Raw genomic sequence first — 71,618 nt, forward strand, 5'->3', positions numbered from 1 at the left:
ATATATCCGTGAAACCATTGCCACAATCAAGATGAGTTTATCCAGGGCGCCTGGGTGGCTCAGTGGATTAAGCCACTGCCTTCGGCTCAGGTCATGATCTCAGGGTCCTGGGATCGGGTCCCGCATCGAGCTCTCTGCTCAGCAGGGAGCTTGCTTCCCTCTCTCTCTCTCTCTCTGGCTGCCTCTCTGTCTACTTGTGATTTCTCTTTGTCAAATAAATAAATCTTTAAAAAAAAAAAAAAAGAAGATGAGTTTATCCATTATCCACAGGAATTTCATACCCCTTTATAAATTCCTTCATACCCCTTTATAAATTACCCTTCCCGCCACCACTCCATCCCCAGGCAACCAGTGACCTGTCATCAGAGATTAGTTTGCATTTCATAGAATTTTATAGAAATGGAATCAATGTATTGTGGACTCTTTTCGTTGGACTTCTTTTCCTCTGCCTAATTGTTCTGAGAGTCACCATGTTCTTGCGTGTATCAATACTTCATTCCTTTTTATTGCTGGGAATATTTCATGGAATCGATACACCTTAATTTTTTATTAATTAACCTGTAGGTGGACATTTGGGTTGTTTTCAGTTTTTAGCCATTACAAATAAAGCTTCTATGAATATTCATGCACAATTTTTGTCTGGGCATATTTTTTCATTTACCTGGGGTAAACACAGTAACTAACTAGGAGTAGGTATTTGGTTGCAATATACAGTAGGTGTATGTTTAACATTTTAAGAAACTGCTAAACTGTTTCCAGCTAGTTGTACCACTTCACGTTGTTATCTTAACTAAATGAAAGTAATCTTTAAAAAATGGTTTTAGGGGCACCTGGGTGGCTCAGTGGGTTAAGCCTCTGCCTTTGGCTCAGGTCATGATCCCAGGGTCCTGGGACTGAGCTCCGCACCAGGCTCTCTGCTCAGCAGGGAGCCTACTTCCCTCTCTCTCTCTGCCTGCCTCCCTGCCTACTTGTGATCTCTGCCTGTCAAATAAATAAATAAAATCTTAAAAAAAAATAAAAATAAAAAATAAAAAATGTTTTTACCCATATTTATTGATCCCTACACGTAAACTATACAAGCTCTCCTCAGTCACAGATTTTGGGGTTAAGAGTGGGGAAGACAGCTAAGTTTTTCTTCATAATAAAGGAAAGAATGAAGGGTAGTATGGGGGAGAGCCCCTACATGGAGCCAGGAATCTCGTCCGTCACTCGTGGCAGAAAGAGAACATTAAAAGACCCCATGACTGTATGCCTTTAATGGAGTTAGGAAGAACATAAATGTCTCCTTTGGGATTTTTTTTTTTTAAGATTTTTTTAACAGACAGAGATCACAAGTAGGCAGAGAGGCAGGCAGAGAAAGGATGGCAGGAGCAGGCTCCTCACTGAGCAGAGAACCAGATGCCGGGCTCCATCCCAGGACCCTGGGATCATGACCTGAGCCAAAGGCAGAGGTTTAACCCACTAAGCCACTCAGGCACCCCTCTCCTACGGGATTTTATGGGCATGTGGGGCAAGGCTGTGCTATGTAAAGACCCCTCTTCAATCTTTTTTTTTTTTTTTTAAGATTTTATTTATTTGACAGAGAGAGAAACACACAGAGAGAGGGAACACAAACAGGGGGAGCAGGAGAGGGAGAAGCAGGCTTCCCGCCAAGCAGGGAGCCTGATGTGGGCCTCAATCCCAATACCCTGGGACCATGACCCGAGCTGAAGGCCGCTGCCTAACCACTGAGCAACCCAGGTGCCCGCCCTCTTCCATCTTAAAAGCTATCTAAATGAAACACAGTAGCCGCCAAACCCTCACTCATCTCATGGGCCACAGTAGAATTCACCGTATACTTTGGGATTCTTTCTTAGAATGTAGGAGAAGTGAAAAAACCCTTCCCTCTACCTCTTAGGTTTAATACCCAGGGCACACAAAGCACAACAATAAAAGGGAGATTAACAGGAGAGAGGATTATTCTGCATACACATGAGGAAGTCTTACAGAAAAAAAGTGAAAAACTCCAAAGAAGTGGTGAGACTGGGGGGATTTACATACCACTCCACTTTCTAATTTGTATCTTTTGAGAGATAGTGCATGCGCGAGCACTCGCACGGGCGTGTGTGTGTGTGTGTGTGTGTGTACGCGCGACATGCATGAAGAAGGGAGGGGCAGAGGGAGAGACAATCTTAAGCAGGCTCCACGCTCTGGGCAGCGGAGGTATACCATTTTCACTAAGGGTGAAATACTGTAGAAAGTCACAAGACAAAGGTGGAGAAATTGGCTTCTAGGTATATACATTGTGGGAAGGTAAATATATATGGGAAATTAATGCAAGATAAGGGTTATCGTTGTAGAGACTGAAGCTGGGGCCTTCTCCATTCGTAAGTCTTCTCTCTGGTAATTATGAGTGGTCTTCCTCTTCCTGGTATGGAAGAGGAGACCCCTTTACCAATGGAAACTGGCACCTGAGGAACTCAGGTTCTTTTCCTATAACCCCCCTATAGTGACAAGTGCTCCAACTGTTTTTCTGTAACTCCTCCTCCAACCACTGGGGGCCCATTTGATTTGTCTGCACTCCCTGAGATTCCACTCCCATTAAAATCCAGGTTCTTGCCATTTCCACCTATTTCGGGGGGGAAGTGACCCAGCCTTGGATATGGCACCAGGCACAGAGAGTGGTCTCTATAGGTTTTGTGTCCAAAGTGGGGCTCAGTGAGCTTTGAGAGTCTTAATCCCCTCCTTGGAACAGATCAAAGACTATGAGTGGGGAACCTTGCCGAGAAAGGATGGGCACTATTACTGGGACATGAACTCTTGAGAACTCATAGCTCCCCAGCCCTCAGACCGGTCCACACTAGCTTTCTGATTGTTCTTCTGAGAGAGCAGAGGACATCATGGAGTGGGGCAAGGAGGAAGGCAATGGGATGGGGGAGAATGGTTCTGAGTAATTCCTTTGGGGTCACATCCTTTTTATTTATTTATTTATTTATTTATATTTTTATTTTTATTTTTTTGAGGGAGAGAGAGAGCGCCAGCACAAGCAGGGGTAATGGAAAAGGGAGAAGCAGACTCCCTGCTGAGCAGGGAGCTAGATGCAAGACTGGATCCCAGAACTCTGGGGTCAGGACCCCGGCCAAAGGCAGTTGTTTAACCAACTGAGCCACCCGGGCACCCTGTCACATCCTTCTTTTGAACCATGATTCTATAATTTATTCCACCTGAGCTTCTCAGAAGTTTAGAGTAGTGGTTCTCAAAAAGCACTGCCTGAAACAGCAGACCCAGCATCACCTGGGCACCTGGGAACTGGTTTGAAATGCAAATTATCTGGCCACCCTAGCCCTCCCACCAAATTGGAAACTTCAGATGAAGCCCAGCAGTTAAAAAAAAAAAAAAAAAATCCCCCACCATTTCACCCCTGATCACCACCCAATCCCACCCCCCCCCCCACACATACGCATGCCAGACTGGCAAAGAGCCATAGCTGGAGTCTGTGATGAGAAGCGCAGATCAGATCGTTGAGAAACTTAGAAAATCCTAAATCTTCCCTCCCCCTACCTTTCCAACGGAAGCCTCTTGCTTCCAGTAAGACTTTCACACAGTCCTTAATCAATTCTTCATGCAGATCTTACTTTTGCATTCCAGCTGGGCACAAAGCTGAGGCCTGTTTTCCCATTATCCGTCAGATGAATGGTTGGATTGGTGTCCCAGCCGCTCGGTCGTGCTTGGTAATTCGAAACAGAGACCTGGAAGTCCCAGGGCAGTTTCAGCTGGAAGCCTGTCAAAGAGGAAAAGACGTTGGTGACACAGTGCCACCCTGTGGCGGCTAGGAGAAGAGCCACTCTTGGCCTCAGAGTCTACACTAACATTAAACCTCATCAAATCCAAACGTAACAGCCATTTAAAGAGCATTTCCTATGTTAATAAGCATCCTGATCATTGCTTTTTCTTGTAATAACCTCTGCTTTTCCTATGCAGTAGATAAGATCCACACAACTAATAAGAGCCTGGAGTCTGCAGAGGCTGCAGGAGCACCCTGAGCCTGCTCTGTCCTTGTAACCTGCTACTTGGTGGGGAATGCTCCTTATATAAGGTCATGCTTTTGAAGCTCACACGTTCAGGCAGCACGTGGGATTCTTGTTAAAATTCACATTCTGATTCAGCAGATCTGGGTTGGAATCCAAGATCCTACATTTCTAAGGGCTCCCAGGTGACACCAATCCTGTCTTGTGGACCACACTGAAAGCTAAGACCTCGAGCAGTGAGTGCTGTCAGAGAGAACTTTCTGTGATGATGGAAGCATTCTAACTCCGTGTTGTGGCCACTAGCCACGTGTGGCTATTGATCACTTGAAATGTGGCTACTTGCAACCATGAAACTAGATTTCAATTTTAGTTAATTTCAATTAATTTTAATATATGAAGGCCCTTGTGGCTAACATCTATCATACTGAACAGAGAAGTGTCTCTCATGGGGGGGGGGGGCTCAGGCTGACTTTGAGATGGCTTGTCATGGAAGAGCCAAATTCCATGGCAGGTTAAAGCAGGACCATCAATTACCAGATTTTTAGAAAAATTAATATACCACAACTTTGCCATTTTATATACGAACTGAGTCTCAGAGAGGCAAAGTGACTTGTTCCAGAGCCACAGAGCTAATACAGCATGCTTTTCACTGTTAGGGTACGGAGTCGACCACCCCTCAATTAGACAGAGAACACTCTCGATAATGCAAGTCACACAGCGAGGTTTATTTCCAGCTAGCTGGGGCCCAAGTATCTGCCTGGCGCAGCGGGTTTCAACAAGGACCCCGAGCACTCAAAGCCAAGGGTTTATATAGCATTTTCAAGGCACTTTTTCATAGCTATATACATATCTTGCGCCCCACTTTGACAGTTTAACTTTGTTTAACCTTTTGCCACCCCGGCGTCACCCTGGCGCCATCCTGGCGGTTAAGAGAGATTTAGGTTTAGAAGAAATTTTACTTTATTTACATTTCCTTCTGCCTCAGCCTCCTTCAGTTTTACGGTGAGGAGGGCCACCTTAGGCCTCGAGGTACTGAGCCATTTGTCTCTGGAAATTGGGCCATTGAAAAGATGGCCTTTTTGTTGTAAATCACCAAGACATTTGCAAACCAAGGGAGACTCCTGTCTTGCAGGATTGTGATCTCTGCAAGTTAACTATTTGTTTTTCTTTAACATTTCTTTTTTTTTTTTAATAAAGATTTTATTTATTTATTTGACAGAGATCACAAGCAGGCAGAGAGGGAGATAGAGGGAAGCAGGCTCCCTGCTGAGCAGAGAGCCCGATGTGGGACTCGATCCCAGGAACCTGAGATCATGACCTGAGCTGAAGGCAGCGGCTTAACCCACTGAGCCACCCAGGCGCCCTTTCTTTAACATTTCATCCCTGGGGTGCCACCACCTAACCTTCCTGGTGGTATATGATTGTTTTTTCAGGTTTTAGTTAGTTCCTCTTATCTCAAGTCGTGTGCAGTGTTGGCCTGTTAGGGACACTCAGTAAAATGGCTTCCCGGCCTTCAGGATGGCCATTCTTATGCTAACCCACTCTTACAGTGCAAAGTGCCAGCTTTTGCTTTGCCAAGATGGCTGTACTTATGTCAGGGCTAGACTCGAGGTGGGTACAGCCTTATTTTTCTTGGCCTCCACACCTGGAGCTGGTTTCCGGGACTTGTTTTGAAGCTCCTGGGGGAAGGGGAGCAGGGACAGTTTAAGGGTTAAACAACAAAGTTATTGTTTAACCTCAATGGAAGCCTCTGGCTAAAATAAAAATATAAAATAGGTCCTTACATCACCACTCAGACTTTCCTCTAGGCCCACTGGCCTCCAAAGGAAAAATATATGTCCCCACATTTAGGAGCTCCTCTGTGAGTACAACAGCACAGTTAATAGACTGGAATCAAATGTTACTCATTAGTTTATACAATATATGAATCCGTTAACCAAGTTTAAAAGTAATTCAACTTCCCAAGGAAATAAACTGATTTTTAGCTATAGCATGCTGATATTTTGATCTATTAAGATAGCAAGGCAGCTGACTAGCGTCTCAAGGACTGTCTCCAAAATGCCAAAAACACTTCTAGGTTTACATAAGCAAAATGCAGGACAAAGGTCAGTGGCTACTGTAGGAAGGCAGTGAAGGTCAAGTTGATTGTTTTTCTTGGGTAGGGTCTTGCTGGCTCAGGGTAGTCCTTATTGCCTGAGGGGTAGTTTCAGTTTCCATCAGGGAATGCTTTGCCCATGTGGTTGAGATAAACTGGCAAGAAGAACTTAATTACAAAGTTTGAGGTCGAAATGGAGGTAGTTGAAGTCCTTCAATGACAGTTTTCCCCAAGAGTAAATGATGAGAAAGCAAGATAGAGAGCCCAGGATGGAAACTAGCATTTTATAACCTCCACACTAAGAGCCATATTATCACTTCTGCCAGGCCTCCATCTTACCTGTAAAATTTTATGGCCCTGCTGAAGATCTGGATTCCCTATCCTGCCATGGAAACATCAGACAACTTGAAATTTTCAAAGCTAGAAGGCAGACTGAGTTCCAGAAAGGCTGAGATGAGCAACATAAAGAAGACAGAATTCGGGGTGCCTGGGTGGCTCAGTGGGTTAAGCCGCTGCCTTCAGCTCAGGTCATGATCTCAGGGTCCTGGGATCGAGTCCCGAATCAGTCTCTCTGCTCTGCGGGGAGCCTGCTTCCTCCTCTCCCTCTCTCTGCCTGCCTGTCTGCCTGCTTGTGATCTCTGTCTGTCAAATAAATAAATAAAATCTTTAAAAAAAAAAAAAAGACAGAATTCTTGGAAAAGTAGACATCAAAAGTTTTTCTCTTGTTGTGTGCTGGGGATAAAGTCAGGGCCTACTTATTCATTAGGCACATAAGTACAGTGCCTAATGGATATGTGCCCAGGACTCGTGACATGCTTAGGGGCCCATGAAAATACTTTAATTTCTTTTCTAAATTAGGAGAAAAAATGGAAATTTCAAGTTAGACAGAATGTTTTAGCATATAATATTAAGATAGTCATCTTTAGGGTGCCTGGGTGGCTCAGTGGGTTGAGGGTCCGACTCTTGATTTCAGCTCAGATCGTGATCTCAGATCATGGGATCGAGTCCTGAAGGAGCAGGAGGCTGGCTGAGGACAAAGCAAAAGCTGGCGCCTTGCACCCCCCCTTCACCCGCTCCCCTCCATATAGGTGGTCAATTGGCATTTCAGTTTCACATCGGGCTCCGTGCTCAGTGAAGAGTCTGCTTCTCTCTCTCCCCCTGCTCCTCCCCATTGCTCATGCTCTCATTCTCTTTCCTATATAAATAAATAAATAGATAAGTAAAATCTTTAAAAAATATAGATATATAATGGTCATCTTTATACCAACTCAGTAATAAAATAAAATTTTTAGCATTTAGTTTTTGTGGATGAAGGGGATCACAAAGGCAAAAGTGCTTGAGACCCACAAATAATCATACACTACAGCCCGGGAGAAAGGATTTCATAACTGACATCAATCCAGGGGACCACACACTTCTTGGAGATGAGTATGGACATGGCATGGCCACCACTTATAAATATCCTTTTCCTTAATGACTGTGTTCAAATTTCCCTAGTTACAATGAACTGGCTCTGTCTTTGCCTCTTGAAGTTCCCATCAGGACCCCAGAAAGCCATAACGGCTAGAGGGAAGGGAGCTGGATAAAAGCAATGCACATGGATACAGAGGATGCCTTCAGCATCCTCCCCATGCTTGTATTTTTCCCCTCGGCCTCTGATTCAGAGAAGTCCAGCAGATTCCAGGGAAGCCTGTCCCTTACCTAATCCAGGCTGCCCTATGCCCATCTGTCCTGGCCAGTGATGATCACCCCGATCATCACCAACCCAATCCAGCTGGAGTCAGTCTTAGAACTTTTGCCAGAAACTAAGGGGTGCAAACACTCTTCCCTGGAAGGCATAGTATACAAAAGTGACTCTGAATTCCTACATAATTTGCCACCATGATCAAAGCCAAAGGAAATCTCAGAAAAACTGAGCCAGAGCCTTGATCAACCACACCTGAGCCTTACGACTAGATTTTTTTGTTGTTGTTAATTACATAAGCCTATAAATTCCCTTTTACTGTCAAAGCCAGTTTGGATAGGGTTTTCTGCTACTTTCAACCAACCTTACTGAAACTAAATGTAGCGTTATTATTCCCACTTTATAAATTAGGAACAGAGGGTAAGTCGCTTGCATAAGTCACAGTCCAGATTAAGCTTTTTTTGTTTTTAACAGTCCAGATTAATCTTAACATGTGCTTTGCATTGATATCAAATGTTCTGTTTTCACAAATTTTATCTGGCTCTCCAAGCATGTGTTACCTTGTAAACACTTTAAGTACGAACAGACATAAGCAGAAAGGAATTACTGTATGTAAGACTTTTTTTTTACTCTTTTGTCCTACTATATGACTCCTTTATAAAGCTACCCCATTCTGGGAAAGCACCCCCCAATCACCCACATACCTGAAGAATTGGAAGTTCAGGAATTGGAAGGTCAGATCAGAATTTGAAAGGGGTACCCTCTCTGTGTCCCATCTGGTCCTCTCAGCCCTCCTCCCACCCACTCTTGGCTGCCAACTTCATTGCCTTTTTATCATTGACACCACTGATACCCTCATCTCATTCCTTTCCATCTCTCTCAGCGGGCTTTTGAATCTGTTTGTTGGCTCAGCATATCTGGACAACTGTACCTCTTGTAGTTTGGCCCGGTCCCTTTGACCTCCCCTTCCCATGCATGGTCTAGGCACGGGATCTTTGACAATTAAAAGGTGCAAGAGGACTTTTTGCTTGGCTTAGCAAGGTGATCTCCCACTAAGATCCCTTGATATGCTGAGTTCTGAAGGAGTGATATATTTGCAGAACCATTTCAGAAATTTAAGAGAAAAGGAATTAAGTCCCCTTAAGCCTTCTGAGATTTAAACATGCAAAAAAATGCCGGGATGTCACTGACCCAGTCTGATACCAGGAAAGGACACGCAGGGCCACAAAGGGGGAAGTTTTCAGGAGGTTATGGGGAATCTGGGATGGTGACCTCCATACAAATTGCATAAAGGCAATCCAGAAGCAGCCATCTTGGCAAAGTGTCAGGCTTTGGGAATACATATGCATATTAGTTAAAAGCATTGCTACCTTCAGTCATGGCATTGTGGGCTAGCAAGGACCTGTACCCGCAAGGGCATCACCAAAGTATGGGTAGTGTGTGCTGGCCTGTGCAAAACCAGTATTTCAACAGCGACACCTTGTGGCAGCAGCTGAAAACAACCGTGTTGATAACACTACTGGCCTCTTTGCAGAGAATGTAGGATTCTTAGAAAGTTTAAGGGTACTTCTCAAGAGGCAGATGATTTCCTGCTAATAAAGGTAGAGGAACACTACTAATGGTAAAAAGGTGAGTACAAGTACTACTTGTACTACTTGGTGAGGATGTGGAGAGAATGGAGCCCTTGTGCTCTGTTGATGAGGATGTGAATTGGTGAAGCCACTGCGGAAAACAGTATGGAGGTTCCTCAAAAAATTAAAAATAGAGTTACCAAATGAACCAGTAATTCTAGTACTGGGTATTTATCCAGATAAAACAAAAACACTAATTCGGAAAGGATCTATATATCCCTGTGTTTACTGCAGCATTACTTAAAATAGCTAAGTATAGAAGCAACGCAAGTGTTGGAGATATATACACATACAAGTGAATATTACAGACACATATATATGAATACTCCTCCAGCGCCTGGGTGGCTCAGTTAAGCATCTGCCTTCGGCTCAGGTTGTGATCCTGGGGTCCTGGGATTGAACCCCATGTCAGGCTCCCCGCTCAGTGGGAAGTTCTCCCTCTCCCACGCCTCCTGCTTGTGTTCCCTCTCCCCCTGTCTTTCTGTCAAATGAGTAAATAAATAAATCTATCTTTTAAAAAAAAAATGAGTTCTTGTGATTTGCAACAACATGGATGCACCTCGACGGTATAAATGCTAGCTGAAATGTCTGACAGGGAAAGACAAATACCATACATTGTAGAATTTTAGGAACAAAGAAGACCAAAAAAAAAAAACTCTTTAAAAAATTTTATTTATTTATTTCAATATCTCCACACCCAACGTGGGTGGGGCTCCGACGCATGGCCAAGAGCTCAAGAGTCCCATGTTCTTCCAACTGAGCCAGCCAGGCACTCCAGGAGAAGACTTTTAGAGACGGAGAACAAGTTAGTGGTAGCTAGAGGGGAGGGGGAAAAAAAAAGAAAGAAAGACACCTGAGGGAGTTATCTGTACTACTTGTATAGAGGGCCACCCCTGGGTCTGTCCCCAGAACAGGATGCAGAACTTGGAGAGAAGGCATACCAGGTAGCTGTTTGTGCTGGGCTGCCTGCCATATCCTCTGTTGTCTCCCAGAACTTCTCCAGCTCCACTTACAGCCTGGCTCCTGGGCCCTGTGATCCCGGCAGTGTCAGTGTGGGGAGCAAAGGACAGCTCCAGAAGAAAAAATAAATCAGCTCCAGAAGCTGTCACTAGGTCTCCAATGGATGGAGTCATTTTCAAGGTCATGAAATTGCAGTTAATTGCTAGCTCCCCTCCAAATGGGGCTTGGTTTTTCTGGGGCTTCTTGTCACTTTCCCGGCAGGAATGTCCACTTCTCTGTAATCAGATTGCAGAGGTCACAGGGGCTCTTCTGAAACGGGAAGCCAGTTCTTTTCAGCCTTCATTCTATTTGTTGCCCGTTTTAGCAGATTAAGCACTTTGGGTTGGGATTTTAAAAATATTTATTCTTTGGGCCAAAGGAGTATCTTGATAAAGCTAAGTTCTTTGTATAAAACTTCTTCAAACCCTAATTCCTGAAGAAGCAGCACGCGTCTCTTAATTACTGGCAGGCCCTCTTTGTACAGGAGACTAACGGCGAGAGAGCCAACACCGGCACAAGGACCCCAAGCAGCGACCTTGGACTGAACCAGTCCACAGATGTGTTTTGCTGGGGAGCCTTTCACAAGAAAATCTAGATTTCTTACTCCTTCGCAACAAATGCGCTATATGGCAGCGGTGGGCGTGGATTCTCAGAGCAGCTGCTGGCTTCTGAGGGGTCCCGGTGCGTGTCCTGCTCTGCCACAGTCGCCCGCGTCCCTGTTGTCGCATCCGGGCCCACTGCCCCCATTCGTATTCCCCGCTTGGCCCCGATCTGAATCAGCGCTTCCCTTCTCCATCCAGAAGCTTCTCTCACCCCCCACCCCCCACCCCCCGCAGACAGCCAGGATCCTGAGAGACAAGAGGCACATCCATTTCGTTCCCCTCCCGGTGCCGGCATGCAGCGTGGGTTCCCAGTAAACACTGACCGCAAGAAGAACGGAAGAAATGAGTACGTACCTAGTGTGCGCCAGGCGTGGGGCGGGACACCAAGGAGCTGCAACGTAGCGGTAAGACAGGGAGCGAGGGAGAGAGATTGCACAGGGCGCGCGCGCGCACGTCTGCGTGAGCGTGCGTGAGAGCGTGTGCGCGCACTCGCGCGTCCGTGTGCGCATGTGTGCCGTGCCTTTTTTTTTTTTTTTTTTTTTTTTTAAGATTTTTATTTATTAGGGCGCCTGGGTGGCTCAGTGGGTTAAGCCGCTGCCTTCGGCTCAGGTCATGATCTCAGGGTTCTGGGATCGAGTCCCGCATCGGGCTCTCTGCTCAGCAGGGAGCCTGCTTCCTCCTCTCTCTCTGCCTGCCTCTCCATCTGCTTGTGATATCTCTCTGTCAAATAAATAAATAAAATATTTTAAAAAAAAGATTTTATTTATTTACTTGACAGATCTCAAGTAGGCAGACAGGCAGGCAGAGAGAGAGAGAGGAGGAAGCAGGCTCCCTGCTGAGCAGCGAGCCCAATGCGGGACTCGATGCCAGGACTCTGAGATCATGACCTGAGCTGAAGGCAGAGGCTTTAACCCACTGAGCCACCCAGGTGCCCGTGCCTTGCCTTTTAAACCAGCATGAGTAAACCGTCGGAGGAACGAAAACCCCAGCGGGGCTACAGACTGGCTGCGCTCAGGAAATGGCCCCTTTCAGGCACAACCACAGTCTCCTGTCTGTGGCATGTCCAGTCCTATATAATAACCCAAACTTTGGCTTACATTTTCTTCCATCTCCCTGGCTGCCCGAGACGGGTGGTGGGGGCAGGGGGAAGCTTTTCGCTCTCCCCACCCACTCTTCCCACGATCCGGCTGATGAGGTCCCTGGCCGCCGGGAGAAAGAGCAAAATCCGAGGTGGTGCCCTCATGGCAAACATCGGCTTCCTCTGGGTGGAAGGTTCCTAAAGGTGACTCTCGGGCTCACCTGTGTTACTCAGCGATCCCCCAAACTGGGGGCGTCTCTGTAGTTCCCAGGAGTCTGTCACAGTGTAGGCCTGGAATCTGGTTCACCTCCCTCGCAGCCTCCTACTACCCCAGCCACATTGGGTAGGATTTCAGATGTTGCCGCATTGGCTGCCCTGGAGACTTTCCCTGGTCCAGAAGAAACACTGACCCTCCTTGCTCAGTCCAGGCCACCTCCGCTCTCTCAGACAGGCCTGAGTCTGGCTCCAGGCCACAGAGGCTCCCAACTGTTGAGAGCACACCTAGAGCTCTCAAGCAGCCACTGAAGTCCAGTCTCTCTGAGCTCAGGGGAAGGAGGTGACAACCCCCCATATGATCTCACCTTCCCCCACTCTAAGCTTAGAGGACTGATTTGTCCCAGGAAACCTTTCAGGGGAACTCCAAAGGTCTTGAAACCTATATTCTGCATTTGAAGATATCTTAAACCCACTTTAGAATCTCTCTTCAACAAAAATTGTGAAAAACAAAGCAGAAAGAGCCCCATTTAGCATTCTGTTCTAGTAAATAATAGGTGCCCTTAGAAGGATACAGAGAATCATTCCTATGGGAGTTTAAAGGAGTAGACAATTTTTTCCATATAGGGAAAGAACCATGGAAGACTGCCTGGAGGAGATGGCCTTTGAGCTGGGCCTCAGATGTGTGGAGGTCAGGTATGAAGGTATCTTAGGCAAAGAAAGCAGCATAGAGAAGGCACTGGGGCAGGGATTGTGCCATATCAATGGTGTCTTAGGGACATTTCCATTGTCAGCAACAGATACTAAGTGACTTCAGAAAGGGGGGCTACATATGGAAAGAGTTCCTATGAATACTCTGGAACAGTCATTCTCAGAGTACGGCCCCTGAATGCAGAATCTGCATTACCTGGGGACTCATTAGAAATGTCAAATCCAGAATCTCTGAATCAGAGAAGAATCTCCAGGGGTTGGTTAGCATTCTTTGATTTAATAAGCCCTCTAGCTGATTCTTATCTATAGGGAAGTTTGAGAACCTCTGTGATGCAGTATTTCTGGAATGATGCACAAAGAACTGATAGAAGTTCCTTCTAGGGAACTAGATTCATGCTTGCCCAGGGGCTGGGTGGGTGGAAATGGGGAGCAGTTGCTAACAGGTATTAGGTTTCTTGTAGGGGTGGTGAAAATATTTTGGAATTAGATAGTGGTAATGTCTGTACAACATTTTGAATACACTAAAACCCCTGAATTGTATGCTTTTTTTTTGGTTAAGTTTTATTTATCTATTTGACAGAGATCACAAGTAGGCAGAGAGGCAGGTAGAGAGAGGAGGGGAAGCAGGTTCCCTGCTGAGCAGAGAGCCTGATGTGGGGCTTGATCCCAGGATCCTGGGATTATGACCCAAGCTAAAGGCAGAGGCTTTAACCCACTGTGCCACCCTGGCACCCCTACACTTTTTTTTTTTTTTTAATTTTGTATATTTGAAAGAGAGAGACAGAGAGAGAACACAGTCAGGGGGAGAGGTATAGGGAGAGGGAGAAGCAGCTCCTCACTGAGCAGGGAGCCCACTTTGAGGCTCAATCCCAGGACCCCGGAATCATGACCTGAGCCGAAGGCAGATGCTTACTGACTGAGCCACCCAGGTGACCCATGAATTGTACACTTTAAAGTGGTAATTTCATATTATAAGAATTATATCTCAATAAAAAAATCATTTAAAAAAAGAACCCATTTACTTCTCCATCCACATTCCTGTAGGATCATAAAAATATAACTGATCGCCCATCAAATGAAAAACAGTGATGTAAACTGACCCTTCTGGCAGGGGTGGTACAATAGCTGAGCTTTTAAAATTCACATGCTGTGTGATCTACAAGGACCTCATGAAAGTGTGTTTGTTTCCATCTCTTCACCTCCAGCCACTTGCCATATTTTGATAATGTTCTAAATTACAGGACCCAGAACTGGTCTTTAATTACAGAGTGCTTTAATAGGGCTTGCTGGCAAATACCATAGAATTAAAGGAGCCACTAATGAAATACAACATCGTTTTATCTGTTCTCTGGTGGCAGCTTTTAAAATGCAATTAGTACCATGCAAGATATTTATTTAGGATTTTTATCTCATGTGTCATTCCATTTCCAAATGAGTGTTGTACTTCTAGCTGCTTTTTACTCCTCCATACGACTATTTTCTCATTTTCAATCCACTCTTTTCTTTCTTCTTAGACTCCAGGGAGCCAGAATGTCAGCGTCATGCAGGAGGGCTGATTAAAGGAAGCAAACATCTTTTTTTTTTTTTTAAAGATTTTTTTTTTTTGTCAGAGACAGAGGTAGAGTGAGCACAAGCACAAGCAGACAGAGTGGCAGGCAGAGTCAGAGGGAGAAGCAGGCTCCTTGCAGAGCAAGGAGCCTGATGTGGGACTCGATCCCAGGACGCTGGGATCATGACCTGAGCTGAAGGCAGCTGCTTAACCAACTGAGCCACCCAGGCGTCCCAGAAGCAAACATCTTGAGCATGTTCACCAGCCCCACTCCCTGCTGCTCCCTGGTGTGGAAGAAGGAGGAATGGACACAAGGAGTCAAGCTAAATCCTTGCTGGGTACCCAGCCATTCCCTACAGCCTCTGGGTGAGGGATGACACATTCAGCATAGCCTGTACCCTCCCCCCACCCAGTCCCAGCACTTAGCACATGTCCTGTGCTGGCCACTCCCTACTCTCAGAGGGGGCCAGGCACTTCCACGACTCTCTGGTTTTACCCACTCAAGTGTCACGTCCTCTGTGAAGCCTTCCCGACCCACCTTGCCACCCCAAAAGAGACTCTTCCTTTTGGGATCCCTTTGTGCATATTCAGTAATACCTGCCTTTGTCTACTGCTTGGCCATTAGCAGTGTGTGCTGTTCTTCCCTCTGTGGTGAGCCCTCAGGGCAGAGGGACGACACCAGCTTTGTGGGCCCCAGCACCTAGGAAATGCTCAACTGGACTATTTGCTAATGACATAATTTCCAGTCTCTCTTATGCAGAAGAGCCATCAATGAATCAGTGTCTCTTAAGCCTAGTGTCCTCCCTGAAGACACTGTGGATTTTTCTGGCTTATGGCTTGTGGCTGGCCTGCCGCAGAACAAGCAGGGACTCTGATCAGTTTCACAAGGTCCCCAGCAGTGAGGACTGCAGAGGGGAGAACAAGGCAGTGTGGTCAGAGCAGAGTCTACCTCCCTAGGGCTGTCTGTGTGAGGGGCTCTTCTGTGGAAACCAATGCAGCACTGAGTTCTATATCAGCCATGACTTGACAGAACAAATGAAACCACTCTTAGAAGTGGGGGCCCATGGGAAAATTAACAACTCGGGAAACAACAGGGGTTGGTGAGGATGTAGAGAAAGGGGAACCCCTTTACACTGTTGTTGGGAATGCAAACTGGTGCAGCCACTCTGGAAAACAGTAAGAGCTTCCTCAAAAAGTTAAAAATAGAACTACCCTATGACTCAGCAATTGCACTACTAGGGATTTATCCAAAGGATGCAAACATAGTGATTTGAAGGGGCACCTGCACCCCAATGCTTATAGCAGCAACGTCCACAATAGCCAAACTACGGAAAGAACATGGATGTCGGGGTGCCTAGGTGGCTCAGTGGGTTAAAGCCTCTGTTTTCAGCTCAGGTCATGATCTCAGGGTCCTGGGATCAAGCCCCACATCGGGCTCTCTGCTCAGCGGGGAGCCTGCTTCCTCCTCTCTCTGCCTGCCTCTCTGCCTACTTGTGATCTCTGTCAGTCAAATAAATAAAATCTTTAAAAAAAAAAAAAGAACACGGATGTCTATCAACAGATAAATGCATAAAGAAGATGTGGTACACACACACACACACACACACACACACACACAATGGAATACTACTCAGCCATCAAAAAGAATGAACTATTGGGGTTCCTTCATGGCTCAATCAGTTAAGCATCTGTCTTCAGCTCAGGTCATGATCCCATGGTCCTGGGATAAACTCCTGTATTAGGCTCCCCGCTCAGCAGGGAGTCTGCTTCTCTCTCTCCATCTGTCCCTCCCTTCCACTCATGCTCCTCCCCTCTCTCGTTCACTCTCTCTCTCTCTTTCTTGCAAATGAATAAATAAAATCTTAAGAAAAAGAGAATGAAATCTTGCCATTTGCAATAACACAGATGGAACGAGAGGGTATTATGCTAATCGAATCCGCCAGTCGGTAGAGCATGAGACTCTTATTATGCTAATTGAAATAAACCAGTCAGAGAAAGACAAAGTGAAATTGGACAACGGGGCAAACTATAAGAGACCCTGAACTCTAGGAAACAAACTGAGGGTTGCAGGAGGGGAGGTGTGTCGGGGATGGGGTAACAGGGTGATGAGCATTAAGGAGGACACTTGATGTAATGAGCACTGGGTGTTCTATGCATTTGATGAATCACTAAATTCTGCTCTGAAACTAATAAAAAAAAATACATATAATGGAAGCATATCGTAAAAGAAAAAGAAGGGGGAGGAGGAGAAGAAGAAGAAGGAAGAGGAGAAGGAGGCGCTGCCCATGGGGCAGAAAAGTCTATGAGAAACAAAAACCTCTTCCTTGCTACCAATTTAGTAGAAATGGGATGGAGGGTGTGTCTTTTAGATAGCCATTGACTTGGGGATTTAGTGTCTATGTGTTTGGGGGGCTATCAGTGTACCTATCATATAGATCTCAAGGGAAAGGGAGCCCCCATCTGACATTTGGGGTTACGATATTAAATGGTAAGTTCAGTAGATTCACTTAATAAATTGAAACACTATGATGACAGTGATGAAGAAGACGATGAAATGGTCCTGTGCAGAGCTGTGTCCAGCTCCCCCTCACTCAGTAGTCTCAGTGCCCAGCAGTCCTCTCCACCGAGGGATGCCCTAGGACAGGGCTCAGGAAACCACTCTGTGTTACCGGAAGGCTGCTGTTGAGGACATTGCCTGGCACCGAGTGTTAACAAGAGAAGCCACGATGAAGACGTACCTCCCTATAGGTGCCGAGAACGGATCGACTCCAGCGCACAAACTTCGAAAGGCGGTGCTTTCCAAGGACCTGGAGCACCTAGGATGGCTCTCTCTTTTCTGCCTTTCTGGGTGACCGCAGGGTAGGCTGGCCCTCTGAGGGCTCACCCATGCCTTCCTTCTGCCTGGCACCCTTCCTCCCTGCTGACAGCAGCAGGCTGAAGATGTGGTCCCTGGGCAGCAGGGACAGATCAGCTCCAGGCACGGAGGAAGCAAACAGCCTCCCGAGGTGGCTCTGTGAAGGGGGCTGGGGCTGGGATATGGATACAGACTGCTTAGTCAGAAGCCATCAAGGTGTTAACTGATTTAGGAAAGGGGAGCTGGGCCAGGAATTAAAATCCAGCTTCCTAGAGTGCTCTGCATTGGAGGTGGGGTCTCAGGCCTCAGAAAACAGTACTGTATCCTCTGCTGTTTCTCATCTGAACCTTCTTGGCGCATATATTCCTTGGGAAATTCATGGGGACAAACTGCTTGAGTTCAAATCTCATTTCCTAGCTGATTGTATAGGCCTGAGAGAAGTTACTAAATCTCCCCATGCCTCAATTTCCTCATCTGTAAAGTGGCAACGAGGCTATTGTACTCATGAGTTTATACAGGTAAAGCATACTCCGTTCACGGCTAGCCCTAAGCTAACGTTGGCTCTTGCTTCTCCCGCTGAAGTCCAGTTTCTCCAGCAACCTGACACTGTCAGTGTTCAATCTTTTTTCCTCAACGACAATTCTGTCATGAGGGTCGCACCCCTATCCATCCAGCTGAGCAAGTCACAGAGAGGTCACCCCTGATACCACCATCCTCTCCCCTCAAACCATCACCAAGTCTTGTCAACCTTACTACCTTACTGACTTCTGCCAAAGTCACCCAACTTCCTTAAAATCTCCCAGATCTCAGGCACCTGGGTGCCTCTTGCTTGGCATCTGCCTTCATCTCGGGTCATGATCCTGGAAACCCAGGATCGAGCCCTGCATCGGGCTCGCTGATCAGCTGGGAGTCTGCTTCTCCCTCTGACCCTCTTCCCTCTCATGCTCTCTCTCTCTCACACTCATTCTCTCTCTCTCAAATAAATAAATAAAATATTTTTTTAAAAAATCTCCCAGATCTCTTCTTCTCTCCTCTATAACCTTTTACTAGGACTGGACTAGCACAATAAGGCCCCTAACTGTAACCACTCCAACTCCTACTAACCGTTTCCACCCTGCTGCCAAAGAGATGCTTTGAAGTGCAGATCTGACTGAGCCCTCTCCCTGGGTTCTCTGTGCAGAAACCTCAAAACATATTTCACTCTTCTTCGGGTTAAAACCAAAATCCTAACACCATGCAGACTGCATCTGTTAGAATGTTTTTGGCCCCAACGTTAGAAAGCCCTGCCAAAATTGGCTTGAAATACAAGGTGATTTATTAGCTTCTTCAGAGGTAACTGGGGTAGTTCAAGCTTCAGGCATTGCATGATCAGGGTGCTAGAACCATATTCTGCTATTCTCTCAGTTCTGCCTTCTTTCCTAGATGTCAGCTGCATCCATAGCCCAGCTTCCTTTCAATTGGCCTCAAGTGGGACACTTCTAGAGAACAAAACACCGAAGCAAAAATAGAACCATGCCCAGCCATGAAATAAAATTCATTCCCTTCAGCCTGAGCTAACTGAGACCATGTACCCATTCCCAACCAAAAAACTGCTAGTGATATGCCACACACCATGTCTTTCCATTCTCTGCTCCTGGTAGGAAATGAGTCCTTTACTACAAACACACATTGAAACCATGCTAAAAGATACCATTGGTTTTATTTTAATAATGCTCAACACTGAAAGATATGAGAACTAACCATCAACCTTCAGGCTGCCCATTGTCCTTGATGATGGATCTGGGACTAGAGGTGCCCCTGGGAATGACCTCATGATAATAGGCAGTACGAGCATATGGATGAGGGAGGAAGACAGGAGACAAGGGCTTTCTGGCTTTCTCAAAGATGGACTTTGGATGATGGAATGGAAAAGGTAAGAAAATGCTGCTGTAGTGTCTTCTGCGCCCCGAGATTGCATTCTCAATCTTCTCCTTGTTCTCTTTCTGAAGATGGACTTTGCCACCAAAGGAACTGAAAGTAGGGACTCAACAACTATTTGTACGTCCATGTTCATAGTAGCATTATTCATAATAGCCAAAAGGTGGCAACAACCCAAATGTCCATTCATGGGCTAAACGAAGCATGGTCTATACACACAATGGAATATTATTTGACCTTGAAAGAGAATGACATTCTGATGCATATCCACAGGGATGAGCCTTAAAGATATTCTAAGTGAAATAAGCCAGATACAAAAGAACAAATACCATATGATTCCATTTATACAAGACTCCTAGAATAGGCGGTTTGTATAGATGGAACATAGAATAGTGGTTGACAGGGCCTAGGGGTGGGTACAGAATGGAGACTTATGTGTAGACTTTCAGTATATGGGATGATAAAGAGGTTCCAAAGATGGATGGTGGGGCTAGTTGTACAACAGTGTGAATGTACTTCATGCCACTGGATTGTACAGTTAAAAAATGGTCAAAATAGTAAGTTTTATGTTATATATATTTTACCGCAATAAAAAATAAATACTCAGCTCATCTTCCAGGCATTGAGGGCACAACAGAGAAGTGACAGGAAATGCTCAAATAATGATAGTTGATTGATTGGTTAATCAATTGATGGTTGATCGATGGTTGATTGCCTGGATAGAAGACATTTTTAGTGATAGATTTTCATTTTGGCCCTGTTGCGGAAGAAAAAATTTTCTCTATCTTTCAAGGGATTTTTTTTTTGGGGGGGCGGCTGGGCTATGAATTAAATTGACATGAGATAGATTAGCAGAAGAAAATCAAATTTAAGTACATACTAAGGGTCTCCATAGGAAAATGAGGCCCACAAGAAGTCAGGCAATTGAGGATTATAGGACACCCAGAGTTAAGGAGAAGTGGGGAGGGATCTGGGACTATAAAGGGAAGAAAGACAATTCAGCCACCCGTAGTCCATATTATGCTGTGGTTACCTATGGTGATAGCTCCCTTGCTGGAGGAAGTTGTCTATCTAAATTGTTGTAAACCATGAGGGGAAGGTTGAAGGTTCTTCCTGAGCCTTCTGTTTCTTAAAAATAATCAGCCTACAATAATCTACGTACCGAAGAGACACATTTTGGGGTGATGAATTTTGTTCCCTACTGTCCCATGATGATGCTACCTGTGACAATGAGGAGACTTGGGCCTGCTGTGGACAGAGCCATGAGGCAGCCGTGTGAGAGAGCCTGCCCCTCCCACTCCTACAGGTCCCCCAGTCCTGCAGGCGTTGTGTGAGTGAGGCGTGCCTACATCTATTCTCTGCAGGGTGGACCCACAGAGAGGGGAATTTCCTTCTGTCAGGAAAATAGTGTGAGGAAACAGAGCTCTCCTGCTCTTTGAATGGAAAATGTCTCTTTGCCACCTACCTCATTTTAGAGAGCTGTCCCCTTCCCACCTCACATTGCCAGAGGGATGACAGAACAGCTGTCACCAATTGGGTCTGACTCATTAGTTTATCATCTCTCCCCACCCCTCTCCCGAACCCCCTCCCTCCAAACCCACCCACCCCGAAAATGCCTCAGCACAGTGGACTATTTTAAGAACTGAATTCCCTGTCGGCATGGCAACTTCCTGGCTGTACCTTTCGTCATAGCTGCCTGGATGGAAGAAAAGCCACCTTTCACCAGGGCTCCAGCCAGCCTACAGCACAGATGCTTCATGGACCAGATGTGGCCAGAGGCTGGACATCGAGTGTAGGTCACAGATCCTTCTTTGAGTGTTTGCCTGTTTTATGGCCTGTTAGCAATGCAAAAACCATTGTTAGCTGACCGGCCACACGAAAACAGGCACCCCACAAGAATAGGCCCAAGGACTGTAGTTTACCCAACCCCTGTTGTAGGACAGGGACAGCAGGCGCTCATACTTGCTGGGTTTCTCATTATGGAAGTTTGAAAGATTTGGAATGGTACAGGGGCGACATGAGTAAAAGACGGGAAGGGAGTTATGGAAGGACAATGTGATTCAACCATTTTTAAAAATTTCCCCCAAATACCTATGTTTTTATTATACTTTAAAGGCTTATCTATAGTCTTTTTGTGCTTCAAAATGAAAATTTTAAGACTCTGACATCTTTACCATATCCCAAATAAGGACTGAGGTTTATAATCTATTAATTCCTTTTATAGAAAATGGTATTTATTTTGCAACCTCTCATCATTCTTCACAAAGACCAGATTTTCTTCAGATATGTGGGAAGAGGGTTTTGAATGTTTTTTTTTTCTTTTTTGCCTAAAATTTTTTTTAACTCCAGGGGCACCTGGCTGGCTCAGGTGGTGGTGCATGCAACTCTTGATTTCAGCGTTGTGAGTTCAAGCCCCACGATGGGCATAGACATTATTTTATTTTATTTTTCAAAGGTTTTATTTATTTATTTGACAGAGAGAGATAGAGATCACAAGTAGGCAGAGAGGGAGGCAGAGAGAGAGAGGAAAGCAGGCTCCCTGCTGAGCAGATCCCCGAGCTGGGCTTGATCCCAGGACCCCCTGAGCCGAAGGCAGAGGCTTTAATCCACTGAGCCACCCAGGCACCCGCATAGATATTATTTTTAAAATTTTTTAGTTTACTTTAAAATTTTGTGTTCACTATAGGAAAATTTAAGCATACTTAAAAAGAATAATAAAATGAACTCCCATGCTTCCACATACCTGACATTATTGGTTCATTTTTAAAGGGTATTTCCATGTAAATTAAAGAAATGGTTTGTACTTTCTTTTCTTTTTTTTTTTTTTTTTTAAGATTTTATTTATTTACTTGAGAGACAGAGATCACAATTAGGCAGAGAGAGAGGGGGGAAGCAGGCTCCCCGCTGAGCAGAGAACCCAGAACCCTGGGATCATGACCTAAGTGAAAGGCAGAGGCTTTAACCCACTGAGCCACCCAGGTGCCCCTGGTTTGTACTTTCTTAAAACATGGATTAAAAGGGGGAAATGATTTGCAAATAGAGTTGAACAGAATCCAGTTCTAGGCCCTGTCTGAAAGTGATTGTCAAGGGGAGGGGTAGGAGGAACATCTGTAGGAAAGAAAAAGGGGATCACTCTTTGATGGTTACCATGGAAACCACTAGGTCGAGTTTGTTGATGGGGCAGTGAGGTTCCTGCTAATGGACTCTGGGTCAGAGCAGTAGGAGAAATCTTCAGGCTGGTCCCTGAGGATATCTTGCTGAATCTGGAAATCCTTTCCACTCCCCAATCCTGTTCCCAGTATCCTCACTTTGAGGATACTTTCATTCTGAATTTCTAGGGTTCGATTAAAAAAGAGACACTTTGGCATTTCCTTCCTCGATATTAGGGCTTGCTTTTTGTGTTGAGGAAGCCAGAGTTGAAGTTGCATACTCACTTTGAGGAGTTCTGAGATTTGATAGCAGACCACAGCCATAGCGCGGGGGGTGGAGGTGGGGGCGGGGGCGGAGACGCTACATCCCTGGAAGAAAGCCCCGGAAGGTGGAGGGTGGAGGTCTTAGGATATTGACCCCCACCCCAGAATGCAGGAAATACACTCCTGGAGAGCCCGGAATCCAGCCTAAGCCTTGAGATTCAGAGGCTGTGGATTCACTTTTCCCCTTTGGAAGGAACTTGACCCCAACGTAGAATATCCATCGTTCGCCAATGTCCAGGGCTGCTTTAGCCATCAGATTATTTACTGTGGGGCATGCCAGTAGGAAGTGGAACTTTGGCATCGTGCTCCTTGGACTTGGGTCCAAGCCGCAGCACATACTATTTCTACCGTGACAGACTGCCACCTACTAATGGGCTTGGTGGGGGAAACGAATACAAGATAAGCGGCAGGCACAGAGGCAGAAGCAGGCTGGAATTACTCATCCAGGGGTAAACATGAGCACGGGGACAGACAGAAGGCCGCCGAAAACCGAGACAGATCCTCACAGGGACAGGTTCCCAGAACTGGGATCCCGAGAGACTCGACTGAGGTCTTTTTTAACTCTAGTTACGCCTCGGGCTCCTCTGAAAAAGGCTGCACCGACGAGGGACGGCCACCAGGGGGCGCTCGGGCCCGGGATCTCGGGAATCCAGGGTGGCGGAAGAGAAAGGGGTGGTGCGGAGTGGGGGGGGCGGGGGGCGGGGAGGAGAGTGTTAGCTAGCGAAAGGCAAGGACAGGTACCTCCTGGAGCTGCTTGACCTGTCCGTACGTCCCTACGAAATCAGAAGCTCCTTGAGGGTAGTGTCTGTGATTCGTCCCTTCCTTCCTCAACTGCACGAGTCCCTTGTCCCCACTCTAGGTTTGCTGAGCACAGTCAAAGGATGCTTTCTCACTCTGGAGGGCGAGAAGGGAGGACCAGGAGGAGGGATGGGAAGGGCCGCGGGGAAGCCTGGAGGCAGCTGTTCTGGAAAGGGGTGAGAGAGGTTAGCTTATCAGCAGGGTGGAGCCCAAACGCTGGCGGGGAAAGGGAGCTTTACTCAGGAAAACTTTGGGGGTGGAGCCTATAGGACACTATAATTTGGGGAAGAAATAAGGTCGTGGTTCTCCCACTTCTTGATTTCTGGACTCCTTTATACTCGTAAATATTATTGAAAGAGCCTTTTATTTATGTGGGGTCTACCTCCCCAAACTTTCCATATTAGAAATTAAAACGGAATATTTAAAAATACTTACTTAAAATTACAATATTAAACCTACCGCATTAACACAATTTTAAAGATAACTGTATTTTCAAAAACAAAACAAAACAAAATGATAGTGAGAAGTGTGGCACCGTTTTACATTCCTGCAAACTTTTAAAATGTTTAGCTTAATAAAAAACAGATGGAGTCTCCTATCTGCTTTTGGACTCACTCTGTTGTGATATCAGAGTTTTCCCCAAGCTCACAGCTTCATACGGTCATGAGAAGATGTGAGCGAAAAGGCAAATAACATTTTATTATGAAAATAGTTTTGACCTTGTGGACCCCCTGCCCATTTTGATATTAAATAGAATATTATTAACTGCATACAGTGTTATTTTTGGATAAGAATGGAAAGACTTTTGGTAAAACAAAGTTTGCCTTTGGTGAGAGCTAAGGACTTGAGAGTCAGGCTGCCTTGAAATTCACCCACTGGCAAATATGTGGCCTCCATGGCCAGTGGTACCAGAAAACAGGGCCTCAGCTGGTGTAGACACATGCCTGTTTAAACGTCCACTCGCATCTGTGGACGTTAGAACTCTATTACAGCCGACTTTCTGCTGCCTGCTGTTCTGAGTGGAGCTGGAAGAACGGTGACCAGACTCCCTCCTTTGAGGCCAAAAGCATTTTGTGGCTTCTTATCAATTCAAAAAGATTTCAAAACAATGCCCTACTCACTCCACACCTGTTAGAATCACTGTCATCACAACGATAAGAGATACTGAATCACTATATTGTACACCTGAAACTAATATTACACTGAATGTTAACTAATCAGAATCTAAATAAAAACTTAAAAAAAAAGATAAGAGATAATAAGCGTTGGCAGAAGATGTGCAGAGAGAAAGGAACACTTATGCACTGTTGGTGGGATGTGAACTGGTGTGGCCACTGTGGAAAACAGTACAGAGGTTCTTCAAAAAATTAAAAGTAGAATCACCACGTGACCCAGCCATCCCACCTCTGGGGATATATCCAAAGGAAATGAAAGCAGGACCTCAAAATAACAAAACAAAATAAGCAAACAAACTAGAAGTGCCTTCCCATGTTCATCGCAGCATTATTCACAATAGCCAAGATCTGGAAACAACCTAAGTATTCAGCAACAGATAAACGGATATATATAGACAATGGAATATTACTCAGTTACAAGAAAAGGAAATCCTGCCCTCTGCAACCGGGATGGATGGACCTTGAGGGCATGAGGCTAAGTGAAACAAGCCAGGCACAGTAAGACAAATACTGTATGATATCACTTATATTTGTGAGATCGAAAAAAGCCAAATGCAGGGCACCTGGGCTCAGTGGGTTAAGCCGCTGCCTTTGGCTCAGGTCATGATCTCAGGGTCCTGGGATCGAGTCCCGCATCGGGCTCTCTGCTCAGCAGGGAGCCTGCTTCCTCCTCTCTCTCTCTCTCTCTGACTGCCTCTCTGCCTACTTGTGATCTCTCTCTGTCAAATAAATTAATAAAATCTTAAAAAAAATAAAAAATAAAAAAGCCAAATGCAGAGAAACAGAGTAGAATGGTGGTGACCAGGGGCTGGGGGGTAGGGGATGTTGGTCAAAGGGAACAAACCTTCAGTGGTAAGATGAGTAAGTTCTGGGGACCTAATGAAAAGCATGGTGATTATGGTTAATAATACTGTATTGTATACTTGAAAGTTGCTGAGAGTAGATCTTAAATGTACTCACCACAAAAAAAGAAATGATAATTATGAGACGCAATGGAGGTGTTAGTTAATGCCACGGTGGTAGAATTATATGTATCAGTGTATCAAACCAACACATCACACACCTTAATGTTTATGTCAGTTATATCCCAGTAAAGCTGGGGGAAGAAATAACACAATGGCCCCAGCCTCTCTAAAGCCCCAGGCTGGCTCTGGGAGTCCGTTCAGAATACCCCAGTTTGAATGAAGAGGCAAGGCGTGCAGAGACTTGCAGAGTCAAGTTACAGATGGGGTAAGTTTCTTTCCAGTTAATTCCCTCCAAGGACACCTAATGTGAATGATTATCCTAATCGTCTGTGGAATGGCTTAGGATACGGATTCCTGGTCTCACAGCAGATCAGTCAGGGTTAGATGCTAGATTTTAAAGCTTGAGGCCCATTCTCAACCCTCCTCTAGCCCTGTCTACTAACTCTATAAAGACCCTCTGTCCTTAGTTACCTGGCAATCACCTGGGGCACGTCTTTAAAATTTTGAACTCCCGGGGCGCCTGGGTGGCTCAGTGGGTTAAGCCGCTGCCTTCGGCTCAGGTCATGATCTCAGGGTCCTGGGATCGAGCCCCGCATCGGGCTCTCTGCTCAGCAGGGAGCCTGCTTCCCTCTCTCTCTCTGCCTGCCTCTCCATCTACTTGTGATTTCTCTCTGTCAAATAAATAAAATCTTTAAAAAAAAAAAAAAAAATTTTTGAACTCCCTAGGCCTAACTCCTAGAAAGCCTGGTACCCAAGCTTTGGTAGATCTGGGGTGGGCCCCAGAGCACCTTGGGAACCAGCAGCCCAGATCATTCTGATACAAATGCCTTCAGGTTGTCCCAGCCTGTGTGTTACAGTCTGTGTGTCCCAGAGAGATTTTAGGGCCCAATTCAGATCGTTGACAGCCATATTTCCTTACCCTCTGAACAACTGCACCTTGTCCTGGGGGTCTAAATTTAAATTCCAGAGTTTACAAGTCTCATTCGATGCCAGTGACCATCTTCCTCCCCAGTGCCAGAACTATACCTGCCACGAAGATCCCCAACTTCTCAAACTCTGTCCAGGCTGCCCAAGCACTACCTATACCTACGTATCCCCCAGCATGCACACCTACCTCCACACTTCTCATGCGGGTGTGGGTCAATCAATGTGTTTCCAGATGGACACACATCTCGCTTTCAGAGGAGTTCAGCTAAAAGTGCAGCAGGCAAAAATGGAACAAAAAACACAAAGACATACAAAACCCATTCAGTTTTCTTTATACCAGAAGCCCCGCATTTTCTTCTCCCCACCCTCGCCCACTCATAGAAGAAGGAGCTGCTCCTCCTCCTCCTCAGCATTCCCGTCAGCGTCCCCCCCACCATCTGAATGGCTGTATGGCTGTCTGTCATCTAGCTCACTTCCTAGCAGGACTCCTTGACCCTGGCTCCCTAGGGATAGTCCATGGGTCCCCGGAATCTGTTGGGCAGCCAGCCATTCTCATCCCCTGCTTTGCCTCTGGATTCACATTTACTTTGCGTGGCTCACGTTTATGAATATTAACTCATTTCATGAATTGCGTCAAGCATCAAGTCGTGATGGGAGGATTTTTTTCTCAGTTGTGTCTAAACACGCACCAACAGTTATGCAGCTTGTTTTGTGGTGTCCTTAGTAATCCCTGCCCAGCATTATTCATTTTCTGCTGTCGTCTGTACTCTATGGGAACCATCCACAAAATCTGGAATGCTTCACTGTCAGCTTTGAAGACTCGGATTCTGGGAGAGACATGGCAAAAATGACGAATGCACACAAAGCATGGCTTTCTCCCAATTCTGGACTCCCTGGCTGCTCCTGGGCCCGTTACAGCTGAATTTCTGGGGGTGGGCCTGTGCCTCCCCAGGGACTATAACTGGCGGTCAGGTTGAGGAGCACTGCCCTACTCCCTCCAAACTCTTGGAAACATCTTCCCTTCTGCACTAATGGGTCGTCACCAGCTGGACCCTAAGACCTGACCTTTACTGCTCACCTGCTTGTATCCACTGACCTTTGTCCCACATTTTTCCTTAAGCTCTTCTTTCCATCTTTATCTCCTTGCTCAGGCAAAAAACCCAAGAGGCCTGGCATCCCATGATGGCATGGAAACAAAAGCTACCCTTCAAGCATCAACAGCTGCCCAGACAGAGAATCCCAGCAGGCCCAGACCACCCAGACCAGGCTGAACTTAACTCCCCACACACAGCTGTGCAGAAGGACCTTGGAGGGAACCGTAGAATGACTGACGGTTACCTTAACCTCATTATAATACTAAAATCTTCACCCAAGGAGGAGCACAAGCCTCATTTACATAACCCACAGGACAGGTACAGTCCTGTTTCCTGAAGGTTCACGGCACCATCTTGTGTCCCCCTCTACGGAAAATGACAAGGCTCCTCTTTCTGAATATTCATCCCGAACTTCAATAAAAGGAACCCATTCACTCTTGCTCGGGGAGTCAAGGCTCTGGAAATTATTCCCTGTGATCTCCTTATTTGCTGCAAATAGAGTCTCCTTTGTGCGACAACTCCACCTGGTGTAATTTCTGTCTGTGACTCACCAAGGAGCGAACTCATGTTAGTTCAGTTACAGGGCGACTTGGTTTGGAAGTCATCCAGAAGAAGTTGGTTTCATCCAAGGGGGAAAAAACCTATCAGAATGAAGTCCTTGCAGGAGTTCAGGACATATCGGCCCAAATATGCTGCTTGGGTGTATTGATCCTTTTGAGCTGAAGGCACTTGAAAAACAGCAGATGTGGGGAGAGGTTCTCCCTGAACTGCCCTAATCTGCCTAAAGACAGAGCCTCCGAAAGGAACTCCATCGTCCTAAATCCCCAACCTGGGGGCTTCATCCACCAGGGAAGACGTTCCTCTCCCAGGAGAGCAGACTACAAGTCCACAGCACCCCTAGACAGATGCTGTCACACCCTCATAACCTCCCATCTGTCCTTCTGAGGGCCCACTCATCTTTCCCCAAATCATTTGCTCTCCCCGAAGTGACCTGCATCTCCCTCCCCTTCTCTATGAAGATGGTATATAAGCTTTCAAGTGTCCTCTCTTTTTCAGGTGTTCACTTTTTTTTTCCCCTTCTGTGATGCCCTTGTCCGTGTAACAGTCAAAATAAATAACTGTGTATAACTTTTCTCCTGTTCATTGCCTGTTGCTGATTTATTTCACAGACCCAGCTGTTGAATCTAGGGGGGTAGAGAGACAGTCTTTCCTCTCCTACATCCTCATTCATTCTTTCTTTCTCTCATCAGATAGATATTGAACACCTACCTTGCCAAGTCGTATGCCAAGGGTTAGAGATACTAGGCTGAAAATGAAATAAAGATCAGGCCCTTAGAAGGTGTCGTGGAAGGACCAGACATTAAACCTGCATTGGTAGGAAGAGCTCGGCTGGTTTCCTGGCATCCTGGCCCATCTTGGTGGACTTCAGGAAAGGAAGGTTCTATGAGTGACAAAGGACTTTTTTGGGAGAAAAGTATTCACGCATGACCATTTCTCAGCACCTCTGGGAAGGGCAATTTCACAGAAAACACAGGTTCTGTGTCCTGTGGGTGCCAACATTTTTAAAGTACAGGCTCTTAATTTCTTCATATTATTCTTTATATGCTCTGTGGAAGGCACTGCTATTACAGATCTTCCCCGACATAAGATGGGATTAATCCCTGATAAACCCATTATAAGTTGAAAACATCCTAAGTCAAAAATGCACATAATTCATCAACCTATCGAACTTCACAACTAAGCCCAGCCTGCCTTAAATGTGCTCAGAACACTTACACAAGCCTACGGTTGGGCAAAATCATCTCACACAAAGCTAACTTCATAATAAACTGTTGAGTATCTCACACGAGTACTGTACTGAAAGTGGAAAACTGCATGGTTGGATGGGTGCCGAATGGTGGTAAGTGTGTCGGCTGTTGACGCTTGTGGTCACGTGGCCCATGGGGAGTTGTAGCCGAGAGTGGCGCTGAATATGACCAGCCTAGGAAAAGATCCAGGTTCAAGATTCCAAGTATGGTTTCATTTTTTTTTTTTAAAGATGTTATTTATTTATGACAAAGAGAGGCAGCACGGGGAGCTGGAGAGGGAGAAGCAGGCTTCCCAGCGGAGCAGGGAGCCCAACTTGGGGCTCAATCCCAGGATCCTGGGATCATGACCTGAGCCAAAGGCAGACACCTAATGACTGAGCCACCCAGGCACTCCTCAAGTACAGTTTCAACTGAATGTATATCACTTTTGCACCACCGTAAAGTCAAAAATTTCTAAGTTGAACCATCGTAAGTAGGGGGCCATTGGTACCCCCATCTTACAGACAAGGAAACTGAAATGCAGAGAGAAGAATTCACTTGTCCAAATCCCTCAGGAAGAAGAGCTGGAAGCATACCTTGGGTCTGTAAGAGCTGATTTTTTTTTTTTTTAAGATGTTATTTATTTATTTTGTAGACAGTGAGAGCCCATGGGGGGTGGGGAGCAGACTCCCTGTTGGGGCTTGATCCCAGAACGCCAGTATCAGGACCTGAGCCTGATCAACTCTGGCGCCCCCCCAGACACCCCTATAAGAGCTAAGGTAAGCCAGCTCTAGAAAGATGGGCTTCAGTGAAGGAGCTCGTGAAAACCTACAAGGCCATTTCACTGGCATCTCCGTGGGGCACCAAAGACACCAGGTGCCACCAGCAGAGCTTCCAACTGGGGGCTATTGGTGTCGGCAGTGGTGGGAGGGGGTTTTGGAGCTGGTGTGGGAGATGGTGCTGGTGGCCTCAGCTGTCCTGGTGGGCAGCCAGTGGGCACCTCATGGCATAACACTTACCATGTGCCAGACACCACCTAAGTACTTAGTATGGATGAAATTCAATTTAATATTTATAATTCCCATTTTTACAAATTAGGAACTGAGTCCCAGAGAGGAAAGATAACTTTCCGAGGTCACATGTCTGATCAATATGGAGTCAGGACGTGAGGCAGGGCGTGTCAACTGCTGGGCTTGTGTGCTTCAGAACTGTGCTGCCTGTCCAACGAGTCTATAAGGGACGTGATATCCTGAGGCGTGCTTCTTCTATGGGTCCCTCACCCCAGGAAGGGAGCGGGGAAGCGTGACAGTTTGCAAACGTGGCTACAGGACTCTGTCGCGCCTTCTTTCAGGAGATGAAGTCCACTCTGAGCGCATGCCTGGCCTTGTGACTTGCTCTTGCTGTATCAGTTCCAAGCCTAGGCCTCGAGAAGCCTTGTAGTTTTGGCTATCCCCATTCTCGGAACCCTGCTGCCATGGGAAGAAGCCCGAGCAGGCGAGCCTGCTGGATAAGAGACGCAGGGCCCTGTCACCCTTTCACTCCGGCAGAGCCTCCCCATCACCCTGCTGTCTTGAACTATCCTGTGACCTGCCACCTCACCACAGACACATGAGCGAGCCCCGCAGAGCCTGTCTAGAAACCACCTGCCCATCCACAGAGCCATAAATAAATAAATGCCTGTTTCTTGTTCTACGCCGCGACCGAGCAACTTGTTAGGTAGCAATAAATACAGCAAGAAATACCTCGAAGAGAGGGAAGGTATGAGGTTGGAGGAATTCCCACCAGGCAGGATGGGTAAGTAGAAATCCTTCAGGCAGGGAAAAGAGATTCAGAGGAAGATGCTGGGGGAGAATGGACCCTTTTCCCACTTCCACCAGGTGGAGGAATGACAGTACTTTTCTGGAGAGAAATTACAGATCATCAGTGAGGAAGCTGAAAGCAGGAGTACTCTGCTACCTTTGGGAAGACAATCCCTAAGCAGTAAGAGGGGACAGTCTCTTTGGAGGGACAGTAGGGTTGCAGCTGGGCAGAGAGGGGAGCTCCTTCCACTCTCCCTGGGATCCTGCACTGGGAGGCAGGGTTCCACTCCCTCCCTGGTAGCAGGCATCCAGACAGTAAGCTGCAGGAGCCTCAACTAGAGGAGCTGCCCTGAGAGTGAGAAGTGGACAGAAGGGAGAAAGGTTTAGCATGTACCAGGGACAAGGAAAGCGGGAGCCAACTGATCTGGAGGGAATGGCCGCTGAGGGAGGCACGGCCTAAAATAACACCGCTGTTCAGAGTACCAAAGGATGCCGGGCAACAAACACTACAGAGAGGAAGATTAAATGATACTTACTAAATGTCCTCACCATCTAAAATGTACATATTATGGTACAATCATGTCTTTTTGGTGTTCACGTTGGTATTTTTTTGACAGAGCCTGTCATCTGCCCTTGTTTTGAAGGGTCACCCCTCCTCCTCGAGGAACCTGAATTTTAAAAAGAATCAAAGCCTGCAGGTTAAGGGAGATGCTGCATTGGTAGAATTTCAGGCGGTCATTCAAAGAGCAACAAAGGTTTTTCTTTTACGTGGGCCCCTTCCCTGGGCTCTTGGCCTCAGTGCCAGCCACGGAACCACAAAAAGGGGGCCTCAGCGTCGGACGCTTTCCATAACCCCCTCCCCTTCCTCCAAAGTTGCCCCAGTGTTTCTCAGATTTGGGGCAGCAGCTCTGTCCCCGGTTCCGAGCGTGGGAGTAGGGAACGGCCGCGCCCGCGCGCCGCCGCCAGAGGGCGCTGCGCAGCCGCTGGGTGCGTCGCGGCCGCCTGGGCGTGTGGCCTGGCGTGGGCATTTTTGTGTTGTTTAAATGCCAGCGTTTACTGCTCACTCTTTTCCCAAACATGTTTCTAATTTACCCGGTATCTCTTCTACGTGAAAAACTTGAGAAGAAAAAAAAAATTCATACTTAACTTTCGTTCCAGGGTGGGCAAAGGGGTTTGACACCGAATGCAGTTTTGTTTCAGAAACCTCGGAGACTGGGGCCGAGCTGCCAGCAAGGGCTCCCCAGACGCTTCCCCTGGGGGAGGACAGAGACACTCAGGAACGAGCACACCGAACCCAGCCCCTGGAAATGCTGTTGCCAACCGCCGGCGAGCTCGCCGTCTTGCCTCTCCGAGGGGAGGATGGGTTTCGGGTCGGGCTCTGGAGCTGGTGTCCGCGGCCCGCCGGAGGGGCCACGCCGCGCCCCGAGCTCCCGCGGGTCCCCGGGCGGTGTGCGGCGCTTCGGGGAGCGGGGCGCGCGCGGCCCGGGCTGCGAGGTTCCGCGGGGGAAGGGGGACAGCACTGCGGGCGCAGGGCGAACTTGGGGAGGCAGAGGGCAGGAGCTCCGGGACGAGCAGAGGGGGAGTCCGGTCTGATGTGGGAGGTGGGTTGGGTTCCTCGGTTCCTGGGGCTTGGGTGGAAGCTAACAAGCCTGACCGCCACATATAGAAGACATGGGCGAAACGACCCAAAGAGCTTTTTGACTGACGGGAGGTCTCAGGCAGATAAAGCTCCTAATCCCTGGGGTGGGAGCTGGGGTGAGGCTCTGGTGGGGGAGTGTCTTGATTGGCGGCTGGGTTCTGTTTTTGAGACCTGAAAAAAAAAAAAAAAAAATCCCCTGTCCCCTGGGGAGATTTCTCAGTCACTTTTCTCCTGCAGGAAGCTGCTTCTTGTTGGAGCCTCCTGGGATTGGCAGAGTTAAAATCCTTTAACCCAGGATGCCTTGGGCCTTTTGTTCAGCTCTGACAATGGAATTGGGTGGAGGGGGCTGGGAAGGCAAGTAGCTGGGTCCGGGTGTATCCATGGGGTGGGGGTCTGGTAAAGCTGTGTGCAGTCACTGTGTGAAAAAGAAGCAATTTAGTCGTGTGTGTGTGTGTGTGTGTGTGTGTGTGTGTGTGTGTATTGGGGGGAGGGTGTAAGAGAGTCCAAGGCATAGGGCACCAGCTCGTTAACACGTGTATGAGTGCCTGCTGTGTGCGCTCAGCAAACCCTTAATAACTCAGGGAGACCTTCCAAAAATGGGAACTCAATACTGGTCCCTAAAAGGTTGGGTAATGGGTTTTTCTTGCATCTGAAATCCGAGGGAAAAGATCTCCGGCTCCCCTGGGCTCCCAGATTCTTCTAGATGTCTTTGTCTTCTAAAATCCTGCTCCCACAGGACAGCACTTAGTTAAGGACACTCAGAAATGCATACTCTTCAACCATATTCATCATCACAAAACTGTTGCTTTGAATTTATCATACCCTTGGCTCGTAATCCTTAGCAGCACCCACTAATTCAAGGGACTTGGAGGACTCTGTTCAAGCTCTCTCACCATGCAGACTTTTTTTCCCCAGCTCCCCATGGGCATTCCCCTCCTCCTCCCAAGCCAGCCTGGCCCCTCATGGTCCCTTGGACAGGTCTTGAATTCTGCAGCCTCCCTGTATGGCCCTGCCGCTCTCTTCCTGGGATACTGACCCCATCCCCCTCTTCACCGTCTAGCCGGTCACATCCCTGCTCCATCCAGTTCCGGCATCAGCAGGTCAGTCAACAGGCGTTTACTGAGAACCCATTACATGCAAGGCATGTTCTGGATCTGGGGACTACATCAGAGATCAAGACAAATATGGGCCATGAGGATTTTATGTTTAAAGGGAAGGGAACAGAATAGACACAAAGCCAAACAATTTCACTTGTTGATAAGGACTATAAAGAAGCTAACGAATGTGCTAGAGTAGGGGTATTGGGGGTGGAGTGGGGCTGATAGTGCTGCTTTAGTTAGACAGGGAGGGTCTCTTTGTGGAGGTGACCGTATGGATGGGAAGGAGGCAGCCGGGTGAAGATATGGGGAAGAGGGCTCCAAGCAGGAGGAATAGTGAGTGCAAAAGCCCTGAGGCGGGGATGCACTGGTAGTGATCTGGAGACACCATGGAGACCACTATGGCTGGGACAATGGGAATAAGGAGATTTGAGGGGCTCTGGGGACATAGGTAGGGGCTAGATCATCAGTCCTTGTGGGACCAGGTAAGGAGTGTGAGTTTTATTTTGGTTGCAGTGGGAAGTGTTTGGAGCCCCTTAGCTGAGAGTGAACAGATTTCATTTACCCTTTAGAAAAATCACTCTGGCTGCTTTGCAGAGCACAGACTAAGAGCTGAGGAGTTGAGATGCGGATGGTGAAGTCGTGACAAGAAGAGATAAAACCAGGGTGGTGGCTATAGAGATAGTGAGATGCAGTACTGATTTCTGGAGCAATTCTGGAGGTATAGTCCATAGGACTTATTGATGATCTGACCTATGACAGAAGAGAGGAGTTAAGGATGATGCCTCCCTTTTTAGGCTAATTGGATGGGGGGAAGGGATGCCCATTTTGGGGGAAGAGGTGAATCCATAGTTCTGTTGTGGCCATGCCAAGACCTATCAGACATCAGCTGGACCTGTGGAAGCAGGTTTGGGTCTGGAATTCAGGGATGTCTTGTCCTCAGACTTAAATTTGAGAAGAACCGTGTAGATGGAATTCAAAGCTATGCCTTGGATAATTTCATTTAGGGAAAGAGTAAAGACAGAAGGGAAAGGGCTGACACAGAAGCCATGTCAACATTTAAGGATCTGGTAGAATGAAACCAGCAGAGAGAACTGAGAAGAACAACCTGTGAAGTTGGGGGAAAAAACCCACAAGATTGGATTATAAGGAAACTGAGTAAAGGAAGTATTTCAAGGTGGAGGATGTATTGGTCTGCTATGGCTGGGTAACAAACAATGACAAAAATCTCAGAGGTGTATAACAGTAAATATTTCTTTAACTCACACATCCGTGGGTCATCTGGAGGTCAGTGAGATGTGGTTGACCTTGGCTGGGCAGCTTTAAGCTTCAGTTGGGTCTGAGTCTGTTCTATGTACGTGTCCCTTATCATCCACCAGCAGGGTGGTTAGGGTACGTTATTTCCCATGGGGATAACATTGGCAAAAGTACGCAAGTAGAAACACAGGATGCCTCCTTTGGCCAAGGCTTAGAACTGGCGCCATGTCACTTCCTCCTGTAATCTATTGGCTGAAACAGGTTATGCCACCACGCCCAAAGTCAAGGGGCAAGAATGTATACTCTGCCTCTGGCAGGACGGACTGCAATATCACACAGAAATAAATATGGTCACAGGGCAGAGTGACAAGAACTAGGACCAATAATCAGTCCACCACAGCATGTTTAAACATGTTCAGTGCCACTGGGAGACCAGAGGAGACAAGGACCATGAGCTGGCCAGTAGTTTAGTCAAGATGTGGGTCACTGGCCTTTTTAGTAAGAGCTATTACAACAGAATGGAAGGATAAAAGCCCCGTTGGAGTGGGTGGAGGTGAGAATGGGAGGTGAGAGAGAGGACTGTCAGTCTAGAGACAACTCTCTCAGGAACATTTGCTCTGCAGAGAAGCTGCAAAATGGAGTAGCTGGCAGGAGACATGAGGCAAAGGCTAATATGTTTTTAAATTTGGGGAATTAAATCCTGTTTTATTGGGGTGCCTAGGTGGCTCAGTCTGTTAAGTGGTTGCCTTTGGCTCAAGTCATGATCCTGCAGTCCTGGGAATGAGCCCCATGTTGGGCTCTCTGCTCCGCAGGGAGTCTGCTTCTCCCTCTCCCTCCACAGCTCCCCCGGCTTGTGCTCTCTCTCTCTTTCTCTCTCTCTCTGTGTCAAATAAATAAATAAAATCTTTTTTTAAAATTTAAATAAATAAATAAATAAATAACTCCTGTTTTACTTTGATGGGAAGGATCTAGCAGAAAGGAAGAAGTCAACAATGCATGAACCAGAGGGCATCCATATGCTGTGAAAGGGAAAGGGGTCCAGGGCCCAGATGCAGGGGCTGGCACCAGATGGGTGCAGAGAATGCAGAGCTGCAGACATTCTGGTGGCTTTGGTGGCAGCCAGATCACACAGTTGGTCTGATTGTACCTATTTTCTCTATGAAGGATACCTGAGGTCACACGGAGAGTGAAAGAGGAAGGGTTTTGAAAATATGCAGAGAGAGGAGAAAGTGTGAAGTTGTTGCACTGTGGAGAGGGAAAAGAAATTTTCTAAGAAACTGTAGTAGGATTGTCAAGCAGTTCAAATGCCTATTTGAAATTTACGGCTGTAAATTTGAAGTGAGTCCATCTAGAGCAGCTGGGGAATTTTCTTCCAGCGGTGCGCAACTGCTCGGTTGCAGGTGTGAAGTAAACAGTTTGATTTAAGCACAGCTGGGTTTTTGCCAGGTGAATATGATGGAGAGAGACCAGTGGAAAGAAGTTAAGAATGTTTGCAAGGGAGATTTTGTGTGCTGGATCATGAAATCTCAGCCGGATAAGAAGGGAAGACCAGAGGGGAGACACAGAGTGCAGGAACAGGAGCAGGATGGGTTGGAGATCTCAGGTGAAATGGAGAGACTGGAGGGGGTGGTGCCTAGGTGGGTCCAACTCCTGATTTCAGCTCAGGTCATGATCTTGGGGTTGTGAGATTGAGCCCCAGGGCAGGCTCTGTGTTTTGTGGGGAGTCTGCTTGTGGATTCTCTCCCTCTCTCTCTTGCTCTGCCCCTCTCCCCACTCTCTTTCTCTCTCTAAAATAACAAATGATTACATTTTTAAAATGTTTATTTATTTATTTTAAAAAATATTTAATTTATTTATTTGACAGAGAGAAAACACAAGTAGGCAGAGAGACAGGCAGAGAGAGGGGGAAGCAGGCTCCCTGCTGAGCGGAGAGCCTGATGCAGAGCTCGATCCTATGACTCTGGGATCATGACCTGAGCCAAAGGCAGAGGCTTTAACCCACTGAACCACCCAAGTGCCCCAGTACTTTTTTTTTTTTTTTTTTTTTTTAAAGAAAGACTGGACAGGGTGTATTGGAGGGCTGGCCAGTGGGGGGGTGTCTTTGAATCTGAGATCTTGGGGTGGTGTTGATAGTCATGGTTCCAAGGTCCAAGGTATAACCAGGAAGCTAAGGCAGGGCAGGAGAAAATACATCACTAGGGCTAAGACAGTTAAGGGAATTAGCGGTCAGAGCGTTGGGATCATCAGCACTGATGCTGAGGTCACCAAGAATGATGACAGGGTAGGAGAAGAACAAGGTGCCCAGTTCACCAGGGAACAGGCAAAGTGACCAGGAGGATGATAAGGTGACACTAACTAGCAGAAGTGGTAGGTAGTAAACTCTGATGACATGTATTCCAAAAGAGCTGGGTTTCTGAAGGGGGAAGAAACAGATTGCAAGTTTTCATGGTCAGTGTGGACCACTTTCGCATGGCCTGAGGGAGGAAAAAACCTCCAGTGGAGAGAGCTATGGGGACAGCTGGGTCCTTAGGGGACAGACAGGCTCCGGAAAGAAGGAAGTGAGGGTCCTCCTCTTGGAGGTTTAGAGTAGAGGCCAGGGTATAGTTTGGGAGGGCAAGGAGGGGAGGGGGGTTGCGTGGGGTGGGGCTTCAGGCTGGGATGAGTGGGCAGAAAGCATGATGGGTCTGCTCTCCCTGCTGTTGGAGGCCAAGAAGGAAGGTGTCAGGGCACCCACACCTGGCCACTCTGTGGAAGCTTCCCAGATTACCCTGGGGAGCAGGAGTTGGGAATAACAGACTTGCTTTTCCTGGAACCCCCATAACTTTGGTTGCTCGTGATTCTCAGGCCTTATCACCCACTTCCAGGTGTCTTCGGCGTTCTTCAATGTGGATTTCTTATTCCCTCAATGAGTTGCAAGTTTGGACAGGAACCCCAGATGTGCCTCTTTGCACCACTCAAGTCCAGCGCAGCGCCTGACATGAAGTGGGTGCTTCTCAAATGTTTGTTGATTGAGTTGGATACAAATGAGGTAATGGTTCCCTTTAAGGCCCAGAGTGGGGGCCGTAGTCAGGCAGTGGTTGGGGGGGGTTCCTTCTGCCTGGGGTCCCCACCCTGCCCCCACCGGCCAGCTGCCACACGGCCGCCCCTCCCCCTCCCCCGCAGCCGCAGCCGGCAGGGCTAGTAACCCGACGCCCGGCCCGCTCCCCCGCCCAGCCCCGGCTCCCGGTGGCCAATGGCTGCGGCCAGAGCCTCCGCGGGGAGCCTCGGGGCCCTGGCGGCGCCGCGCGGGCCAGGCTGGAGCTGGGGCACCCGGAGGCTTACGGCTGCCCGCCTGCGCCCAGAGCGGCCCGGCTCACGCCCCGCGCCGGGCTCCCCAACCTACAGGCGCTGGGCGCTTCCCTCCCAGGTCCCAGCTCGGACTGGTCCTGCTCTCCGCCCCAAGCCAGGAGCCCAAAGGGATCCGGCAGTCAGGACCGACTGTGGCACCCAGAGGGCCAAGTCGCCCCTCTCCCCCTCACACCTCGGCCCAGGAGTCAGGACACTTGACTTGTAGTCCCCCCACCCCCACCCCAGGGCTTTGACGCTGAGAGACCTTGGGCAGTCACGGGATCTGAGCCTCCGTGTCCTGTCTGTGGTTGAGGCTAGTTCTCACTCACCTCTCAGGGGGCCGGTGAGAGGACCCAATCAGTGAAGGGCGGGAAAGTCCTCCCAGATTAGCTGGAGGACAGGCCAAACCCAATGCTTCGTGACCTGTCCCCACCTGCCCCCGAGCAGATGGGAAGTCAGATCCGCCCACCCACCATTCCGGCTCCGCCCACCATCCAGGGAATTCCCTGGGTTCAACGGAAGAGCCCAACAACGCTTTCCTGAACACCCGCAGTACATGCATTTCCTGCAGCTCCTCTCTTCTGAGGCAGAAGGCAGCTGGTGGGGTTTAGCAACCCTGGGGGAAAGGGAGCTCGAAATATCCGCCCTGCTGGCAGGATGGAACACAGGCAGGGCACCCTTCCAGCTAACCTATTTTATCTCCTACATACTTACTGGAGTGTAAGACGTGTAAAGAGGAAACCCTCACCAACAATGGCTTTTTCCTCCCGGAATAATTAAAACTGCACACTCCTGACAATCACTGCCCATAGGCCACAAAAACTGACGTGTCTATGCAAACCTTTGATCATAGTACCCCAAAGAAAAGCAACCAAGAGCTCAGGAAGTACATTATACTCTGCAAGAAGAGGAAAAGAGGAAGTCTTGGTTAAGGATACATTATTCTAACATTCACAGCCTCCCCAACCCCTAAAGTAGCAGGGCATTGCTGATGGGCATGAGGACACACGGTAGGGAGGCTCCCCTGATTTCTTCGTTTCTGTGTCCATGTCCTGAACAGGCTCCCAGGTGGCTCCTGGAACCTGCAGCCTTGGCTCACACCCTTTCTCTGCACTGGGCCGGCCACCCTTGGATACCTTGTCTGGGGCACAGTGTCACAATGATAAGCTGTTCTCTCTTCCCCGGGACTTAGACTCCAAGGGCCGGGCAGCCCCATCAGGTGCTCTGGCTGAATCCAAAGGCAGGAAGTGCCTGGGAACTCCATGAAGGCACCCCCAAGCAGGGAAAGGGAGAGGTGCCCACCAGCCCAGGCCTGATGTTCTACAGGCTTCCTGAATCTATTTGCTTCCAGACCCTTGCAGCCTTGCCAAGCCCTGTGTGAGAGATCAGAACAGCTGGAAATTTCTAGCAGGAAAGCACCAGGTGCTGAACAGGTCTCAGTCTGACTGGGACTGGGGCCGTTTGGGGTTGGCATTCTTGTCTTAGCAGGCAGGCAGAAATTGCTTGCTGGCTCTCGGAAGAACAGTGCTCCCCCTGAGCCTTTGCTTGAGGCTGCAGGAAACCCAGGACACAGCGCTGGGGACGGAAACGAGGAGACTCTTCCCTTCCAAGCGCTAGTTCGACGACACAAAGGGCCTCCTCTGCTGGCAGAAGAGGATGGGCTGACCAGGGAGGGCTGGGACTGTCACCCAGTCAGAGCCAGGCAGCTGTAAATGAAACCCAGGCCTAGAAGGCTCAGACAGGCACTCAATCTTTCCCAGAGCCAAGAAATCCTGGCTAGAAACTTGACTACGGAGCAAGGAAAGGCACCGGGAAATACTTGAAACCAGGCGAGACCCCTGGTAATGTTGGACTCTTGACAAACAATGAGCTGAGCCAAATGCCCCCCCCCCCCCACCTGGCCCAAACACAAAAGCTGAGCTGGCCAGAGAGGACCCAGGGGAAGTGGTGGAGGAGTCGGAGGGACCCAGCAGGAAGAGGAAAGCAGGAGGTGCGGGTCATTTTTACCCTGCTCAGAGCTCTCCCACAAGCCAATCTGCAGAGCAGAAAGTTCCCCTGGCTTTGCACAAAGCCAAGGTCACTCAGAATCTCTGGACGTTCCCGTGAGGGGCTTCAGAAACTTCGACGTGGCAGCATGGAGCTGCCAACACACAGTAGCTGGGCTGCGTGGGTCAGCTTTTATAAGAAGAAGGAGTTTGTAGGGGTAGTCGCTGAGGGCGGGCAGCATCCCCCAGCCCCAGGCTATGTATGGAGGGACTGATCTCAGCCCTCAGAACCAACTTGGCTGGGGGTGGGGAGGGCACCTTCAGCCCGCTTTATTTTAAATAAATGTGCACGGTAGTATCTTATGGGTAAAATCTGTAAACCCACTAAGGAATTCTTTTATTCACATTTCTTGTAATGTGTGAGGGGCCTTACTTGGTAAAAGTTCTAAAATTAAAGAAAAAAGAGAAGATGGATTCAGGGTCTCAATTCTCTTCATCCTTGGCTAAATTTTGAAGAAAAAAAAAAAAAAGAAAAAGAAATATGCCACAGTACGAAGTCTTCTTGTTTAAGGAAAAAAAAAAAAAAGCTGCTTTCTGAATATAAAAGTAGAACATGCTCTATAAAAAGAAATTCAGACAAAAGGTGTAAAAAAGGGAGCAGAAAATCAACTATAATCCCACCACTCAATGATAGATAGCCTGGATATCATTTTTGTATATTTTCCCCCTACTATTTTCTAAGCACTCTGGTATGTTTTTACCAGAGATAAAATGATTAACATAAGAAGGATCTTAGCCCCATCCCCCCGACCTTGGGCAGAGATGTTTTTGGGGAAGGAGCTGGGCCTTGGCACATGGTAAATGGGGAAATGGGGACGTCTCCCAGGGAAGATGGCAAGGGGACCCAGTGAAGGCTTTGTGAAGGATCACTTTTGCTACCCAGCACCCCTTCCTTTAGGGAATCACCCTTTCCCCATTCTTCAGTAACCCCCTCAGCCCCTGAGATTTGGTGGTGCTGACATGACACCTTCTCCTGCTACCCCATCCTGAACTGGAGCCAGACCAGTCAATGGTCTCCACACTCTCATCAGGGTGATTGGTCCAAGGACAGACACATGACCAAGTAGGAAGAAGTCTTACCTCTTGCTCAGTGGGCATCCTTCCGCCCTCTCCTCCCACCAGGTAAGGGCTGCCAAGATGCTCATGGAGCTAAGAGATGGAGACCAAACCTTGACGGCATCACCCAGTCCCAGGTACCAGTCGTGGCTGAAGCCAAGAGGGTCCTTCCCTGGACTTTTCAACATTTCTTTTTTTTTCTTTTCCTCCCCAAATTGTTATTAGATTTTATTTTCTAAGCATTGGCTTTACTATTTTTTTAAAGATAAGTTTCATATAATTTAAAATGAACCATCAACCATTTTAAAGTGTGTGGTTCAGCAGCACCGAGTACAGCCACAATTTTGTGTACTATTGCTTCTGTCCTGTCCCAAGACATTTTCATCACTATCACCCCAAAAGGAAACACCATGCCCATCAAGCAGTCACTTCCTATTCTTCCCTTCCTCTCAACCCCTGGCATCTACTAGTTTGCTTTCTGTCTCTATAGCTTTACTTATTCTGGAAGTTTCATATAAATGGAATCATATAATAGATGACCTTTTTGTGTCTGGGTTCTTTCACTTAACATGAGGGGTTTCTTTCTTTCTTTCTCTTTCTTTCTTTCTTTCTTTCTTTCTTTCTTTCTTTCTTTAATTATTTGACAGAAAGAGAAAAAGAGCACAAGCATGGGGAGTGCCAGGTAGAGGGAAAGGGAAAAGTAGGCTCCCTGCTGAACATGGAGCCCAATGCAGGGCTTGATCCCAGGACCCCAGGAACATGACCTGAGCCAAAGGCAGAGGCTTAACCAACTGAGTCACCCAGGTGCCCCAGCATGATGTTTTCAAGGTTTATCCACGTTTTAGAATGTTTAAGTGTTTCATTCCTTTTTAGGGCTGAATAATATTCCCCCCATATGAATATACCTATCAGATTTTGTTTTTTCATTCATATGGACATTTGAGTTGTTTCTACATTTTGGCTAGTATGAATAATGGTGCTGTGAACATGCATTTATAAGTATTCGTTTAAATACCTGTTTTCAATTCTTTGGGGGTATATAATTATGAGTGGTATTGCCAGGCCTCATGGTGATTCTATGTTCATAATTTCATTTTCTAGTTTAATGTGAAACGGGTTTCTTTCCTGGGCAAGCAGCATGGCCAAAGCAGGGAAAAGGGATATGAGAAACAAGAGAGATGAAATACATTCTCAAGTGGGAGAGCGATGTGAGAAAGTAGTTTCTGGACAAGCTACTGCCTGGGAGACCCCCCGAGAAGAGGAAACATAGAGCAGCTGCTTCAGCAATCCAGCCTGTGAGAGGAAATGCCCCCTCCTTCCTCTGTTTGTTCCTCTTCCCCTTCCTGCCAACACCCATGCAGGGATGAACCCACAGTGGGTATTCTGGATGGGAGAGAACACATTTTCCTTTTAAAGGAGAAGGATTTGTTTCATTGGGTACCTCCCACAGCTCTGCCAGGGATTGATTTCTCTGCTGTGACAAGCCACAGGTCAGCCACATTGGAGGGCGACCAGCCACCTTCAGACATGGCCACTCTGCCTGTGACTCCAGGAAGAGTGAAGCCCCTGACTTGGCTTAGAAAAGAAATCACTGGGGGCACCTGGGTGGCTCAGTGGGTTGAGCCTCTGCCTTCAGCTCAGGTCATGATTCCAGGTCCCAAGATCGAGCCCCGCATTGGGCTCTCTCCTCGGCAGGGAGCCCGCTTCCCCCTCTCTCTCTGCCTGCCTCTCTGCCTACTTGTGATCTCTCTCGCTCTCTGTCAAATAAATAAATAAAATCTTTAAAAAAAAAAAAAAAGAAAGAAAAGAAAAGAAATCACTGGGGTCTCTGCTTCTGTTCCTTCATTCCCACTGACTGCCACTCTCCACACCCTTGATGTTATCAGTCCATATGGGGACTTATTTGTCAAGTGAGATCCATGTTTCTGCTTACTCTCACTGGACATGTGTGAAGATTCTCTTCAGAGTCAGTCCATCCCCATTGTGGGATGTCCCACAGCTTGAATGTTATTCTACTGAATTCTCTTAATTTTGATCTGCCTGTGTGTGTCATGTTGAGAAAACCCCCAGGCAATGGGGGAAAGAGGGCTGGGTAGGGCCAGGGGATTGCAAGGCATGGGAAACCCCAGGAACTCAAGGCTCCTGACCCTGCCAAGCATGCAGTTCAGTGGAGGGAGACAGACATGGTGGCCCCATAAAGGAGTGCTGACGAAATGACAGGAGTAGGGAAATTTGGTTTTAGATCCCTCCTAGTGAATGTTTATTTACTTGGTATTTCACTTAAGTAATTGTTTATTTAATTGTGTTAATAATTAGTAAATATTTATATTTAATAAAAGTAATACCTTCACATAATTTAGGAGCTGAGATCTCCAACCAATAGCCAGCATCAAGTTGCCAGCCAGGTAAGGGAGCCATGTTGGAAGTGCCCCTGTGACCCCTGTCAAGCCTTCAGATGATGACAGCCCCAACTATCTAGTATCTTGACTAAAACCTCATGGGAGACCCTGAACCACAACTATTAAGCTAAGTTACTCCGGAATTTCTGATCCACAGGAACTGTGTGAGATAATAAATGTTATTGCTGTTTGAAGCAGCGAAGTTTTGAGATAATTTGTCACAGGGCCTTAAAGAACTACTAGATAATTTTGCTATTATTATTTTCTTGGGTCAGTGCTCTGAGCCAAGAAGCTGGGGGAAGGAGCTGTTCTGATGCAGGTGTGCTGTGAACAGTATTAATGGCTGAGGACACCTTGTTTCTAGGTGTTGGCCAACATGATGGGCTAAGGACCATCCAGACAAGTGTCAGAGCTTCTTTTGAAATGATAAGTTTCACACCAGTCTGAGGTGTACTTCCGAAGCCAAAGGTCTCAGGAAGGAGATGCCTTGGGCTGACAGACCTCGTCCACAGATGACCTCAAATGCATAGGTGACAAACAGCCAAGCGAGATTCCTGGGGTTGTTGACTTAATGCAGTTCCCAAGATTAGGAATTGACTCGATCACTTTCATTAGAATAAGTCAACCCAGCCACAGATTGACCTGCGTCAAGCCCATGTTTCCAGCGTATGGAAGCTCAACCCCTACCATGAAACACAGTGAAAACCTCTGCAGGGTTTCCCAGTGAAACTGGTTTCCTTCCCCATCACCGGGACATGGACATAGCTGCGAGGCACAGGACAACCACACTTCACGAGCTCGCGTGAACTCATGTCCTGGAAGTCCCCACCTTCTCCTCTCTCGGTACCTGAGATTCTGGGAAATCACCTCTCTTTTCAGCCTCTAGGTTTCCTTGTTATTAGGCGCATTGAGCTTCTCTGAAGCAGGTGGCTGCAGGGGAGCTGAGAGAAAGGAAGATGAAGTGAGACCATACAGCCCCTCAAGGAGACAGCTCTCAACCTGAAAACTCCAGAAACCTTTGTCAAGTTTCCTCTCAGCTGCCGCCCCTCAGAGATGTTGACTTCATCTGGGGTTACATTCCTACGGCTTCTCTGAATAAATGAGTGGTCAGCCAACTTGAGCCTCGTTCCTTGAAAGAACTTCGATGTAGAACATTTCAAAGAGAGTTTTAACACTTTAGTTTTGGGGGGTTTTGCTGCTTCTTCCTTTCTCCTCTAGTTTTGCTGCTCAGAGACCGATCTTAAATGCAGCAACATCAAGCTCCCCATGGCGGTAAAGGGGAGCCTTTGAGAAATGACCACTTTTCAATTTCCCCTGGCCCTTGGGAAGAAGGAACACAGAACTGAAGTTTGAACCTATTAAGGACCCAGGGACTTACGAGTCTTTCTTCCATCAGCAGAGGCCTAGACACGGTAAAGGAAACAAATCCAGTCCATTGGTTATTTAAAAGCCTTCGTTTAGCATTTGATGAAGGATGCCTTTTGGAATAACCATTAAAATTGCCTTCCAAGTCCCAACAGGAATTGAACACATGCAGGCAAGGCACATAGAGTAAATGAAGGAACCAACATTGAAAAAGTGAAGGCTGGGTTTCACCCCCGTTGGTGTGAGTAGGAGGGCTCCTTCACAGCTTCCTTGGCCTCCACTCACGTCCTCCCGGAGTGGACAGTATCGGTGCCAGGGCCGAAGGGTAAATGGTGCGTGAGCAAGGCATCCCTAGCAGCGACTTTAGACAGGGCTGGCGATGGAAGAAAAGCAAAAATGAAATCAAAGTAAAATACTGCCAATGCTTCTCTTGCAATTTGCATCACATTACCCATAATGATTTGTAATTTTACATTTAAAGCTATTATCTTTTGGCAGACACCTTGACTTTAAATAAGTGTCTGTTACCCCAAGGGGCTGCAGCAAACTGTGTTTTGCATCCCACAGTGAGATCTGGAGTGAGGATATCCACGCGGGGTGGGGGGCGGGGGGCTTGGGGGAAGGCTGTCCCAGCAGGAGCACCTCCAGCCTGAGGCCACGTCCTGCTCTTGGGCGTTGGGCTGCCCTGGCTTGGCACTTATCATGGTCACTTGCTTTGGTGACTGTCATCTCCCAAAAGCTTTCCACTACCGCCTTTCTTCTATGCCACTTCTTTCTGCATCGAAAGTGTCGAGTATCTTTCATTCTTCCCTTGGTGCTCTGGACTGTCTGGTAAGTGCATGAAAGGGTCATCTCTTGGTCCCCCACCTCTAGGAACTTACCCGTACTTAAACACAGCAAGAAAGCTCCCTCATAGAATGAGAAGTTGGATGGGTTCCAACTGGAGTGCCACTTCCCTAACCACACACACCTTTAAGTGACAGGAGACTGGGGAGTGAGAGGAGGTTATCACAGAACATTCCAGTGCTTTTGTCAGAGCCTGAAAGCTCTGTGGAGCAAATAACTGTACAGAAATTCAATCAGAATGGAAGAATAGGCAGAAGCAAACTGAGGGATGGGCTGGGAACTATTTCTCCTCCTCCAAAACATTTTACACACTGATAAGTACTAATACAGTTAAAAGAAATAGGACAATTACATAAAGTACATAGCCAGTGGCTGGCATGTAGTAAGTGTATCAGTTAGCTCTTTCTGTTTAACCATCCAAAACGCAGTGGCCTAAAACAACAACCATTATTTAGCTCGTGATTCTGCAGGTTTGGCACACTTAGGCCGGCTCACTCACGCTCTGCTGTCAGCTGTCCGATCACCTAGGGGCCGGCTGGTCTAGGGTGGCCCCCGCTGGGGCAGGTCCTCTGCATAACATGGCCCCTCTGCATAACGTGGCAGGCTAGCCCGGCCCAGTCACATGACGTCCCGAGAGAGAAGTGGACTCATTCACCTGAGGCCTAGACTGGGAACTGTACGAACAGTACCCACTGCGCTGTACTGGGCAAAGCAAGTCACTAGGGCAGCCTGAATCCAAGAGAAGTACAGCCTGTTGCTATTGGTGGGAGGGGCTGAAAAGTCATCCGGCAAAGCGGTGTTTATAAAGGGAGTGACGAACGATTGGGGCCATTTCTGCAATCTACTACTGTAGCTACCAGTAAATTCTGGGAGTGTGTATAACTTTTCTGCCATTTCCAAGAGGAATTACATTGACACATCAGTTTGGCAAGCCTAGGATGAAAAGCTGTTTGAAAAAGCCAGACCATCAGACTGATAAGAAGAGAGAGGGTGACCCCCTCGTTAATGTGCCAACCCCCACCCCCAGGCTCCCTCCTCTGATCCAGTCCCACGTGCCCTTTCCCTAGCTATGAGAACCTGGCTGGGCCTTGCCCACAGCTAGAGGCTGCCCTCAAGACACGAGTGTGTGGTTAAGGAGGCTCTCTCCATCTTCTGGCTTCCCATCTAGCAATCCCGTTTCCTGGTTACCTACTGTCTTCCTGGAGTCATTTCAGTCTCTCTGGGAAGAACAGAGTCTCTACTCTGTGACTCAGAGGTTCATCACCCTGACCTGAAGCATTTTATTTCCCTCTTATTTGAGAGGTAGTAGTAACACATGACCAGAGTCCATGAGATCATTCCTGTTTCTCGTATTGGCTAGATATTTGGAGACAAGTGTGAAGAAACCCAGACTTTGTCTCAGTGTGTACCGACCGGCTTCTGTCACATTCTCAGGAGAGACAAATCTCTCTAAGTGGGAAATGTATCCCCTCTCCCTCCGGAGTCCCACCACCAGCCCTGCTACACACGTTCGCACAGTGCGCTCACAGAACTGCACTGTTCTGTTCCTTCAGCAAAGCAGATACTGTGGCTTCTCATCTTCATCCACAATTTTGTCTTTTTCATCACCTTTCTAGCTCAGCATGGGACACCACAGTGACCTATGAGGGGTAGGCAAAGTCAGCCAAGTGAGATTTCTGGAAAAGCTTGTTTTCCTGACTTAAAAAAAAAAAAAAAAAAAAGACAAAAGCAAAAGGACCGATGAGCCCTTTACCCTTCTTCCTTCTTCCTGCCTGGATCAAGGGTGTGAGGCCAGAAATTGCAGCAGTCATACTGTGACCATGAGGACTAAAGTCATGGGCTGAGGATGGTAGAGCAAAATGGCAAAAGACACCTGGGTATCTGATAACATATTTGAGCAGGTGCACCAGCCCTAGGGTTAAGCAAGTTAGTGTAAGTCACTGTTTGGATTTTCTTCTTATTTGCAGCCAAACAAATTCTTTACTGATACAGGTAGGATCCTTACTGGTTTGAAAGGAGACTAGATTCCCAGAAATATAACTGAGAGAGCTGAGGATTTCTAATGAAGACCCAGGAATACAATGGTCAGAGAGATCACTGTCCATGTCAGGCCTCAAGTTTCTACTGTAACTTCCCTGGAAGGGAAACAAATAGGTATCAAGGAGGGTTAGGATGAAACATATTATTATTATTATTATTATTATTTTTAAGATTTTGTTTATTTATTTGACAAAGATCACAAGTAAGAAGAGAGGCAGGCAGAGAGAGAGGAGGAAGCGGGCTCCCTGCTGAGCAGAGAACCTGATATGGGGCTCGATCCCAGGACCCTGAGATCATGAACTGAGCTGAAGGCAGAGGCTTTAATCCACTGAACCACCCAGGTGCCCCAAGATGAAACATATTATTATGTTTTATTAAATCTCAGATACCACAGTTGTAAAGTGCAGCATTATTTTATGTATCACTATGAAAAAAAAATGTTCTTGAGACCACCACTAATTATAAGACACATCCTCTCTGATTTCAGAAGTATAAATATGGGGGGTCATCCTAGAATCAGTGAAATACGGTATATATTTACTTCTTTGATCATTGCCTGCTATCCATGGCTACAAAACTCTCACACAAACTGGATAAGACTTCCATATGTCCACGTGGAATGGCAAGGTTCTCTGGCAAGGTCTCTACTCCCACTTCTAAAACACCACCCTTTATCTCTCTGATGCCTGAAATTCTACCTCCAGAAACTACTTCTGGCTTAAACACTGATCTTTCTTTTTCAGAGTTTTTCTTGTTTTTTTGTTTTGTTTTGTTTTCCAAAGTGGTTCTTTTACTTATCTTTTCAACTGGCCAAAGTGGCACAGCTTTCTTAGAGAAAAAGAAAACTTAAACACATACTAAAGTTGTCCTACATTTCCTTCCCAACTATGGCTGAGATTCTGAGTGTTCCTTAATATCTCTCCTTGTTTCTTTTTTTGGTGGCAGAACTTGGGTTATATTCTGGGTGGCAATGTGTCTTCCTAAAAAAAAAAAAAAAACAACCTTCCATTTTCTAAACTTTTTTGCATCTTGGTATGACTATGTGACTAGATTTTGGAAATGATGCAAGCAGGAGTGTTCTGTGAGACTCCTGATAAGGCTGCTTATAGGCAGCTGACTCAGCAGGAAGTTCGAGAGAGCTTTAGTCTTTCTTTTCTTCCTTCCAGCCTGCAACACAATGTGCTGTGATGACTGGTGCTTCAGCAGCCATTTTGGACCATGAGGTAAATTTGAGGATAGAAGTTGCATAACAAGATAATGATCAAGAGGCCACACTAGGCATGCCTGGGTGGCTCAGTCAGTTGAGTGTCCAATTCTTGATTTCAGCTCAGGTCATGATCTTGGGGTTGAGAAATTGAGCCCTGCATCAGGCTCTGTGCTCAACAGAGAGTCTGCTTGAGATTCTTTTTCTCCCTTTCCCTCTGCCCCTCCCCTTGCTCATGCTCTCTCTCTCTTTTTCTCTCTCTAAAAAATTATATTAAAAAAGAGTTCACACAATACCAGTCCTAGACTGCTCAACTCTTGGATGATAAATTTCTATATTTCTATATATATATTTCTACATATAGAAATTTCTACATATAGAAATATATATATATATTTCTATATTTCTATTTTTCAGGCTGCTCTTATTTTGGGTATTCTGCCACATGCAGCTGAACCAAATTCTATATGACGCATCAGCCATGCGGTCTTTTAGAGAAACTGACTGTTCCAATAGTGACAGCACCATGATGACTGAGCCCTATGTGGTCAACTGATTCCCATGGAATTGCCTATAGAGTGGAGGAAGCAAGGTTCTCCCTCTCAGGTATTAGGAATTAGGTCAGAAAGACTTTAGTTAGTTGGTGTTGAGGCTTGACCTAGAAAGCCACGTGGTCGTGAGGTTCTGGGGCCACCATTTTAGGGCAGTCACGATGGGGTCGTGTGCTGATAAGTGAGTGAAGGAAGTGGTCTGCCGAGAGAAAAGGCTGAGGTGGGCACAGGCAGAAGAGATGAGAGCCCAGGGAACCCTGGAGAGTAAGAGGGAGTTGAAGAGGGTAGCTACTGAGAACTTTTCTGTTTCCTTGAGGCCACAACCATACTGTACTATCTGCAACCAAGTTTCATGTGAATCTCAGTTTCCTATTAATAAGCCTTTTCTTTCAAACCCACATCAGCCCGAGTTTCTGTTTCTTGCAGTTAATAGATTCCTAACACAACTCTGCAAACTGTCCTGTCATTTCCTTTTTCTTTTTCCAGATTCCCTTTTAAGATTACAAATGTCCTGAGGAAGTAATGCATACATCACTAACACTTGAGGATAAATGACTTTTGTCATTCCTGAGAGGGAGAAGTGAAGGAGGAGGTGGGTGGGTACCAGTGGCTTCAGGGGAGCAGATGTCCAAGGGGTAGGCCGTGCCCATGAAAGGGCAGAGGTCGGCCTGGCTGTCCTCACAGTTGTGCTTTGGCTCAGCCCCACATGCGAACTTTCTCATGGCCTTCAGGTCTACAGGTCCTGGAGAGAGCTATTCCAAAGCATAGGAGTATAATACAGAAGGTAAAGAATTAGCTAGAAGTCTGATCTCTTCAGACTGGATCTGTGTCCCATACCAAACTCTGCAGAAATGGAAGACTTTTACATTTTGCCCCATTTTAAAGAGTGTGGAGTTTATTTTGTGGCACCAAAAATTTACCATCCCTTGATTTCGTAGTTTCTCCCACCTTCTCCTATACCAGGTGACAAAATGTTGATTAACAAGAAAAAAAAAATCAGGGGTGCCTGGGTGCCTGGGTGGCTCAGTGGGTTAAAGCCTCTGCCTTCGGCTTGGGACATGGTTCCTGAGTCCTGGAATCCGAGCCCCGCATTGGGCTCTCTGCTCGGCAGGGAGCCGGCTTCCTCCTCTCTCTCTGCCTGCCTCTCCGACTACTTGTGATCTCTGTCTGTCAAATACATAAATAAATAAAATCTTTAAAAAAAAAAAAAAGAAAGAAAGAAAGCAAGAAAAAAAAATCAGCATTCTTAGTTACCTACCTAAATAAGCGGCTTTTTAAATGGCGGGCTTTCAGGAAGGCCATCTGAAACAACTACACCTCCAAAGAACCAACCATAGTGAGTGCCAAAGCCACATATTAATTTGCTTTAACTTGTTTACACCCTTTCTCATTCCATAAGGGGTCTGAGGGGGCTGTCGACTTTCTGTGTCATCAGATCATGACTCCAAACTTATAACAAACACTGGCGATGAGCAGAGAGCTAGAAATACAACAGTGGCAAAGGTGACTCAAACACTTACTGCCCACAAGGCACTGTGCTAACGGATGAGCTCACCTGGTCTGTGACAGGCGCCACGGTGTTTCTCTGAATCGCTGACCCCATTGATTGTGAGTTGCAACATTACACACCACTAAGAAAGAAAGAAAAAAAAAAACCTATCAATTAACTGGAAGAGGCAATACCAGTCAGGATACGGGAGACTGTGCTGTCAAAACAGAACCCAAAGTTCCATGGCCAACAAAGAAAAGTTTATTTTCCTCTCCCCTTAAATGCCAAAGTTCCATGGCCAATAAAGAAAAGTTTATTTTCCTCTCCCCTTAAATGCCCATAGACCCCTCATTGTCTTCACCATGGGCTCCAGGCCCACGGAACAGCCTCTACCTGGAACTTTGCTGGCTGCCTTTAAAAGCCTCTGCCAGAATATGATACCTGTCACATCCCTACACACTGCACTGGCCACAGCCTGTCACATGGCCACCCCTGAGCTCCACAGATGGGAGGCAGGCTCTCGTAGGGAGGGACATTGCAGGAAACACTAACACAGTCCTCTACTTCTGCACCAATTGGAAGACATCCCACCATATCCCAGTTTCCTAGCTATTAAAGGTAAAACCTGTACATCCTGGAACTAATGAGGCTACAGAATGATCACACCCAGTGTACAGGTGAGACACAGAGGCCTAGCTGGGTTGCACAATGCACTTGAGACCTTGGAGTAGAAGACCTGGGGCTTCGGCCCTGGGATCACCAACTCCACCTTTAACCTGGCCCCAGTGAGCCCTTAGGGAGGGAGCTGACTCTTTTAGGTGCTGGGGAGGCCTGGGGGGCACCCTAAATTACTCTGCATTAATCCCTTCTTTTTAAAAAAACTTTTCAAAATTCAAATGTTTTGAGCTAGCACTATGCTAGGAACAACAGGGAGGCATAGGTTTCTAGTTCCCTTAAACAAAATGTCCCAGGTCAGTCAGGGGTCAAAAGGAAGATTCGCAGAGGTCAGTTATTAGCTGTGGAAAGACAGGCATGCACTCAGAGGCTTGGATACACGTGACACCTTCCAATAGGGAGCTGGCCCTCACCCTGGTAAGTCATCCCATAGAGAGATGACTATTTACTCTAGGCAGAGGCCTGGTGGGTGTGGGGTGAGTGCCAGGAAGCCAGTGAGCTGGCCATTGGAATGTGAGTGTGGGTGGGGTGGGGGGGAAGTGGCCACTGGCTTCCACTGAGTCACAGAGGACTGAGTCGGGGAGGGCGGCTCCTACCTTGGTGCAGCAGGAAGGAGCAAGGTTGGCAGAGTCAGAGGTTGGGTGGGGCAAGGAGGGGGAGGCAGGCTGTCTCAGGCCCCAGCAGATCCCTGAGGTGGCCAGCAAACAGGCCTTTGATGCAAACATTACCCCGTGAAAACCTCCCCCCACCCATCCAGTTGGCGATCCAGAAGGCTCCTTCTGGGATGTAAAAGCAGGGTTGTCATGAGAACATCCAGAACCTTGCCTTTGTCTGGTTTGAAATTCAAAAGTTGCCGGCTGGGGTGTCTAATACAAATTCTGAAAAGTAGAGATTTGGGGGACTTGAGCTGCCGGTCCTCCCCAGAGCCAGAATCACAGTGGTGAGCGAGCTTTCAGACATTTTTTAAAATGGGAAGTAAGAAAAGCTGAGGGTTTCTAACAAGTCGAAAGGACAGAATGGTTGGAGGAGATGTGGACAAAATCAGAAAATGAAATAAAGCCAGCTACAGGATGGGCTGCGGGCGAGTCACAGTGTAAGCGGAGTGTACAGCCCCAGATCTGCTTTATAAAGTGGAAAGAGATTACTGGGGAGGGAGGGAGTGTGCAGCCAGTCGGACAGCTGCCGGCCTCCTGCAGTGCTCAGAGGCCAGGCCGGCCTGCCAGGACCCCGCCTCCACCTAGCTCCCCTCCCCAGGCCCCCCCCCCAGGGAGGGTTTTCTCCTGCACTCTGCCCAGCAGGCCCCCAACCTCCACATCATCCTTCCGGACCCACCCTCCAGCCTGTCCAGCTACCATCCCTGCTCATGTCTGTCTAGAGCCATCTTTCCTATCCTTCTCCATACCTGGGCCACTCTCGCTCCTCGCCATCCCTCAAGGTCCTCCTCCTGAATGACTCCAGGCCACACTGAAAAGTACCATGTCTATTCCTGGGGCTCCTTGGACGGTGAGGGTGGAGGCCTGTGGAAGCAGGGGTGGGGGGGTGGAGGGGGAAGCATTGACTCAAGTAACCTCAGGGGGAAAAAAATGTTTTCCTCAGCCCTCTTAGGGTCCCTAGCCATGTCTGAAAATTAAACCAACAAAGACAGGTTAACAGGAGAAAAGCACACAGACGTATTTCTTCTGAGTTTTTTGTGACGTAGTAGCCCTCACGAGGAAATGAAGACCTGAAGAAACCCTAGTCTTTTATGCTAGGTTTGACTTAGAGGGGATAGTCCTGGAGGAGTAAGACAAAGGAGTGAAGTGAAGGAATATGAGGTGATTGCCACAACCTGGGGGGGATTTAGGAAGGCCTCTTTGTAGGGTTCTTCTTGGTGTCCCTTTGTCTTTAGAGATAAGGATGCTCCTTTCCTCTGGGTACAGGAAGGGTGCCTCTCACAGGAGGGTTTCATGATTTGTTTCAGGAAAGAGGGTGGGGGGTTTGGAGTGACCTTCCGGCTTCTGCTTTATTCTCCAGGGCCCTCAGCCTAAAATATTCAAGACGTCAAGATGCCATATTTTGGGACGCCTGGGTGGCTCAGTTGGTTAAGCAGCTGCCTTCGGCTCAGGTCATGATCCCAGCGTCCTGGGATCGAGTCCCGCATCGGGCTCCTTGCTCCGCAGGGAGCCTGCTTCTCCCTCTGACTCTGCCTTCCACTCTGTCTGCCTGTGCTCACTTTCGCTCGCGCTCTCTCTCTGACAAATAAATAAAATAAATAAAATCTTAAAAAAAAAAAAAAACTTTAAAAAAAAATTAAAAAAAAAAAAAAGATGCCATATTTTGGGGGTCGTGTATCCTTGAACCTCATCATAACCACTTGGAGGAAAATTCCAGGCTAGAGCCTGTGGCCTGAGGGGTGAGGGAAGGGGGATCTGGTCAGCTGGAGACTTAAACCCCACCTGTCTGTCTATCCCTGCCTGGTGCTTCCCTATATGTTTATCTGTTTATGTTCCTTTCCTAGTCTTAAGCTGGCTGCCTCTTAAGGCCCCCTAAGGCCTTGCCCCTCTGTCCCTCCCCTTACATCCTCAAAACCAGGAAAGACCCCCTCTTCCTCTGCTGCCCGGTGGCATCTATCCCATTAGCTGGAGCTGTCAAGACTTTGAAGAGAATTTGGAAGCCTTTGGCGGGAGGAAGACCAGGGCAGTCTGAGCGGCACAGACCATGATTGTCCTATCATTCACTAACGGTTGCAGTGTTGAGACTTCCGCTGCTCTGTGAACTCCTCACGGGGGTTCTCCTCCATGCTCGTTCTGTTGTCTCCCAGTGAGCAGGCCCTCAGTAAATGTTTGCTCACTGGTCAATGAACTCTCAGAACCAACAAGCCTGGCCAGGACCTCTGATCACTAAAAAGAGACCTAACTGCGAAGCTTAGAGTGGATCCAGAATCCTTAAGATCTTTCTAGGCTCTTTGGAAATCCAAAGGAATCAGGGGAAATCCAGACCTCCTCCTGCTGATTGCGGGCCATCAAGAATGCAAAGGACCTGGCTGGTGTTCCCACCCCTCCCAGGGCCCCAAAGGGCAGCTTCGGGGAGAGAGGTCTCTGTGGGCCGTACCAAGGATCCCTGTTCATTTCCCTCCCACCACAGATCCGTACTTTAAGGGCTGGGATAAAAACGGCCGGGGATGGGGGTAGCAGAAGGCACAGTCCCTTTAGCAGAGATGATATCAAAGCGTATGACAGAAGACAGTCAAGGGTTATAATTTTCATTTAACATGTCCGTTCAGGGGTGATCATCTCTGGGGCTTTCAGCTTTGTCATCGTTCGTTCCCCACCACCAGCATCCCAGGGTGGCCCAGCAGTGCCTCGCTGGTTCCCAGCCAGCCTTTCCTCCCTACCTTCCCCAGCTGTCTCTCCTGAGAGCTTGTCTGCAGATTCAAAAGCAGGGTGGGTTACGCTCACTCCGCAGTCTGTGAGCATTTATTGATTAATCTGTCAGTCGATAAGTACTTAGTGAGCATCTGTTGTGTGTATCAGTCATCGAGCTGGGGGCTAAGAGGACCCCCGAGAAGGGTAAAATTGGACCCACTCTCCAGGAATGATGTCTACACAGGGAAATCCCTGAAGATACATGATCCTGGGCTGGATGGACTTAAAGATTCTTCGGGGGACTAATATTATGTGGTTATAGACTAAGTGATTAGGTTTGGGCTGGGGTCTGATGGATGGGGGGGTCTGGCTACCTGTTAGAAGGTGGGCGGGTTGGGGGGGGGAGTGTTGTATTTCAAGGACTGGGAATAGGAGAGTACAAATTGTGTTCTGTGGGTCAGGGGGTCTATGCTTGGATAGAGGATTTTTATGAAGATACGACCGACTCTAATCTTGGTTAGAGGTCATGAGTACATACATAATGTATCTCAGGCAGAAAAGAGAGAGTGAGAATTTGAGGAGGTGAAAAACGAAAGTTGGATCGTTTTTATCATAGCCTTCGTACCCCACTTGCCCTCTGTTGCGTCTCTAATGGACATTGTAGGCCTTGAGCTCCATGGCCACCCCTCTTCTTTCTAACAGAACTCCTGGGATCCCAGACTTGAAGCGCTAAAACCGGAACCACCCTGGGGAAACTGGGATGGTGGGTGACCCTGTCAGGGGCTCTTGAAGCTGTTGGGAAAGCACCCCCAAAATGAGACCACTGACCATTCCTAATGCACAGTTTCTCACCTCCGCTGGAGCTTACCCTGGCTTGGCAGTCCTATTATCTAGCCTGGCTAGCCTGACACTCTTTGCCCTCTTCCTCACAGTACTGGTTTCTGGTCTTCACCATCGCCCACCAACTGCCTACCCAGCTCCCACCGCATGCCCTTTGCAGCTGACTTCCAATGTCACAGAGGAAAGAGGGGCTCTTTTTTTTTTTTTTTTTAATTTATTTATTTGACAGACAGAGATCACAAGTAGGCAGAGAGGCAGGCAGAGAGAGAGGAGGAAGCAGGCTCCCCGCTGAGCAGAGAGCCCGATTCGGGGCTCCATCCCAGGACCCTGAGATCACAACCCAAGCCGAAGGCAGAGGCTTTAACCCACTGAGCCACCCAGGCGCCCCAAGAGGGGCTCTTGAACATAAAACCTCTCACAGTCCTGCATTCTCACTCAGAATGCATGTCTTTTCCTGCTGCTGGAGGAAGGCTTTCTCCATCTCAAGGCATTCCTCAGAAATCCAGAGGCCACGCCCCCTCTCCTCTGCACCCACCTGTAACCATCCCTCCCTTTCTCCTTCCAGGGCTCACTTGAGGTCTGTTTCTAACTGTCCCTTCCACCTGGCCTCTGCCCCTCCCCTGTGCTCACCATTGAAGGACTCATCATTGGGCTCATCTCAAGCCATAGCTGGCTACTCAGTGTGCTCCTGCTGACATCCCCTCCTGGAAGCCTGCCCTCCTCCCTTGATTTCACCCCCTCTTACCTCTCTGGCTGTTCCTGTTCAGTCTGCTCAGGGCTTCTCTTCTTCTGCACTGTAAATGTCGGTATTTCCTTCTTTCCTCAACTGTATTCACTTCTTTGAATGATTCCATCTATAACTATTGCTTCAGTGATTATCAAATCTGGCAACTCTGTAGCTCAGGCCAAGATATTTTCCCCTACGCCCTGACCTGGGTGCACTGTAAAGTCATCCATGTGATTGCCAAGGTCCATGATTTTGGAATCAGGTTTGAGTCCTGGCTCTACCACTTATTTGCTATGTGACTCTGGGCGGGTAGTTTAAGCTCTCTATGCTTCAGTTCACTCAACGGGAAACCAGAGATCATAATATACTTACCTCATGGGGCTGCTGAAAAGATTAAATGAGATTATGCAGACTGTTGAACACAATGTTGGCTGACATAACAATCAATGCAGTTATTTTTACAGCATTCAGTTGTCTATTACTTTTTTTTTTTTTTTTTGAGCTTGTATTTCCTGAACCACTAGACACTCAGCAATTGAAATCATTTAATCATTAAAAACAAAAACTTTGGGGGCACCTGGGTGGCTCAGTGGGTTAAAGCCTCTGCCTTCGGCTCGGGTCATGATCCTGGGATCCTGAGATGGAGCCCCGCGTCGGGCTCTCTGCTTGGCGGGGAGTCTGCTTCCCCCCATCTCTCTGTCTGCCTCTCTGTCCACTTGTGATCTCTGTCTGTCAAATAAATAAATAAAATCTTAAAAAAAAAAAACAACTTTGAAATTTCATGGGAGAGGTGTTGCCTTCTCTCTACAGGTGAAGAAACCAAGGCAGAAGAGACAAAGCATCTTGTGTGAGATCACAGCTCTGCAGAGCCCAAGCCGGGCTCTGAGCAGATGGATGCCGACGTCCTTCTTCTCAGCCACAGCCCCGAACCCACCTCTCACTGTACTCAGATCAACATTCACTTTTCTGTGTCCCACACTTGCCCTCCTGCTTAGAGTCCCGTTTTACCAGAAGGCTACGGCATTTACTTTGTCAGCAAAAATCAATTCTCCCAGGAAAGAAGGGTGTGGAGGGGGAAGAGGGGGTAGTGTGCTCTCTCCCTCTACTCCCCCTACCCCATGCAGCCCTTCCGGAGGCCTGACCCTCTTGTCTCTGTTTACTGCACTTGCCCTCCTGCAGATCTTTCCATGGGGTATTTCCTAAAGCCCCAGGCTAGAGTCAGCACCTACTAGGGCATTAGTAAATAACCTTTAAGGATCCCTGGCTGACCTTAGCCTTGCCCCCAGACCCACCCTTTACTCTGCTAGGGTAACACTCCTAACACCTATGTTCCGTTCATTCCCCTAAGGGCTCTCAATGCCCCCCTCCATTTCCCCAGGACAAAATGTTAGGGAGATTCAGGCAAAAGAGAAGCCCTGGGTGAACGGCTTTGGGGCCCCTTGGAGGGAAGGGAATTGCCAAAATTTGAGCCTCTGAGTCTATGGCCTGAGCTTTAGGGAAGACTATATCCTCCAACGGATGTTGGGGTTAAGAGCCCAGTAGTGCGTCCAGGTCAATCTTACTTCTCCAGCCGGCAGCTGCGGGGGGGGGGGGGGGGGGGCTCCACGAGCTGCCCCATTACCCCAGGAGGGGTCAGTACCGAGCAAAAGGTGTTGCCATAGGATGGGACTGGTGTGACCTTGCTTCTGCGCTTCCTAACCAGTTCTCCCGGGCAGAAGTCCGAAGAAAACACTTAGGCCACACAATTGGTCTTTTATTAGCATCTTCTCTGGCAGTCTCAGGGAGAATTTAGGGCTGAAGCGACTAGAAACTAGAATCCCTCGCCTCCCCCTTCTCCTGTTTAGCTCCTCCTCCTCCTGCTCCTGGGGCCAGGAGACGCCTGGGCTGGGAGGAGAGGCTGTGGACTTTGTTTGTGGGCCCAGCCCCCGGGGAGCAGGCCCGCTGGAATTGTCGTGTTAATTGCTCCCCCGGAATTGGCCTCCTGCGGCCCCGCCCCCAGCGTGACTCACACTTTTTCCTGCAGGCTGTTAGCTTGGGGGCCGTATGGGACGCGCCCAGGAAGTGGCACGTGCCCTGGTCACCCCTGGGGTAGTGCGTGGACGGCTTGGGTGTGCAGCCAGAGCCGGCCTCCCAGCCTCTCTGAATCTTCTCGGGATTTCTGCCATGCCACACCGCACATTTAGAGTCGTTGGGCCGGGCCATCCTGGGGAAAACACCGCATCTGGAGTAGGAAGCGAGAGATTCGTGCACGGTCTTGCTCTGTGTCCACTCTATGGAAAACCGCGTGAAAAAGGAAAAGAGATCTTCTCAGCCAGTGAATCGAACCTCTACAGTATTGGTCAGGGGCTCTAAACTGTTAAAAGCTGGTGGGAGGGAGTGGGGAAGAATACCAAACAAAGGGACACCTGGGTGGAACAATAGGTTGAGCGGCTGCCTTTGGCTCAGTCCATGATCTCAGGATCCTGGGATCGAGTCCCGGCATAGGGCTCCCAGCTCAGCGGGGAGCCTGCTTCTCCCTCTGCCTGCTGCTCCCCCTGCTTCTCTTGCTCTCTCACAAATAAATAAATAAAAATCTTAAAAAACAAAGGAAGAACCCCAAAGGCAGTATTTTTTAAAAATTTCTTATTTATTCATTTGACAGAGAGAGAGAGCACAAACAAGGGAAGTGTCGGGCTGCGGGAGAGAGAGAAGCAGGCTCCTCCCTGAGCAGGGAGCCCAACGTGGGACTGGATCCCAGGACCCTGGGACATGACCAGAGCTGAAGGCAGCTGCTTTACTGACTGAGCCACTCAGGCACCCCCTAAAGATAGTATCTTACTTGCCATTTACTCCAGGGCAGTGACTGAATTGGTAAGACCAATCTGTGGGTTGCCTCTTAGGTACTTACCAGAAGTCCTTAGGCTAGTTTAAGATTTATGAGCATTTTGGGGCACCTGGGTGGCTCAGTGGGTTAAAGCCTCTGCCTTCAGCTCAGGTCATGATCTCAGGGTCCTGGGATCAAGTCCCACATCGAGCTCTCTGCTCAGTGGGGAGCCTGCTTCTCCCTCTCTCTCTCTCTCTGCCTGCCTCTCTGCCTACTTGTGATCTCTCTCTCTCTGTCAAATAAATAAATAAAATCTTAAAAAAAAAAAATTATGAGCATCAGCTTCTTACTCCCCGGAATTCTGGAACCTTTGAGCTTGAGAAACTGGACAGAGCACCCACAGTTGTCCCTTCTCATTTTTAATGAAGAGACCTAGAGAAATAGGTAGCCTGATTCAGGCCATGCTGTTGCTGCTGTAAGTTAATGATGAGTCACGCCTGGAACGCAAGTCCCCAACCCACCTTATACCTGTTGTCAAATGAGCATCTGCTCCCAGCCTTACCTGCTGGGTGGAGGGCTGCTGGGGAGCGGGTGGGTGTGGGGTATACTCCAAGAATCTGGTATGAAGGAAGCATTAATCAAATGAATGGGGTCTCCCATGGGTTAAGAGCTTCGTGTGTAAACAGTTTTGTGTTTCAGTGGAAAACTGAATCATACTATGGTATCATCTACAGTACACCCTCCAGGGTTATGAGATTCAAGCCCTATTCGCAGTCTTCAAGCTATTTTGCAACTCAGTAAATTGTAGGTAATTGATAGATATGTAAATTCGGTCCTATCTGGTAGAGATTTGACTTCTTCCCACCCCCACCACGTTGGCAGGAAAAAAAGAACGACTTCTGTCTTCATTTGCAATTCATCTCAACATTCCCTTACTCCCTGTAAATTTGTGCTGTTTTGACTTTTCCTTTGAACCAGTTATAACATCTATCTGCCTGGTTCTGTCATATCATTTGAGCAAAATAAATTCGTTAACACGTGTTCATTTTTTAGTATTTTTACGGAAATCGCAATTTTACCTTATTACATTGTCATGCCTCATCTGTTAGGTGCAGCCGTCCCCCTGTGTGCTACGGCGAGTAGTGGCTCGATGAGTCTTTCTCTGTCCAGACAAATCCAGTCTGAGTTACTCTTCTCTGGGTTTGCCAGGTGGGGAGGGTGGGGGGGGAGTGTGACCCTGGATGGCAGAGTGACTGAGGAGGCCCCCTCATCTCCACTCAGTGATTGGTGTTCTTCTTTTGACGCTGTATCTAGAAACTATGCCAGAAAGGAAGTCCTACTCAATTCTGAGGACGGGATGCAGTCCGCGAGGAGAGTTAGAGGGCCAGCCCGGCTGAAGCAAGGCTTTCATGGGACAGGGAGATGCCTGGCTAGGGCTCTCTCTGGCTCATCTTTCCTGGGTTTGAATTTTTTTCTCTGTCTTTTTGCTCATGGGTTGTTTAGAGCATTGAAGATAACAGAAGTACTTGCTTGCTCTACTAGAAAGACAGCTGGGAAAGGGAGAAGAAGATGGGAGGAAACAAGGAAACAAACAGGAAAGCAGGAAAAATTGAGAGAGAGAAGAGGGTGGCTAGGCCTCTGGCTCTGAGTCTCCAGTCAACTAGCAGTATCCAGCTAGAATTTCGTACCCTTGCTCTGTTTCCATGGTATGTATCTTATTGTTTTATCATTTCCTCCTGCTTATAGCAAGGAATACCGATTTTTTTTTAACTGATGGAAAGCTTCTTTTAAAGGTAATTTTGTTCAGGTTTCTAGAAGGAAGTCGAGAGGGGAAAAAACATCAGTCAATGTCAAAAAATTTAAGTAAATTGAGGATATGCAAAACTCACAAGGGTGGCCCAAAATGACTGGAATTTTGGACTGAAACAGAAGAAAAGGGAAGAAGAGAAAGAAGACAGTAGGAATGGGAGAAGTGAAACTGCTGTGGGGGGAGGGGTGGGGAGGTGAAGCATAGGGTGTGGGGGGCCTGAGGCCAGGGAGCACTGGTGAGGCAGTGCAGATTATACAGTGAGAGAGAAGGCCCTAGAGGTATGGGAGGGGGTCCGGATTTTATGTTTGGGGTCGAGGGAAGATGGTGTGTCTCAAATGTACCCGACTTCTTGGGAAACTGGGAAGTTATTCAGGAAAACTATAAGTGGTTTAGGGTGACTCTGACCTTCAAGAAAGGAAAGGGGGGGGGTCCCTGCCATGAAGGAAAGGGGGGGCTGCCCTGCAAATGAACTCGACACTCTCTTTCTGCCATTAAGCGACTTGAGTAGACATCACTTCATTTTTTCTTTCTTCATTGGTATTCATTAGATATTTTAAAATGTCTAATTGCAAGAACTCATTTCAAGAAGCTCGAATGTTCATGCCATAGCATGAAATTTGTGTCCAGTAACTCAGAGCCTGTCTGCTTCGCTACTTAATTTAGAGATATGCTGGTTGGTGCAAGGCCTCTGGTGCCAAAAAATCTTTCATTTCTGAAGTCTTCCAGCCAAGCTCAATGAAAAATACAGCCATAAATACTCATTCCAACGACTCCCCAGGCCATAGTCACAAAGCTTTTACACTGCATTTACTCAGTGCTCCCCAGCCAAAATTATCTCGCTCAGGCTTCTCCAGGGTCCTTGGAAACGTCTGTGTCCTCCCACCACCTGGCTCACTGTGTACCCCCTTTCCTTGCAGGCCATGCATGTAAATGCTACAGTGAAGCCGTGGGCCCTGATTTCCTGCAGCACTAAGCCTCAGGCTCTCTGACTTACTGCGAGGTGGTGCTCTGGCCAGAGGCACCGGGTATGGGTAGGGGGAGGCTGAAGCCTTGGATTCTGGCTTTTACTCTGGGAGGCCCTTGCCATTGGGGTTAAGATACGCAAGCAGAGCTGAGTCCCTGAGTGGTGGCCTGCAGAATGGATTTGCAAAGTTGATCCACATGGGGAAAGGGGAGAGGGAGGTCTTAGAAGGATCTAGGAAGACAGGTAGGAGTTCACAAACTTTGATGCTCTTCTCTCCCTCCCCACAAATTGCTCTAGAACCCTTGGAGTTTTAGTCCACGTAGGCTAGTCCTGCTTCCAAAGGCCAGGCATAGACCAGTCCCCAGGCAGCCCACACAAGGGTATGCTTGAGTTTCTCAGTGCTGGCTGCCTGTTAGAAGCAACTGGGGAGCTTTAGAAATACTGATGCCCGAGCCCTGCCCCAGACCATGTAAATCTAGAATTCCCAAGGGCTAAACTTGGTCATTGGCTTTATTATTATTATTACTATTGAGGTATAACTTAAATAGAGCAAAGTACACAAATATTAAGTATACAGCTTCATGAATTTTTGCACTTGGGCAACTACTACTAAGATCAATATTTGAGATACAAAAGACTCTAGTCCCTCCAAAAGCTCCTTTCCTCAAATATCAAATATCAAAGCCCATAAAGTCAGGAGCAGGGAGAGCCAGCAGCTCTCTTAAACTTTTCTAGTCTTCCCAACTGGTGGGGTAAGAGAGGAACAAATTCTTCCCCTTACCCATCTTAGGTTCAGGGGCTAGAACTCTGTAAATCAGACTGACAAAAGACAGAATCAGGAGAGAAAAACAGAAGTTTATTAACATATGTATCATGCATACACATGGAGCCCTCTGAGACAGAAGAACAAAGTAACAATGTATTCTTTAAAAAGAGACAAGACAGGGTGCCTGGGTGGCTCAGTGGGTTAAGCCGCTGCCTTCAGCTCAGGTCATGATCTCAGGGTCCTGGGATGGAGTCCCTCATCTGGCTCTCTGCTTAGCAGGGGGCCTGCTTCCCTTCCTCTCTCTCTGCCTGCCTCTCTGCCTACTTGCGATCTCTCTCTGTCAAATAAATAAATAAGATCTTAAAAAAAAAAACACACAAAATAACTCAAAAAAAAAAAAAAAAAAGAGAGAGAGAGACAAGACAAAGGAAAATGATTTTGAACTCCTAAGGGCAGAGTGTGGGAAGGCAGATACCCTGGGAAACTAATGGAAGATAAGGGGCTAGTACTAGCAAGTTTTGTGATACAGATTCCTCTGGGCTGATCAGGGTCTACAGCAGCCTCCAGTCATTGACTTCTATCCTTCCTGACAGAAAAGGTGTGTGTGTAGGGGGTGGGGGGATGAGGGACAACAGCTTTACAAATCTGTCTTGCTTTTTTGGGCAAGGACAGAGAGCTTTTCCTGTATCTGGTTCTTCTCACTTGTCTTTATCTCAAAATAGATTTCTTGCCCAAATGACATATTTTGGGGAGGCGTCTTCTGCTCCCCTTCCCAGGAGAGCCCTGTGGAGGCTCTAGGACCATCTTCTAGGCCCTGCCCATGGCTTGCAGGGAAGGTGAATGTCTAGCACTCCAGGGCAACTGTCTCCCTAGGGTCTTCTCTGGTGACATTTACAATGAATGGCTTGAGGACCACTGCCTGATGCCTTCAGAAAAGCAGAACTCTGGTGGGGTTTTCGTGTGTGTGTGTGTGTGTGTGTGTGTGTGTTTTAAAGATTTTATTTATTTATATGACAGACAGAGATCACAAGTAGTCAGAGAAGCAGGCAGAGAGAGGGGTGGGTGAAGCAGACTCCCTGATGAGCAGAGAGCCTGATGCGGGGCTTGATCCCAGGACCCTGGGATCAAGACCCGAGCCGAAGGCAGATGCTTTTAATCCACTGAGCCACTCACTGAGCCACCCAGGCACCCCTGTATGTGTTTGTTTTTAGGGTGGCTGGCTTGCTCCTGCCTCTGGGGTTTCTGTTTTTCCCATCTGCCTAGTCCTGCCCAGAAGGTTCAATACCTTTCCTTAAGAAAGCTGTTTTTGTCACCCACTTTTTAAAGTCCCATATTACCTCTCTGATGTTTGTTTGTTTGTTTTAAAGATATTTTATTTATTTATTTGACAGACAGAGATCACAAGTAGGCAGAGCAGTAGACAGAGAGAGAGGGGGAAGCAGGCGCCCCGCTGAGCAGAGAGCCCACCATCACCTGTGTTCTGGAGCTTTTTCAGCATCCCAACCTGAAACCTGGTACTGACCCCATGGGGACTCCCCTTCCCGCATAGGCTCTGGCAACCACCACCCCTCCTTTGTCTCTGTGAAGTTGCCTGCTCTAGGGGCCTCCCATAGGCGGGATGCTATGGGATCTGTCCTTTTGTGTCTGGCTGACTTCACTGGTGTAATGTCCTGAAGGGTCATCTGTTTTGTAGCAGATTATACAATTTCCTTCCTTTTAAAGGCTGAATACTATTTCATTGTTTGGATCTACTACGTGTGGTTCATCCATTCATCTGCGACATTGACTGTGACCGCCGTTTGGCTATTGTGAATAATGCTGTTAGGATCATGGGGGCCCAGATCCCTGTTGGAATACTACGGTGTGCATATATTTAGATGCTCTTCTGCTGATGCTAACACACAGTGGGGTTGGATCTCTCTGGTCTGGAGGCTCCTCGGGCTCCATCCCGAGTCTCAAAGTCAGGCTTCCTCACAGGGCAGCTGAAGAAGCTAGGAGGTGGCAAGACAGGTAAGCCCTTGCACCGCTGGGGCTTCCGATTGAACCCAGGTCACATCCAGTGCTGCCTCTGAGTTTGACTCAGCAGCCTCGGCATCCTCGAGCTCCAGAAAGTTCCTGGACCTTTCTGGAAGCTGACTCCCCTCTTTCCCTTGAGATCAGCTCTGCACCTGAAGACTAGTAGAGGGAACTTTGTCTTCCACAGAAGAGCCTGTGGCACCCTCCTCCCCAGAGTGGACTTAACCACTAACATGACCAAGAGGGGTCACTCCAAGTATTTTCCCAGAACAACAACAACAAACCTGCTCCAGGAGGACTTCCTGCCTCCACCAAGCTCCGGAAGCAGCCGGCAGCCCTTAAATTGCAGCTTCAGGGCCTAAAAGAGTATCAGCTTTGCTTAGCCACACCTCCCCCCCCCCCAATAGTCCCAGGCCTGCCAGGGGACAGGGTCTGGCCTCAGGTCACAGTGGCACATGTAGCATGGGTAGAGTTTGCCCTGGGTGTGCAGGGGCCTCTGTGCCACATGGGCTGGGGAGAGGTCCACTTTACTCCAGCCCGAGGGGTACACACTGTGGCTTACTGGGTAAGAGGGACTTCTGGGTGAAGGCAGTAAAGCTGGTAGCCACAGGGCTGGCCACTGGGGGGCCTAGGGCCGGTGCCCAGGGCTGGGACCTCTGCCTCCTCACAGCGTCTGGCAGGAGTGGCAGGAGCGGCGGGTGCCAGCCAATGCTTGCCTGGGCTTCAAGGGCCAAGACAGTGAGCTCATGGGCGCCCCTGGGGCCTCCTAAAATCCACACCAGAGGAAGCCAAAGTTCTGGGTTAGGTGAGTGGGAGCGAAAGGCAAGGAAATTGGAGTTTTTACTGCTCATGGGGGTCCCCTCAGGTCCTTTAGGCTCTAGAGGCTTTGAAAATTCTCATTCACTGGGATGCTCCACAAATTGCAACCAACAAATAGTGAGACTGATTCTTAGAGAAGTAGTTTCAAATCTTCCCATTTCCCAGAACTACAGTCCGTCTAATTTGAGTTTTACATTCTCCAGTATAGGGGTGCTACTATGAACTAAAATGGTCAGGATTCTGAAAGCAGGACCAGCCTCTAGAGGCAGGGGTGCACACAAATGTGAGTTGGGTAGCCTGGAAGCCAGGTCTGCCTGCTGGTGGCCAGAAATGGTCAGTCATTTCTGGGGCTACCACCTTCTCTGGGGCTTAGCGAGGTCAAGGTCTTCTCTAATAAGGACTGGTCAGTTAGTCAGCAGTGACTGCCTTCTCTTTCATCAAAGCAGCTGCTGGATGGGAGGCAGCGATGGGGCCTGGTCAACCCGGGCCAAGAATGGGGTATTAGAGATTTCACAAGTTCTTTACATTAATCTTCCCCATGCTAGGCTCTGCTCCCCAACAAGCTTCCAGGGAGCACCCATTTTGTGCAAGTCACACTCCTACGCCCTGAGGGAAAGAGAAAGAGATAAGATAGCAAGAAACTTACCATCTGGTAGAGCAGAGAATCAGACATATAAGGAAAAGAACCAGTACCCCAAATAAAGTGAAGGAGAAGAAAGACTGTCCCTCTACTCCCCAAGTTTCAATAGGTAGGTCTAGGAAATAAATGACAACAGGCAGAGCAACAGGAGAAAAGATAAATGCATTTTTAAATTTTTAATATTACACGGACAAAGGCAACACAGAGGGAAAAAACACGAACACCTGAAAAAGAGAAGACACTTGAAAGCTTATATACCATCTTCATAGAGAAGGGGAGGGAGATGCAGGTCACTTCGGGGAGAGCAAATGATTTGGGGAAAGATGAGTGGGCCCTCAGAAGGACAGATGGGAGGTTATGAGGGTGTGACAGCGTCTGTCTAGGGGTGCTGTGGACTTGTAGTCTGCTCTCCTGGGAGAGGAACGTCTTCCCTGGTGGATGAAGCCCCCAGGTTGGGGATTTAGGACGATGGAGTTCCTTTCGGAGGCTCTGTCTTTAGGCAGATTAGGGCAGTTCAGGGAGAACCTCTCCCCACATCTGCTGTTTTTCAAGTGCCTTCAGCTCAAAAGGACCAATACACCCAAGCAGCCTATTCTTGAACTCCTTCAAAAGTATGAGTAGAAAATGCAGAATTCTGTTCACAAAAGAAGTTATCTTCAAGCTGTGTGGGATGTTGTTCTGTTAAGGCCGCAGCATTGTTTTTATACAAGTTCGGTATTCTTTTAAATAATGGCAACCTAACAAAATTTTATTAGGGTCAGATGTGTGCTAAGCCCTTTGTGAGCATTAATTTGTGTAGTGGATATAATGACACGAAGAGGAAGGCACTGTCATTATTTTCTCCATTTTACAGACAAGTTTAGAAATGGTTAGAGATGTAAAATATTCTCCCTGGTGAGAAGGGGAGCCAGGACCTTAACACAGTCTGGGCCAACTCTAAAGCTTGAATTGTGAATGCAGTGTTAGGCCATATGTCCAGATGTATCAATAGACACTTTGGAGGGAGCTCGAAGTGGGAGCTGACTTTGGTTCTAGTACTATCCAGCCAATGGCTCTAAGTCAGTGACTTTGCCTCAAGGCTTTGGTTTTCTTCTCACTGATTTTAATGGTTGAACCAGATGACTACACATGTGTCTTCCATTTACTAAAATTCTCTCAATCTAGGATTTTTTAAGTTCTTACAATGAAACCATTTCATGTTCATTCTCTTAGATGCCTAAATCCCGAAGAACAAGGCAAGCAAGCTGCTGCTGTACGAACGCATTCTTGGATCTCTGGGAAGGTTGCTAAAAAGGCCAAATGCAGTAATAGGGTCGAACATGGGGTTTCTGAGGTAGGGAGCCACAGTCACATTTGGAAGGAACTCAATGCCCTTACTGTAACATATACAGTGTGTGTTAGAGTTGACTGCTCTGTCAAACAGCTACCAATGGCCTAGCCCAAGGAAAGTTTATTTCTCAGGAATAGTCCAACCCAAGTTTCCTACTTCTATGGCTCTTCTCCAAGGGGCTTCTCAGGAACCCAGGCTCTGCCTGTTTCCTAGGTCCTCAGAATACTTTGGCTCCAGTTGTGGAGGATCACATGAAAGAAGCAAGAGGTAGCATCTCACTTCTACCCCATTCCATTGGCCAGAATTGGTCAAATGATCCCACCTACCTTCCCAGGAGAACTGAGAAATGTAGTCTCCCTGTGCTCCCAAAAGGAAGTTCATTTTGATGACTACATAATGGTTTCTACAGAAGACCGTAAGTAGCCAACTCAATCTTTAAAAAGACAGGTGACGAGGAAGTTTACCCTGACAGTCATGGAGGCTCTCCATTGCTGTCCTCACTGGATTGTCAACAACCCATCTTCCTACCTTGACTGTTCATGTACTAACTTGAGTGTTCCTTGGCAAGAATAGCACGAGCCCCCCTTTCCCTCTTTGGTTCTTTAAGAGAAGGCAATAGACCTTTCTTTCTTTCTTTCTCTCTTCTTCTCTTTTTAAAAAAGATTTATTTATTTATTTATTTGAGAGAGAGAGAGAGAGAGAAAGCAGGGGTGGGGATAGGGGGAGAGGGAGGGAGAATCTCAAGCAGACACTGCACTGAGCTCTGATCCCAATGCAGGGCTGAATCCCATGACCTTGAGATGATGACCTCAGCCAAAACCAAGAGTCAGGCACTTACCTGACTGAACCACCTAGGCTCCTTTTTCAAGGAGCCCAGGCTCCTTTCTTTTTCAAAGAAAAGTGGACTGCCACAGCAGCATCTCATTTGGACACGTCTGGAGTCTTGGAAGCTTGACTATCCTAGATTCTTCTGTAAACGGACCTTGAGAGCTTGTTTGGCAATTCTAACAGGGGAGCAGAGCTACTCAAGCAGACACTTGAGTGAGGAACAGTCCTCCTTTATGGGGGAAGGTCATCTCCTTCAGCTGAGTGTACAGCTTTGGGAGGGATGCACCAAAAGTGAGGGAAGAAGGAGATACCCACTTAGCCAGCCAGGTGAGCCACATCAAACCTGGTGATCAATGGGACAACAGATGTCTCAGCCAGCTGGCCCTCACATCTGGTAATAGGCCTTTCTTAAAGTACATAATAGGATTTTCTTCAATGTCTTGTCTTGAAGGTAATAATAATAACTAGCATTTATTGAGCACGGATTATATAATGAGGCACTTACATCATTATCTCAGGGTGGGGGCAAATCTCATGGTCTGAAAGAAATATATAGACTTGAATAAGTGGTTTTGGCTTTTATTTTTAATACCCATTCTTCTGGGTGGTAGAAACTTAATTCCAGTTGGTTTGGGCTCCTGCCCTATCTCAGGTTTTGTCTGAGTTTCCAACTGATGGGATTCAACGTCCTGGCGTTCATCCATCTATACAGGCATCTGCCATTACATCCTGTCAAGTGACAAAGCTAAAACAATTTGAGCTTAATGTCCTTTATTCAAGGCAAAGAAATTCACGGACGGGGGAATCGTGCTTCCCTAGCTGCGGAGCCGTGGTTCCCCAGGGTGTTTGGGTGAGAGTCAGCTTTACAGGGCGTTAGAAGAGGCAATGCGGAAACGGCATGATTGATGAGGGTTTCCTCGTAAAGCCAGCGGGTCCTGTTTCCTACGGTAAGGTAAGCTAGCTGAAGCTGAGGAGGAGAACTGTGATTGGTGCATGTCAGGTTTCCTTGACAGATGTTTTCCTAAGCACAGGCTGACTTGGATTTAGATGTGTGATGTGAGCCTCCATTTTGTGGGTCCCGATGTACAAATTAACTTTATCAATCGGAACTGCCAGACTTGACATTCCATCAGGCCCCTGCCTGGATTACTCCTTGGCTCCACACCTCAAAGCCATGGTTTTCTCTGCTACCTCAAAATTACCTCCCACCTCACCAAGAACAAGCCACAGTTTCCGGCACTTGGAGATATTCTAATACTCCCACCTCCCCGCTCAGCCCTTCCATCCTTTTACTTACCAACAAAGTCTCCCAGCCTGGGAGCCCTGAGGCTCTGCTGCCCCACCTTTCCAGGCCAGGCCTTTTTCTCAGGGACACTACTACTGCTGCTTGGCTTCCCCTTGGTTTCTCTCCTCCCTTCCATAGCCGTGATAATCTTTATATGCCCACGTCTCTGTTTTTCCGTGTTTAATATTTATGCCCCAAACTTGATGCTTCCAATACTCAAGGGTTAAATTTTGCAGGGCCAAAGGCCTCATTCTCACCACTCCTAAGTAGTTCTGTGGCTTTTCTGCTTTATCACTCCTCCCCTGAGGCAATAAAAGCCAGCTGACTTCAAGGCGATGATAAGGGGGGGGGGGGACTACAGACCAGATCAGGAGGAGGGAGAGGGACAATGGGAAATAAAAACAGTAAAAACCAAAATTTTGTAAATTTGTCAAAATATTCTCCTGTCATGATCTCATTGAATTCTCAATGGCAGCCTTCTTTTTTTTCTTTTTAAAAGATTTTATCTATTTATTTGACAGAGATCACAAGTAGGCAGAGGGGCAGGCAGAGAGAGGGAGGGAAGCAGGCTCCCTGCTGAGCAGAGAGCCCAATGTGGGGCTAGATCCCAGGACCCTGGGATCACAACCTGAGCTGAAGGCAGAGGCTTTAACCCACTGAGCCACCCAGGTACCCCTCAGTGGCAGCCTTCTGATGCAGCCATGACTATCTCTACTGACCCATGAAGACACTAAATTGTGTTCTTCAGATCTACTTTGCCAGGATACTTTCTGGGTGTTTGGTGGATGAAAGAAGCTATTACCATTTGGAATTGGTAGAAAGTTGGGAGAAGGGCCATTTGCAAGACATTCACTGTTACTCCTTTCAAGCACTGACACAAACTAACTGATACAAAATCTTATCTAATGGAGACAAGTCTTAGACTTTCCTTAACAAATAGCTAAGGCACACTGGAAAAATTGTAAGGAAGCCTATTATTCGGAATGGATAAAACAAAAGGTTGGAGAAGTATCTTCTTAATTACGTTAAACTCCTTGCAATCTCTTCTAACGATTTGCTTATAAGGAAAATCCTTTTACTTACCAACAGTGTGAATGT

General features: G+C 47.5%; 1 protein-coding gene across 1 annotated transcript; it reads right to left on the minus strand.

Annotated features, from left to right (window-relative positions):
- Nucleotides 1-19,103: 19,103 nt before the first annotated feature.
- LOC309871934 (uncharacterized protein) lies at nt 19,104-39,240 on the minus strand (the record flags this gene model as incomplete). The annotated part of the gene is made up of 7 exons (XM_082745431.1): nt 19,104-21,175; nt 22,775-22,858; nt 23,573-23,772; nt 26,866-26,943; nt 27,368-27,505; nt 32,501-32,611; nt 39,008-39,240. The coding sequence occupies 4 exons, from the start codon at nt 39,238-39,240 to the stop codon at nt 26,940-26,942; spliced, it is 486 nt and encodes a 161-aa protein (XP_082601557.1). The 3' UTR covers nt 19,104-21,175; nt 22,775-22,858; nt 23,573-23,772; nt 26,866-26,939.
- Nucleotides 39,241-71,618: the final 32,378 nt, after the last annotated feature.

Source organism: Mustela nivalis, assembly GCF_964662115.1.
Source record: "Mustela nivalis genome assembly, chromosome: 8".
Taxonomy (NCBI): domain Eukaryota; kingdom Metazoa; phylum Chordata; class Mammalia; order Carnivora; family Mustelidae; genus Mustela; species Mustela nivalis.